This window comes from Schistocerca piceifrons, chromosome 1, assembly GCF_021461385.2.
Source record: "Schistocerca piceifrons isolate TAMUIC-IGC-003096 chromosome 1, iqSchPice1.1, whole genome shotgun sequence".
NCBI lineage: Eukaryota > Metazoa > Arthropoda > Insecta > Orthoptera > Acrididae > Schistocerca > Schistocerca piceifrons.
The window spans coordinates 992,079,756-992,151,844 of record NC_060138.1 but is presented as its reverse complement, the minus strand read 5'-3'; the positions used below and the strand labels follow the sequence as shown (position 1 = coordinate 992,151,844).

The following is a 72,089-nucleotide window of genomic DNA, read 5'->3' as shown; positions in this document are numbered from 1 at the left end:
ACCCTGCTTGTAACAACCGCAAATAACGATTGTGTTTTCCCTTACTGAAAATACCCAATGTGGACCCACTTGCTTAAAGAACTGCACCGTGCCTGCTATAATTTCCTTAGGGCGCTCCACGACTGGTTCTTGAGAGCGGAATAGAGAATTCTCGCAAGATTTAGGAACAGTGTGTAACAATTTCGCGGGGCAGATGGTAACTGGACAATGCAGCAAGTCTTGTGCAGTGAGGAACGCATGAGCTTGTCCGTTATGTGCCACTAACAGTATTTCCTGTATGGTTAATTGTACGAATTTCTGCAAAATTTCGCACTTCACTAGATATGTATGCAAGGTGTAACATTCAAATTTACAATCCTTACATGTTAGTGGTATTATGATATGAATTCCGTGTACTGGTAACAGTGGCCATTTTGTAGTAAAGAGGTAAGCGTTCGTCTGTTAATGTCGTCCATAGCTCCAGGGATGCGGACAATTGCAATTGAACTTTCCGTAATCCTTCCCGAAATTGTTCCGAAGGTAACAGTACCGGGTTTAGGTGCCTGCGCATTACATACAACAAGGCCTCCTGTAGTTCCGTGGCTTCTATGCGTGCTTCTGTAATACTGTCAGCAAGAAAACGGAGCAGCTTAGCGATTATCAGCTGTGAATCGATGTTATCCAACCACTACTTGGTTATACCCAAGTCGTGATTGGTTGTGTCGGCTGTGGCCTTAATGTGGGACATCAAGGTCGCGGCCAAAGCTGGCAATTGGCGCGTATTATTAACTACATCTTTCTCCAATCTCTGTAATTGGGTTGTGTGAAGATCTAGCATTCCCTCGTTGCTATTCACATTATCCTATACCTGCTGTAGTGTTTCATTAATACTTTTAATATCTTCCGCGTCAGCAGTCCCAAAAACAGCTTTTAGGATATGGCCACCTGCATCTAACCATCCTCTTTTCCTATGGACATGCGGGTTAACCCTGCAGTTTGCCGCAACTGAGCTTGTAAGCGTGCAAAAGCCGATTGTAGTAGTTGATATTCCCCAGTCTGTCATTAAACCTTGTCTGATTAGCCACCAAGGAATGAAGTTCATTAAATGTATCCTCTAATTTACAGACTTCGTCTTCAACCGCCCGAATATTACAGTCCACCCTTAATGTCCATTGATGTCCAGACATACTTACGTCCGCTTGTCACGAGAACAAAACCCACTTGATATAGAATGTACCTTCAAGGCTTCAGCTAAGTTGCAACAGCAAAACAGAATAACTATGCTGAGAGATAGTGCTCACCTTCCCTCTTCAGTGCAACCCATGACGCTGGAACTGCTGGTCTTACCAGAACGTCACGCCCTCTGAGAAACAAGAGAAAAACAACTCACATTAGCATGTCTGATCGCTTCCACAATTAACTTGGTTCTCTTGTTTATCTACTCCTTTCTTATTCTTTTTCTTGGAGTCATTTTTCTCTCCTCTAGAAGTTACTGCAGACAATGAAGGAAGTTCCTCAAAATTCCCCTTGAAAGGCCTAATTCGGCTCACATGCACAATAGTAGGGCGAGTTGGAAGCTGTAATTTTACATTCACCGGCGATGTCATCTCGATCACCTGGAAGGACCTTGATAATGGGATAAAAATTTTTTCGTTTTGCCTTTTGGCACATATGGATTAGTCATCATCACCCATTGTCCTACATGATATTTGGGTAAAGCCGCCTTTTTATTGTAAACTTTGTCCTGTCTCTCTAACGCTTTAGTGTTCATTTTTCTCACCTGCCACCAGATTGTTTTCAACTTTGTGGGTAAATCCTTAACAGCCAAAATATAGGTTCCTGGTGAGGTCTAGAGCAATTCAAACGGAGATGGCATCTACCGACCAAACAGTACTTCATAAGGAGACAATCCTGTACTTTCATGCACTTTTGAGTTATACACCGCAGTTACAAACGCCAATAGGGTATCCTAATGGTTGTGTTGCGAATTTACATAATAACCTAACATCTTAGCTATTCTACAATGAACCCTTTCGGCCCGACAATTAGCCTGTGGGTGTAACATGCTCATTCTCAATTTCCTTACATGCAACATCTTGCATAATTGTTTCATCAAATCGGACATAAAGTTTGTCCTTTAATCTGTAATTATAGTTTCAGGTGTTCCAAATTTCAATTTACATTGATGTACCATGGTGTGAGCTACTGTTTCGGCTCGCTGGTCCAGAGTAGCTGTCATAGACACATAGCGCGAAAAATGATCTATTATTGTTAAAACATAGCAATTACCCACTGGTGTTTGCACAAACGGTCCAAAGACGTCTAAGCCAAGTAACTGAAAAGGTCTATCCGCTTCCAGTAGTCATTGCAACACAATTTTCTGATGACTCAATTCCACCTGTTGAGCACATGGAATGAATTTTCTTTACATACTGATCGACATCTTTCCTATGCATTGCCCACCAATAACTCTGTGCTACCCTGCTTTCTGTTGCTCTTCAACCCGAATGACCAGAAAACATTGAATCATGTGCTTGCCTTAAAATTTCGCTTCGCAATTTTTCTGGTACGACTATGCGTGGACTGTTCCTAGTTTTACGGTACAATATCCCGTCTTCCACGACGAACTGTCGCTGCGAGGTAAATCGCTGACAATCTGTGTCGGCGGTTTGCGCCTCTTCCCATTCATATTCGTTCTCATTTATTTCTGTGCATTCCATGGCGCATACTTTACGACTCAGACCATCTGCGTTTCCATGCAATTTATCCGGTCGATGAATCACTTCAAAATCATACTTACTAAGACGCAAAGCCCACTTAGTTAATCTATTCGTTGGGTCTTTAAGCCTTAACAACCACATACATGCTGCATATTCAGTAATCACCTTGAAACATCGACCATACAAATAACACTGGAAATAGGTTATTCCGAAAATTAATGCCAATAACTCAGTTGTTGAGTAATTTTTTTCTGCATTGTTTAGCTGTATGGAAGCATATGTTATCGGGTGTTCCTGCCCATCTATTTCCTGAGATAATACAATACCCAAACCAAATTGCCTAGAGTCACAAGATAATATAAATTGTTTACTAAAATCTGGAAAAGCCAAAACCAGACTAGATGTTGACAAATTTTTTAACTTTTGATAAGCCTCTTCACATTCTGCCGACCAGTAAAATTTTGCTCCCTTCTTCAACAACTGCGTGAGGGGCCTTGCAATTTCTGCAGATTTTTGAATATTCCTCCTGTAAAAATTAGCAAGATCTAAATAAGACTGCAACTCTTTTAGTTTGTAGGTGTTGAAAATTCATTACCACCTCTCCAAGTTTTGGATCCGTGCGGACACCCTCCTGTCCTATAATATGACCTAAATAACGGACTTCTTGCAACAAAAAATGACATTTTTCCATATGAAGAGTTAGCCGCGCTGCTTAAAGACGATCGAAAACTTCGTGCAAACGGTGCACATGTTCTTGCACGTTCTTTGGGAAAACAATCATGTCGTCCAAATATACCACACACTGATTAGGTTTCAGCCCTCGTAACACGCTGTCTAGTAATCGTTGGAAGGTTGATGGAGCATTTTTGGTCCGCAAGGCATTCGCCGATACTGAAAATGATCTGTAGGTGTTGAAAAAGCTGTCTTCAGTCGGTCTTTTGGGGCGACCTCCAACTGGTGGTTCTCGCTTCGAAGATCCAAGGCCGTGAAGTACCGACACTGACCCAAATTATCCAGAGTTTCAGTGATATTAGGCATTGGGTATGCATCCGATACAGTTTTTTGATTCAGGAAACGATAATCACAACACAAACGATATGCCTTGCCCCCATCAGGTGATTTTTTACCCACTATTACGACAGGAGTGGACCAGGGACTACTACTGGTTTCTATTATCCCATCCCTAAGCTGCTGATTAATAAATTCTTCCATGATAGGCTGTAAACTTTTTGGAACACGATATGGACGTTTATACACCAGTGCTTCATTCCCAGTGGGGATGTAATGCTGAACTAACGGTGTGGTGGGCAGTGGACCATGAGAATTAAATAACTCTTTATATTCTGTCAAAAGGTTCTCCATGACTTCTCTGTCTTGCCCTTCTAAATGTGCTACTTTACCCCTCAGTGCGGACCAGCTGACAGACTCTCCCGGCATTGTGTAATCTGCTGCGAAATCCTTATCGAGTTCATCTTCCCCAATTATCTCCAGATTCGCTATTGTGGTACCTCGTGCTAACTGCACCTCTTCAAGGCCAAAATCATCAATACTGACAGGCACAACATTTTTTCCTTCTATCTCCCGCACATAGGACCCGCTACGGCGCGTAAAACAATTCATTTTATGCAGTGGCTCATTCTCAGACAAAGGGTCAACGACACACAACGAATTTACCGGCACGCTAGCTCCAACATCTGCCCAGATTGTTTTCCCTGTACCCTTCGGTATAGTATCCCAAGAGTTAACGCTAAGAGACCTTGTACGCAGTTTAGGTGGCCCACCCGACGTCTGGGCGGTTCCTTGCGACAGTAATGGTTTTTTGGCCGCAGAACCTAGGCGCAATTGTATTCTGTCCAGTTCTACTGTACGCCGTTCCAGGTTAACTTTTGCGTAATGCGCAACCAGGAAATCCAATCCGAGTATGACATCATAGCTGCTGCCAACAACTGGAAGAACTTCTAACTTCACCTGGAAGTTCCTCATTTCCACTCGGAAGTTTAACACCTCTGATCCGAGTGACTTCACCTGTCCCCCACCCACGCCACCTAACACCCAGTGTGGTGGCTTTAATTCTACTTTACCAAGTACATTTCTACTCGCGACAGATATCTGAGATCTGGTATCCAATAAAAAGTTGCACGGTCTGCCCCTTACCAAGGCGATCAGAAAAAAGTCTGCCACTGATTCTGCACTAGCATTAATCCTTACTGGGAATGTTGCACAGTGGACACACCACCCCCTGCCCTGTTTAACTGAGGGGGTGAGGCCCACCTTGCGGTTTCCTATCATGTTTCTGCCAGGACCCTTTGCAACTATGCTCCCGATGACCCCAACATCTGCATTTCCTGCACTCACTTCCTTGCAATCGCGTCTAATGTGTCCCATCCGACCACATCCGAAACATTTTATTTCTGAATTAAACGCTACTTTCCTGTCCCGCGTCTTTGCTACTGCTTCAACTTCCTCTAAGGCCACAGCGATTCCGACTGCCTCGTTGAGAGTCTTAGTGAATTCCATCCTAATCTTGCGGGAGGTTTCAGGTTTTACTCCCCGCAAAAATGCGTCTAGCGCCCTCCGCTCAGCTTCCTGCAGAATGGCTTCATTAACCCTGTCGGAATCCATTAGCTCATAGGTATTAACAATAATTTTTCGAATTCGATCTACAAAAGCTTCTATTGATTCCCCATTCCTTTGATATATTCTATTCAATTGTTCCAGATAACATCTAGATGTAGTTTTCCTCCAATACCTTTCCAGCATTCTTTTTTTGAATACTTCAAATGTCCGAGCATCTCTTAATTCTTCATGGCACATAATGTACACTCTGGCACCCCCAGTTACTTTCAACTTAGCCACATGCAAAATCGTTTCTGAAACCCAATTTCCCAATTTAGCGGCCGTGCTATGGTTCTCAAAAAAAAAAAAAAATCATAACATCCTCCCCAGCTTTTCCCGAGAAAGGGGTGACCAAAGTCGCAGTGTTAGTGCCAAGAATTACTGCATTAACAGGAAACTGTTCCTTGTTCGCTTCTTTAGACCGAGCAAGCTCTATCTCTAATTCCGACACTCACTCAAGTAGCTGCTGAATAACCACCTCAGCTGACACAGACTGTTCCATCACTACCAGCTATCGAATCAAGACTACAGTAAGCCCAGAAAGAAGAACAGGAAGGGAAGACGGACTATGCTACGGGTTCAGACAAACCACCAAACGAAAAATTGGCACTTACTTGTCATGTTGCAGGAGCTGCTGATCCATTGTTGCCCTTCTCAGGTGCCACAAATCCTTGTCAATTACCCACCACAATTTCCTCCAAATCCAGGGAGAGGACCACTACTGTCACCAATTGTAACAGGAGTGTGTGATGCGCAGGATTGCCCAACTGACACCACTTGTAATAGGCTGACCAGAGCAGGAGACGTTGTCTGGGTTGTAGGGCATGGCTGGGTAGAAGAAGGTGGCTGTTTTTAGCAATCTTCCTCTTTATTGTTGGTTCATCCAATACATTATCTGGTAGCTCAGCCCCACCACTCATGTCGTGGTGGAGACGTGCTGATGCGCGCAGTCCTGGGAACGCGACACTGTGCTCTGTCAGTGGCTGTGCAGGCGGTAGGAGGTTAGCAACTTGAGGTCCGGCCTAGCTCGCCTCCTGCAGACGCTGCGGCTCGTGATGAAGCCGGGAATCGCCGGTGCAGCAGCGGGCAACGCCCTCCGCCGGCCAGTCCTCAGGGACAGCGCCACTGATGACGTCGACGTAACAGCGACCGAACGCCCAATCGGTCGAACTGATGCCGACGCCCACCTCTGATGCTCTTAAATAGTGCAGACCGCTGCTGAATCAGCCGATTACGCGGCGCCGTGTTTATTAGAATGTTCTCGATGAGTTGGCTAATGTCGCAGGTTCGAATCCTGCCTCGGGCATGGATATGTGTGATGTCCTTAGGTTAGTTAGGTTTAAGTAGTTCTAAGTTCTAGGGGACTTATGACCACAGCAGTTGAGTCCCATAGTGCTCAGAACCATTTGAACCGTTAGTTGGCTAATGCAACCGCGCCACACGCGGCCCGCGCCTGCATAATTCTGCTAATGCTTCGTTCTGGCTGTTGATGGCTGCTGCACATGTACACACATACCGACGCTCGTTGCAAAACTGTGTAACCTGCATAACACGCCGGCCAGCCTTCATCCGCTATCTGCCGTGAGGCTGGCGCATCTCGCCCTGAAACACACTAAATCACAATTTCGCACCATATTTCCTAAAAATAACCCCTTGTCCTCTACAGTAGTGATTCGTAACACATGTGTTCACTATGATTTCCCTGTACGTCACTCTGGTGGGTGTCTGTACAAGGTTTATTCTCATGACGCTTTCACACTGTTCCCCTAACACTTGTGCCGCTGAAAACGTTCACTTGTGATTTTAGCTTGCGGTTGGCTGTTTCTGAACCACTCAGTTTTTAACTACAATATGTACGTTCTCTGACGTGAAATAAACACCACTGTTTCCTGCTATGCGCAGTTCAGTGCAACTATAACAATCATATAGCACTTCACTTATTACAGTTTAGCCATATGTCACAGGCATTTACGTTTATTTTATTAGTGGTGCATTTTGATTCAGGTTATCAATGTTTGACTCAAAATTTTAATGGGACAAATTTTCAGGTGCACACACTGTGCTCAGTGTTAGTGGGTCTTTTATGGACGTGTACGTCTGATTAATTTGCTAATATGTTAGTTCATGTACACACATGGTGCACACTTTCAATTCAACTCATGCAAGAATACACATACTTTCACACTAAACCAGACAAGAAAATGTACCCACAGAAATGAACAAAGCACATATAAATCACAAAAATACATATTCATACTAACCTAAATTTGTTCAAAGTATACTTACATATCACATATGAATCTATTTACAATTTTGACTGAATGATTTGTTCTTGGTTTTCAAGAATGCCTTTGGTTGTATTTCCCTTTGTACCACCTGTTTTTTCGACCAGAGGATAGGACAGGTAGAATGTATCATGTGCTGGGACTTGCATATTGTACTCATACCCTGTGATTATACTGGATCTTTCGGCAAATACATTGGCAAATTGGTTCAGCAAATATGACAGTTCACTTTGTTGCTGGTCTTTAAAATATTTGGATTTGTCTACCTTTTTGAGAAAATTTTGCTTAATGTTCTGTGACTCCTGCACCAAGGCATCTTCTGTATCATTTTCACTGTTTACTGAGAGTTTTCACTTCCATTAGTGTGGGACTGTCAGGGAGAACTATGCTCACATGCCGACAATGGTTCATGCATGCATCAGGCGCCCTGCTTAATACCTATTCGATCAACTAATCATGTTGTATGAAGGTGCAGATGCTCTGTGCCAGGTCAATTTTCGCCTTCATTTCATGGAGAGCATCTAAACCCAGGATGCAGAGTATGGCGAGATTTCTAACCACCAGGAATGAGCTTGTAAATGTTTCTTTTTTCAGTGTTAGCTCTACCTGCAACCTGGTTTTTTGTTAACTGCCCCCTTCCCTCGTAGGGCTCCTGCCACTCTGCAGTTTTCCACTGGTAAAATCGGCAGCTTCCTGATCCTGTCCACACAACAGAACAATCATTCATCTATCACAGATGTGCTGGCACTGGTGTCCAGAATCATTATCATTAAAATATCGTTAATTTTACCCTGAAAGGCAGCCTGAATTAATTCCATATCATCCGTACTTCGCTGTCGCTGTTCAGCTATTAGTTCGCCCTTTAAATGCTGGAAATTATTTTACCTCAAAATACACACGTTTACATTCCTCATGAACCCCATTCTCCCATTGCCAACCGACTGGAAGGGGCCTACACTGGTTGCCCGCTGTTTGACGGCCTGTCTCCCGCTGCAGGTGTCTCATATGTGATATCCACAATCCTCACGCTCTTGCTTTGAGCTCAAGACTGACTCTGTGGTACATACACTTGGGCATTAGGGCTAGGTAGATGTGATGGTGGCGGTGGCATAGGTATAGCGTTTATGTGATGGATCGGTACATTATTATTTGACATTTGAATTTGTACTGCTGGTTTGCTGGACCTGGGTGTTACCAGTGGTCATTGGCTGTGCACATGTTTTCTTGTGAGAAGTTGTGGTTACCCCCTCCTTCACCTCTCCTTTTACCATTCTATTGCTCATTGCCTTACTCGGTGAGTAAGTAGATCTTGAATATTGGTTTCCTTCTGCATGGCCGGCCGCTGTGGTCGAGCTGTTCTAGGCGTTTCAGTCGGGAACCATGCAGCTGCTGTGGTCGCAGATTCGAATCCTGCCTCAGGCCTGGCTGTCTGTGATATCCTTAGGTTAGTCAGGTTTAAGTAGTTCTAAGTCTAGGGGACTGATGACCTCAAATGTTAAGTCCCATAGTGCTTAGAGCCATTTGAATCTTCTCCATGGTTAGGATGCCAATTACTGTTACTTGGTTGCTGGTTATGCCCTGCCTGCCTTTTATTGTACACTTCACCCTTTGAACAGTCATCATTCTTCGCAAACCGGTTCTTTCTGGGGCTGGTACTATTCAATTGTCATGATTTATTGTTGGTTTGATTGCTCCCCTCATTGCCATATTAGTTTTGACGTGCATCTTCTTGGATTAAATCCAAAGAATCTAGTGTTGATGTAAACTGTTCTAAGTCCGTGTCTGGACCATCCATGAGTTTTTCTATATCGTCAAGTTAATTAATTTTTTATGGAACATCTTTGTTTTGTTCTACAAGTTCCGAAACTTGTTTTTTATCACATTCATCTCTTGTGATAGATGTGAGATGGTAGCCTTATCTCTTTCTTCTGAAACATCGTTTAATTTCTGAACAAGAAGGACATTACTCTCTTTCTCTCTTTTCTCCCTAGCCAGGGCTTCAGCGTTCTCTCTTCCTTCAAGATCTTTGGCTTGTACCTTTTCGCTTTCCTCACATTCGATATGTTCTGATTGTAACACATCTCTTACCTAACATAAAAGTACTTTTTCGCGTTGTATGCGTTCTTGTCTGTCTTTTTCACCACGTTGTCTGTCCCAGATCTCTAATTGTACTAGCATCATCACAAGAAAATCAGAACTAGGACCTGCTGCAACTGATGCACCATCAGCTGATGCTGTGACATCAGTCTTCATTTCTGGCCTAATCTCATGAACATGTGAGCTCACTTGAGAATTTTCAGTATTTTCAGGAAAATCGTTAAATGTTAGTCCCAGCTCTGGTTCCTTTTGAGGAATTTGCGAATGGATATTCTCTGATGGATCAGTTATTTAGAGCATGTGGGCATTATCATCTATGTCCATCTCAGATAGAGCCTCACCTGCAGTACGTTTCTCTCTATGTGGCCTACCCATGCTTATTCAATGACAATATACACAAGACACACATAAAAACATAATAAATACAACATATGCCTTAAGTGAAATTGTGTCACAATATACTAAAAAAGAACACATAGAAAATAGGAATTTCTACTTCAATTCACTTTCTTTTAGTTATGTAAGCCTATAATTAACTAAAATTCTTTCAGATTTACTCAAAACTTGACTCTGTACATGCATTGAGCTAGTACACCTATACATAACTTTCTGCAACTGCAGTGTAAGTTTTACCTATAGTGACTTGTTCATTATCAAAAGCACTGCAAAATTAACTTGTGATCTGCGCTCTGAACTTTACTTTGTGCAGACTTTATCTTAAATTACTTTACACTAAATCTGGCAAGCAAATTCGTATGAAATATGCCACTGCACTAAACTATCTATGTTGGACACTCAAATTGAACACTATCATTCACTGTTTTTAGTAAATGAATCATCTTACTTTACTGCAAAAATATGCAAATGTAAATTCACTAAAATATGTAGACAATTTAAAATTTTTCACTGTGCAGAGTGCCTGACCCCCTGCTCATTTATGTCTTGTCGTTCACCAGCCAGCAGCACTTGTATCTGCACTCTTACCTTCTGTAGTTTTTGGTTTATTATTCTGGTTATTTGAATTTTCTCAAAGTCCAAGGATCAGTTACTGGAGCCACTTCTCACACATGGAGAGGTTGCTAGCAGGATTTTGAATGGGAGTGGTACATGCGACAGTTTATTTTTACAACATTGAAATATGTGCCACCTGGAATTTCTACAAACACAAAATATACATTTACATCTAAGTTTTAGTTTGAGATTCTAAGTTTAACCAAAAACTAAATACAGCTATACATCTGTTTGCACATCTGTTCAGATATATTTATGTAAGTGGTTCAAGCTGCCTGCTTTGGACTCAAATGTATCTCCATAGCTGGAATATTTATGTAAATCGGTGGTTCGTGCCCCACGTTTGGGCGCCATTGTGGCGGTTCTTTATGTATTGGTTTTTATATATTATGAAAAGTTGAAGTTAATGTTATTGTGCCTGCTTCACAACTGGAAAATTATTTATGTCAGTGACTCACTTGTCGTGCTCCTCGCAGCTAATTTGGCTGACACGGTCTTTTTATATTGAATGACACAAACAACAAACAAAATTTCAGATATAGGACTGAATTTGTTGTTAAAATTAATTTTTTGTTAATTATTTTTTACTTTTGTGAAAATGCAAGGCTAAGGAGATTCTCGAGATTTCGTTAAGCAGGGATCGAAAAAATTTACTGAACTCAGTTTACTCAAATATGACTTTTACTGTTTCCAAGGAAAAACCGCTAATAAAGAGAAATCTCCTACATTTACACTTACTTTTACTTGTCAAAATTAGCGAATACTAAGATATTTGTTACGACTCTGGGCCATTATCATTTAGAGTAATGGCGCTGACAGAGGCAAGACGATAAATTGAGGCTGTGGACCTGTACATGAAGAAACAAATGATTTGTGATTCATTACAAGAATGATTTAGACGTGATCTGTAGAATTCACTACCACAGCACTAGAAGTAAAAATTTCCAGGTAGTTTGTGGATCCCTGTCTAGAGTTCACGTGCAAAAGTTGCTGGTAGGAACTGAAAATCTCGAATTAGAAACAAACTGAAATATAGGTCATTGACTTCAAATATAACTTTTAAGAATATACTATGTATCAAACAGTAAAAATATGATCTGTAATTTGTCAGAACTGAGGTACAGTACTTTACTTGCCTTCATGAAATCATCCTTCAGGACAACAAAAACAACTCTTGTATGTTTGATATGATTTCACTCAATGCTTGTTTCGAAATTACAATATCAACTTCTAGCTCATTGTAGCTCCTATTACCAGGAATCTTAACATCACTGTCCTTCACTCATGTGGAGAAATTGCTCTCCTCATACAAGTTTTTTCCGTATTATATTCGGAGTTATGAGCGTCAGCAGTCGTCGAGTTCACCCTAAAACTCGTGAAGTCACTGTATGTGCCCAAACTGCCTTTGCTTAGGCAGCCATCATATAGACCATTGTAATCTGTATTTCTGTTTCTGTCATTTCTTTGATTTTTGTTTTCTGCAACACAGGTGGTGAACACAGAGAGTAATAGAATTTCCTCCAATAAACGTTGATGTTATTTTAAGAGAATGTAGTCGCTTGCCACTGAAATTTCTTTTCCACACCGACAGACGGCAGGCGAGCAGTAGATTTTAACTTGTGTCATGTGAACACACCTCATTTACAGTGATCTAATGAATGCACAGATATTTTTGCAAATGTCTACGGAGACAGATCGTTGCGTGTCGACAGGCTTTAAGCTCAGTATACTCTTGCAGTTACATCACGTCACATCATATGATGTCAAAACATTCTACAATGCATTTCAAATAGCGGCATCCACACAGACCATCAACAGAGCACCCCCACCCCCTTATGTCACATCATGTCACATCACCATTAAGGTATCTCAGGAAGTGAGTTTTGATAGTGTCGTCTTCTGCTATTATTGGAAGTTAACCTACTTTCGGCGTACTAACTCATGTTATCCTAATAGATTTTTGTGCTTTTGTTTCTTCTTAATAGTTATTCTATTATTTTGGTTTGTTTTTATGGTAAATCGTAAATGCTCCAGAGCGACTTGGGTATTCTGTCCATTGAAGACCAAGTCACATTTACCGAATTCATGTAAAAATATTCCACAATGATCCTCAAATGGCAACATTCACAAAGATCGTCAACGTAACGTCACATCACATCCGGCCACGTTACCACCATGGTTTCTTAGGAAGAAAGTTTTGACGATATTATCATCTGCTATCATCATAAGTTAACCTATTTTCGCAAACTCGCACTATTTTTATAGTGGTGGATTTCGTTTTTTTGTATCTTCTTAATTTTTAACTTATTACTTTGCTTTGTTTTCGTAGCACACTGCAAATGTTCCATGAGGACTTGTATATCTTTTCCTTTGAATGTACGTCCATAAGCGAGGTCAGATATCTGAAAGTGAGAAATTATTTAGACTTTACAATAACAGAACAGATTTGACACTTAAGCAGTTTGTAAATAGGAACATAAGTTGATAAAGGAATTTTCGTTAAATGGCATTTTTAAGTTTAAAATATGCTCTAATGAAGGTGAAAAATAAGTTGTTTTAGGACATTATTAGTTATGTCGGTACATGCTGTCATTCAACTATTGGAATCAGCATGTACACAATGGGGTGGAACCAGACTGCACAAAAACTCCCTCGGACTATTAACATTAGCTTCACTGATTGCAACCAAAGGACACAGAGAAAAATACACTGCTTGTTTGCTCATTCCGAGCTTGCAACTGCAAATCACTTAACATACAGGGAATGGACACCAGAGTTCTCTTGTAACTATGGACAAACTCCACTACATGCATGGAATATACAAAGTATAATCAAAGAAAAACAAAACCAAAAGCGTACATATTAAACACAGCTTCTCTGACGTCTGGCGCCAAATGTTTGATGACGTAGCATTTGTAAAAACACACCCACCCATCCACACATACGCACACACAACATATGCGATACAAAACTACGTAATTTCACGATGCCACCACATCAACCAACATGGCTAGAGCGGAACGTTATTCCAAACAGCGGGCTGGAAATTGGACGTGCTGCCCGGATCTTGACGTATGTGGTGACAGGTCCGCTGATGTTGTAATCTGCTATGAAATAAGTGCTATGAAATAAGTGATGAGGCAGTAATAACATAGTCTTGGAAACTATGACATTGTTTCTTCATGGAAAATGTAAGCCGGTTTAACCCTAGCTAGTTGAAGTATCAATTGTCTTGTCTCCCACTGCGACTACATGGTAGGGTCCTGCTTATACCGCTACAACGACATTTTATTACCTTCCGTGCATTACAAGAAGTGTGAGCCGCTTATCTAGCTACTATGCACGAAAATTTTACATGTACCATGTCTGTGAGGTTGACGTGGGCCGATTCGGGTCATGTGCTCTTGCAGTCATTGTAACAATTTTCATGGATCATCCCTTGGTTGCGACAGAGCGTTTGCTTCTACGAATTCTCATGGGAGCCTCAGTATCTCGCCATACACTGGGTCTCGCCATACACCAGTCGATATGAAGAAGCGACTAGATATGGTTTGAAAGTCTATCTGAGACTGAGTGTACCATGGGAAGGACCTTGGTGCATTCAGTGTCGTGGCACATTAGTGTTGTCTTAAGTGAGCTGTGCCATCTCATTCCACAATTACCCATTCAGGGCATTCTTTCCGTATTCCTGGTCACACGTAACGATTCGTCACTAGGTAAGTCGTCGGTCAAGTACCAGGTGACCCCAAGTTGTGTGGCATATTGGAGCTGTCCCTTCTGAGGGCAATAGATAGGAACGACCGCAGTTTAGACGTGCTCATGTCACAATACAGCTCGACATCACTCCCTGGAATTTAGATAAGTTGGAGATCCAACTCCGATGTTCCTGCTGATAAAAGTTCCTTTAGTTCTTGACTTGACTATTCTTGATCTGACTGTTGAGTGGCGGCGGGTGTGGCGTACTCGATCATGCTACTAATGCTTCTGGCCTCGGACAAGCAATTAGCCACCACATTGTCGATGATAGAGATGTGATGGATATCTGTGCTGAATTGTGAGATGAACATTAGCTGACTGTGTTGCCTAGATAAACAGTTCATATTGTTCTGGCGAAAGGTGTAAGTTATCACTTTGTAACCGACTTAGGTAATAAGGTGCTTAGCTTCTAGGTGAGGCCTGAAGTACTTGACAGACTCATAAACGGCTAGAAGTTCTGTGTCGTAGGTGCTCCACAGCTTCTGTGAGGGCAATAGTTTGCGCAAGAATAACAAGAGTGGTTGCTATGTGTCACTACAGCGTTCTTGCATCAGTTATGGCTATAGGCGAGTTATCCTTCTTCTTTGGATCGGTGAGCACTGCAATTAACGGCTCCTGTAATTCGGCAGAATGTGGCAAGTGACGGCGATAAACATTTAACTGCCGTAGAATCGACGTAGTTCCTTTGCCATATTTGGGCGTGAAATCCGTAACACGTCTTCCATCTTCCCTGATAGAGATAGCTAACCTGATGCTATTATCGTATGTCCTACGAAATCACTTGAGGCTGACCAAAGATGTAGTTAGCGGTGTTTAGGACGACGCTGTGGTTTTCCAGGCGCTTGCATACTTCCGTTAAATGCTACAGACGTTGCTCTCCTAACGACGAAAAATCTAAAATATCGTCCAGGTAAGCTAAAGAAAAAGTTAGGCCCTGTAGCACGGTCAATGAGGAGTTGCCATGTTTGAGCAGCGTTTCTGAATCCAAAAGCTATAGGTTTTCTCTGAGAGAGGCCAAAAAGAGTGATGTCGTTGTCTTGGGAATGTCTCGTTGAGGGATCTGTGTTTACGGTTTTCACAGTCCAGGACACTAAAAGTAACTGCACCGCTCAACACATATGTGCCATGCAGTCACGTTTTGATATCGATAGTTCCCATTTTCTGGACACAATAGCTTCTTGAACGGTTTGCCACCTGCAAAGAGCAGGCCTGTGGACCAGCATTTAAGAACTGTGGTGACCTGGAGTTGTTCTCGAAGTTATAGGCGTTTGAGCGGTGTGTTTGACAGTGGCTGGAGTAAACGCCGTCACGTCATTGCGAACTGTATCCGTGGCCCACTTCTAAAGTTGCGTTTGGTCACTGTGGATGGGATTGAGTGTTGGCTGGGACTGTAAAATCTGCTCATTGAAGAAGCTATCTCTGCATGATGTACAGAACCTAACCTTTTCTTGGCATTTGAATTTGCAAGACCTGGGTGCAGTGGCACCTGTCACTAGCATCTGAGCATCTGTTGGTTCCTGGTTCTTAGCAAACTCGTCATAGCACCTAGTTGATGGCAGCCCTTGGTAGAGCAGTTCTCAACTGAAGCTAAGATCTAAAAGAAATGATGGTGAGTGTCGGATTACCATGTGCATAATTATGTTCTGTCGTGCAGTAGCTATTGTAACTCTCTATCCTGGTTATCCATCATGACATGCAAACATTTTCATTAACAAATACTTTAAATGATCCTACTCGAGCTACGCTTGTGTAAATGTGTGTGACTAAACTAGTGGTGCTCATGCTGTTTGGCTAAGTTTGGGACCACCTATATTTAAAATTTGTTGTTTATTTTGGAATCAGATGCTTCATGTGCAACTTTCGCCCTTTTCAAGTGCATTTACAGTGTCTATTTGTGTTGTAAATAAAAGTGGTTAATTAGTGGTTCGAGTGTTACAGGATAGCTTGATGTACCTGTTATTTATATTGTAGATCCAGCTAGAGAGCCCTGGGTACGATAAATGACTTTACTGAAAGTGTCTATCTCTCGAGTGGCTATCGCCATCTACACTTAATGAAGAAAGCGAAACTGGCTCTGCAGCTCCCATTTGCATCATACTTTAACTTTAATGTTGTCAGGTTATTCTCCTTGCTTGGAACCAGTCGTTTTCGTTCTAATTATCTGCAAACGGTTATGTGATAGTGGATGGCTGATATTAACGACCTGTTAGCTGTTTTCAATATGTTTTTGAAAAATGTAATGTTGTAAATACAGGTTAATTTTCTAGGTTTTTGATCTGATGAGACCTCTTTGATATGCATCAATCAATTTTTTTTAACTTAATGTTGCTTTAAAAAAATATTTTTTAAATTACATTCAGTCATTTTTGAAAGTTATCTAATATCTACGTACAGTTGTGTTGTTGGAAATTAATTTAATTAAGTCCGGGGGTCGCCACTCAGATTGTCTCACATTATCTTCTGTGTTTTAGTAAACTGGTTTTCATTTTTAATAAATATGTTGATAAATATGTGACCTTGTGTCCTTCCACTCAACACCAGCTTCCTACCACATTACAGCACAGTTATAATCATATAACAGTGACACTGGATACATGTCAGATATTCTTCTGGAGTTCAGTATTCTATAGTCACCACAATGCCCCCAATCACCAGACTTTTTTGAGACCAAAAGTAGCGGTGAGGCAGCATTACATCTTCACGAATCATACTGTCGATCTCTGCTTTTGCATTTATAATGGACAGTGTCTTGCCTTACCTTCCTAGGCCGACCCCAAGAATTATGCCAGAGCCAGAAATTAATACAGCAGCTCAGTGTACTCTCCGTCTGCCAAACGAATTACTTTGGTTTTATGAATGGCTGCCCTCCACTGACATCTGGACTCTGTTAAGCCTATGGTGTTGTCAACTAGACACAAATTCTTCATGTCTAGTAGTAGATTGTAATGGGTGAGGTACTCTGCTCCCATGATAGGTCTGGCAATGTCTGCAATGATATAATCCTATGTGAAGGCTTTTCATAAAAGCAGGTCCAAGTACAGAGTATCATACACTGTTGTAACTGAGTTGTTTGCAATCGTCAGACAGTATAATATTATATTCGCTTCCTGTGCAACATAGTATGTGGGTAAATAGGCAAATGGGATCTGTTAGCTATTTAATATTTCCTGTCATACCACCGGTCACTAACAAAATTGTGAGGAGACACTGATATGGAATTGGAGGAGGCGCTTACTTCCGACCACAACTGCCATTGGGTAAGTGCAGGGAGTTGTGCATCTGCGCGCTTCCCCCCCCCCCCTCCCCCCCTCCCCCCTCCAGAATTTTTGATGATACCAGCAGATAGCTTGTTACTCAGGCTCAGGTTTGGAAGAGGTCATCGATGATCTGCTGTACTAACATCGGCAGTGTCAATTACGGCGTCTGTCGTTGCTTGGATTGCATTGAGATAACATTTCGCCAATCAGCTGTATCAGTAGCTCTACCTTCGTCGCCAAGGTGCCGCAATCTGCTCGCGAAACAGTTGGCGTCGCGCTAAGACTCTAACACTGTGATTGTGTTAACAGGAGCCGGTCTCATTGCATGCTGGATAATATCTGTCAACTCCGCTACAACGTCCAAGGCTGTGTCAGACAGTGACACTATGGTTGCTTTGATGGGCAGTGGCAAATGACTTCTCCATGTCATATGCAGCAAGTTGCCCAGAACATTTCCTGTATCTGCCTTGCTTCTTAGATGCTGCAAGTACTGTTAAGGCTTTCTGTCTCCAGTATCTTCCTGTATAAGAACCCAGTGGATTCCCTCCTCCTACCATGCTGAAACTCACGACATCAATTCTGCTTTAAGCCAGTAGCAGGAGTTAGCCACTAGTGGCGAGGTAATTATATTTTGCATTCTGTGGCATACCGGTGGTCTAATCGGCTTACTAACACCGCAAACTTGGTAATGTCTGCCGAAATTCTGGAATAGAAAAAAAATTGACCTACACCTGCACAAACCACAAAGCTGCATTATATAGCCAAAAAGATGCTAGTCTTACAGCCAATCGTGACATGGTGGGATTTGCATGAGTCATTTTGCAAATCTCTTTCGTAACCGCTCGTGAATCCAATGATACTATGAGAGTAAATCACATAGGGGTCACCACTTTGTTGCCACAACCTTTGTGGGCTGTTGTTCGACTATTACAACCTGTGTGTACTTAATACAATGGAACCAGACTACACAAAAACTCCCTCAGACAATTAATGTAAGCTTTATTGATCACAGCCATAGAAGATGGTGAAAAATACACAGCTTGTTTGATCGTTCTCGGCTTTCAATACTAAACCACTTAACATGCAGGGAGCAAACATCAGAGTTATCTTGTAACTGTGCACAAACTCTCTACATGCCTGGAAGACACAAAATACAAAAGGTATAACCAAAAAATACCAAAATGAAAACACCTGTATAACACAGCGCCTCTGCTGTCTGCTGCAAAATGTTTGACGCCACAGTTCTTGTAAACACACACACACACACACACACACACACACACACACACACACACACACATGGTACATAGGATACAACTCTACATAACTGCGTGAGGTCGCCATAGTTATACCAGTTAAGTAAGGAAAAAAAACATAATAGGTACACTAAACAGGCTCTGTGTATTCCCTTATAAAATTTATTTGTTGTGTTTGTATGTATATATTTTCCTAGAAAAGAAATGGCTATGCTGTGATATGTAGTTTCACTCCTCTGGCCTTTGCCACACAAAATTGATCAGGAACATGTGTCATCAAGGTTTCTTTGACCATTACTAAACTTTACCATTGTTAGTTTTTCAATTTCGATACTACATTCCGACTTTTTCTATCTACAGCCACATCTACATCTACAGATGTACATTGCAACTACTGTGAAGTTCATGGCAGAGGGTATGTCACATTGTGCTAGTTATTAGGCTATTTTTCCTTTCCATTCATATATGGAGTGTGGGGAGAATTAATGTTTAAATACCTTTGTGCACGTTGTAATTACTGCAATCTTGTTCTCTTTATCCCTATGGGAGTGAAATATGGTAGGCTGCATTATATTCCAAGAGTCATCATTTAAACCCAGTTCTTGAAACTTTGTAGCTATTCTGTGAGATAGTTTACTTCTATATTCAAGGTTCCGCCAGTTCAGTGTCTCAGCATCTCTGTGGCACACTCCCACTGCCCTTCTCTGTATATATTTAATGTCTTCTGGTATACCTATTTGGTACAGCTCGCACACATTTGAAAAATTTTCCCAGATGGGTCACACAAGTGATCTGTAAAAAATCTCCTTTGTAGACTGATTGCATTTCTCCAGTATTCTACCAATGTAATGCAGTATGCCACCTGCTTTATCCACGACTGTCCCTATGTGATCATTGTACTTCACGTCCCTACAACTTATTAAATCCAGGTCTTTGTACAAGTCGAGTGATTCCCAATGTGACTCATTGATATCATGTTCATAGGATTTTTAGTTTTGTGAAATGCACAATTTTACATTGCTGAACATTTGAAGCAAGTTGCCAGTCTTTTGCATCACTCTGAAATTTTATGAAGAACTGACTGAATATTTATGCAGTTACTTTCAGACAGTGGTTCATTATAGATAACTGCATCATCTGCAAAAAGTCTGAGATTACTATTAATATTGTTCACATGGTTATTTATATATAACACGAACAGTACTGGTGTCAACGCACCTCCATGGAGCACAACCGAAATTACTTCTATATGTCGATGACTCTCTATGCAAGGTAACTTGCAGCATTTTCCCTCCCAAAAAAACCTAAATCCAATCCCAAATTTCGCTTCATACGCAATATGATCGTACTTTTGATAACAAACATAGATGTGGTGGACCTTATAGTCAAATGGTTTTTGGAAATCCAGAAATACTGCACTATCTGACTGCCGTTACGTAGAGCTTGCAGTTTGTCGTGTGAGAAAAGTGCGAGTTTCGGAATCCGTGCTACTTGACATGGAGGTCGTTTTGTATTACCGACAGTATCTTATAACCTCACTTTCACCCATCGGTACTGGTTTAAACGAATTGATGCGAGATGAACATCTGCTGATGTCTCGTGTGAACCGGTGTGTACTTGTATACACCTGACGAAACCATATCATGTGCATAGTCAGTAGTTGATTAATTGATTTTGAAAAATATAAAAATATTTTATTTTTAATGAAAATTAATAATTATTGAAATTGCTTTCATATTTTAATGAATTGTTTTAGAGCTTAATTTATTGGTAGGTTGCATCAAGAAATATCTTTGTGTATGAATTGGAATGTAGTATCTTTGTTTACGTTGACGCCATTCTTGTGGAAATCTTCGATCTTCCCGGTCCTGTAGAGTCGCCATCTTAATCGAACGTAGGTATTTTACTCATGGAGGAAACTCGTAGTACTGATGGGGATATGAAATCTGAAGTAAAGGTATGGCATTATTGTAATTATTTGTGAATGATGAATGTTGGAAGAATTCGTTTATTACGTAACAAAATTGATCGACTAAGAAAAACATATCTTGTAATGCGTAAGTGGTCGGCTACGGGTGCGGGTGAAACAGCCATAACGGTTTTCGTATTCCTATTAAGGAACCCAATATATTCTTCATAAGTATTAAGATTTCGTGTAGCTTAAAATCCAAGAATCTGATCAGTCTGGAGGATTTCCAGCTAAGTTTTGTGAAATATTGAAATGCATGAAGCAGCAAAATGCCGCATGTTAAAGGCATTGGATCTTGTGCACAATTTATTTCCCGTTTTGTTGAGATATGAAATATTTTGCCCAACTAAAGGTTTTCGAAAAGTGTTAAATCAGTGTTCTGCTTTCTAAGCTTTGTCAACGTGTCAGGATTTACACAAAGCTTTTCTCTTACGAATATTTGTATTGGCCAATGAGAAATTATATTGTACATTGGTTTATGCCTTCGATATGTTCGTACTGCTTCAGATGTTCGTGTGGATACGTTAGCGTAGGATGTGAGATTATGTGTGTTAATTGTAGCAAGAGTATTTTAGTGTTGGATGAATGATTTTCTCAGTGTGCAAAATTTATTTTCAGCCGGAAAGAAAGATGTCTGGCTCTGGTGATCATGACGACGAGGCTTATGTTGTTAAACTGCGTGGCTTGCCATGGTCGACTACGGTCGACGAAATTTTACAATTTTTCAGTGAGTATCTTGAAAGATAGTTTACCTGCATTAAGCGTATGTTACTTTCTGAGATCAAGTGGACGAGAGTGTAGGGCTTTTTGTGCATGTAGTCGTAGCTTAGTTGCATGTGACGTGAGTGAACATTAAATAGAATTATTGTTAAAGGCCGGAACTGCTTCTGAGTTTGAGATTGGCGAATACCAGCACATAACAATGTTGTCATACATTTACGTTGCTGTAGATTTAGTTTTACTTCAAGCACTTACTTTTATTTTTGAATACATCAGGCCATACATCCATTTAATGTTAGAAATGTCTTTTCAAGGTTTAGTCAGCAGGAAGATATGTTGTTTCACCTTGGAAAGTTGATAATGCAAACTGTTGTTGGAATTACATTAAGCTGAAAATTCAGAATTTGTTTTCCAGTTTTGATATCAAATGTGAACAGTAAATGTTGGCCCATGTATTTCTCTTGGCATTTGTACAGTTGTTGTTTATGGGGTTGAAGTCAGTAAGTTGGACGATTGTTTTAGAAAGGTCAGTGGGGAGCGTAATGGGTTAAATTTTACTGGCATTGCTGGCATAGTGTGCTGATATTGGCAATGACCGTTGAGTGCTGGGAATTGGCATCCATATTAACACAAATATTTTGTAAAATATTCACTTGATAAGGATAATTTAAACATTTCCCTTGTTGCCATGTTAAAGTTTGCTTATTTTGCCAAAAATCGGCGGAATTTACAGTCTCGCCTCACTAACATGCTGTGCAGGTGCAGCTGTGAAAGAATTCTGAGACAGTGATTTATTAGCTTTCCTTCTGTTCCTCACTAAATTAAGGTCAGCATCTTATGATAAAGTGCATCCTTGGTGCATAATAAATGTGTAATGTTTTCACTTATGTTCCAAAACCCATAGCATTTTTTGTTTCACTAGCTTATAACAGCATGAAAAATTACATCTTTCATCAAAAAAGTCTGTAGTTAGTGGAATAACACGATAGATGGCGGTTTTGCATAATAACTGGCAAAATACCCTGTGGGTGCTATAATTTGCCAAAATCTCATTTTGATATCTCACTGTTTATGAAATGGGACGAATGTTGTGGATATTTCACACCTGACATATAAAGCTACAAGGAAATACGGAAGCGTCCGATCCCGCCCGTCTGCTTTGACCCATGACGTCACAAATATGGCGGAAACAAAAACACACACACTTTCCACAAGAAGCCTAATGACACTAACGGGACAAGTGCGGGAAATGGGGTGTTTTGGGTAGGGGCAAACTAAATATAAACAAATTTAGACGCCTTGCGTAGCTACAACGTGTAAGTGAAGACAGCCATGCATCAATACCCACCCACCTCCCCAGGGGTTGTAACCCCTGCAACCCATAGAAGATAAAGATGCTTCAGTAGCTGATTAGTGTTTTTTGTCTTTTTAAAAATAAAATCTCACGGGATAGAACGAACAGATCAGAAAGATAAATATAATAAACTAAAACAGAAATTGGAGGAAACAGATAATTAAAATAAGCAATAAGTGTTTTTAAATTTAAAAAAAAATCTCACGAGATAGAACGAACAGATCAGAAAAGTAAATAAAATAAGATAAAACAGAACTGGAGACAGCCACACTCAAACCAAACTCCACGCCGTCATGACGTCACACACAACACACCCTTACGTCACGGGTCAAAGCCGACACGTGGGATCGGACGCTTCTGTTGACCCGGCTACAAGTAAAGCAAAAATGTTTTTTTTTTAATGGTGTCTTGTTAGTCTTGTTAGGAGGGTATAAGATGAACATCAACAAAAGCAAAACAAGGATAATGGAATGTTGTCGAATTGTCAGGTGTTGGTGAGGGAATTAAATTAGGAAATGAGACACTTAAAGTAGTAAAGGAGTTTTGCTATTTGGGGAGCAAAATAACTGATGATGGTCGAAGTAGAGAGGATATAAAATGTAGACTGGCAATGGCAAGGAAAGCATTTCTGAAGAAAAATTTGTTAACATTGAGTATTGATTTGTCAGGAACTTGTTTCTGAAAGTATTTGTGTGCAGTGTAGCCATGTATGGAAGTGAAACTTGGACGATAAATAGTTTAGACAAAAAGAGAATAGAAGCTTTCAAAATGTGCTACAGAACAATGCTGAAGATTAGATGGGTAGATCACATAACTAATGAGGAGGTATTGAATAGAATTAGGGAGAAGAGGAGTTTGTGGCACAACTTGACTAGAAGAAGGGATCGGTTGATAGGACATGTTCTGAGGCTTCAATGGATCACCAATTTAGTATTGGAGGGCAGCGTGGAGGGTAAAAATTGTAGAGGGAGACCAAGAGATGAATACACTAAGCAGATTCAGAAGGATGTAGGTTGCAGTAGGTACTGGGAGATGAAAAAGCTTGCACAGGATAGTGGCATGGAGAGCTGCATCAAACCAGTCTCAGGGCTGAAGACGACGACAACAACAACAACAACATAGTGTCTGTAAAATTGTTGGAGAAAGATTCTAGACCATGTGCATCAATTCTGTCATTGCTAACCACCCAAAAGTTGGCAAATGCTTGTCTGCCTCCCCTGAACAAATAAATGAAGTCACCCACCCCATCGTCCAAAACTAGTCATTGGACATCAGCCATCGTATCCTCTGCGTACCATACTTGTCATGGGTTTGCTGCCCAATACAAGAATTTTGTAACTTTATTCCTGCATGAAAATGACTTTGCTATAGCTACGGAGTGGAATTTCTGTGGAATTGACATGGAATATTTCCTTGTGATGGAATTGGAGGAACGGCCAAGATTGGCAGCCCACGCTAGTTTTCAGAGGCCTTCAGATAATGAAAAATTGATGCCTCGTGATTTAAGTTCTGTGATATTTCATGCTGCTTCTGCATTGCCCAGAAAGAAATTGAACAAATTTATTTAGATCAAGAAAGAAACTTTGCCAAAGGCCGCACAGTTGCTGGACAGGCGAGTGTCCAGTTGAAGTCAGAGTACGCAGAGCTTCCAGGACATAGTTCACATGTTGTGGCTTGTGATCTTGAAGTACAAAGAGTTCCCAGTTTCCAGTGATGCTGCATTATTATTTGTTTTATGCATTGAAAGCAGATGAAATTCTAATTGTTTGAACTACCACATTACAGTCTGGGCAGTGGTGTGTGTGTGTGTGTGTGTGTGTGTGTGTGTGTGTGTGTGTCATAGATAAAAAAATTACTTGTGTAGCTTTCAGCTGTAGAAATGGATCCGAAGCTGTCCATCCAAGACTTTGTGGAAACTAGGTTAAAATGTCATTGGATTCAGAAATGGTTTGAGCCGGAACTCTAGCACCAGTCCACTGGAAGTGTAATGACCTACATCATTCATTAACAAAGAGCCTTACCTTAATGTTTCACAAAAAATGTGAAGATTGCACTCAGCCCATCAACCATCACTTCACAATTTGTCTATCTAAAACAACAGTGTTAACGATCTATTATCCTACTACATTGCCATATAGGAAGGCATAAAATCCCTGTAGCCATATGGAAGAGAGATTTTAATTTCCTTTATTTTAACAATACTAATTGTAATGTCAAAGGTTGCAGTACTGCTGAAGGCTGGTGCATAATGTAGTTATTTATTTATTGAATGGTAACAACAGCAAACATTGACTTGTGCTGTTGTCTTCAACAGTCATGAGAGACTGATCTAGTATAGCTGCCGGTAGTGTAGACTTTTTGCCGTCCTGCCTTAGCAGTCTTGTCGCCTGGGTACACCATCTTGGATGTTGTCTACATGTCACCTCCCTGTTATTGGCTGTTAGACTAGGTCTACCATTGGAAACTGTCCATGCTTGACCTTCCTCGGGAAGGTGGGGGTGATTTAGTTCTGGTTGACACACTCCTGGAAGTTAGTAGAAGGCTAGGATATCAATACTGTCATTGTGAGTGTATCCGCATAAAAATATTAGTAAATTAAGGTCTCCCCACATATTCAAGTAGTAATATCAAAGAAGACACGGGTCGACAGAAGCGTCCGATCCCACACGTCGGCTTTGACCCGTGACGTAAGGGTGTTGTGTGTGACGTCATGATGGCGCGGAGTTTGATTTGGAGTGTGGCGTGTTTGTAGATGTCGTCGTGTTGTGGTTTGTTGTGCTCTCTGGTGCTATGTTCAGGGTTTTCGTTTGTGTGGTGTAATGGGCTCAGTTTGCTTTTGCTCATTATCAAGAATTGTTAGTGTTGGCTGTGTTTGTAGTGGAATTCGTTTCAGTGAGTTAACGATTTTGTGTGAAGGTTAATTTAGTGTTGTTCGCTGTACGTCGTGTGGTAATTTTAGTAAAATTAATTGGTTGTTGTTTTTATTCAAGAATGTATGATGGATAAAATTAACACTGCGCAGGTCAAGGGAAGTGTCCAATCCCAATGTCTGGCTATGTATGTTGGTAATGGTATCGGGAGACGTTTTTGAGCTATATAGGCCAAGGGAAATGTTTTATCCTAATTTATGGGATCGGTAGCTGGTGTTGAGCTGTATAGGTCAAGGGAAGTGTCAGAGTCCAGATGATATTGTGTGCAGTGGTATTTGGGGAGTTTTGTGATTTCGATTTTTTTCGTGGTTTTGTATGAGGGTGGGTGTCTAAATTTGTTTGTATTTAGTTTGCCCCCACCCAAAAACACCCCATTTCCCGTGCTTCTCCCGTTAGTGTCATTAGGCTTTTTTGGAAATTGTGGGTGTTTGTTTTTCGATGTATTTTCGTCCTCATAAAGTGTACGTAACGACTTTATACGTGCCATATTGGAATCTTGGTTTGTGGTCGTTTCTGCCATATTTGTGACGTCATGGGTCAAAGCAGACGGGCGGGATCGGACACTTCCGTATTTCCGAACACACTTATCAACAAGCACCATAAGTTGTTATTGCTCTTCCAAACTCCGGATCAGATGGGAGTTAGTGGTGCAAGTGAAACAGACAAGTAGATGTCCCCAGGGGTGTGATCAACTTCTTGAAAACCACCTGTTCAGTGATGTTGGGTAGGAGTCACGGTATCACACCTTGAAGTTAACATGAGTGCCTGATTTGTGAATAATCAAAAAGGGATTTCGTGTGATTTGCTGAGCCCTTAGGTGTGAGTTATGCAGAGTAGTGGTGTAGTGTAATGGTAAAGATAGTCCTAACATACAAAAAGTCATGGATTTAAATCTCTTCAGGTGCTTTGAAAACTATTTTTGAAACTTTGTTAAAATCACATTTTTTCTCATTCAGTTAATTGATTTTTTACTTTTAATCCTTTGTCACATTTTTTGTCATTCAGTTAATTGATTTTTTACTTTTAATCCTTTGTCACGTCATTTAAATCAATCTATTAACTTTATAATTTGCATTTTAATTTTTTCTTCCTACCACTCTTATCATTTGGAATCCTAGTCCATGTGATTTTGTTTTCATGTATCAGCTTCAGTTAAATTTCTGCAGTGTTATCATTTTATATTGTCATTCCTGTTGCTGGAATTTTATTTACAGTTCCTTCTCTTGTTTCAGTCTTCATCTGCTTTGTAGGGCTCTGCACCTCAGTTGGTAAAACTGAACCCTTATATAATCCCTTTGTTGTCCTTGTCCCACTGTCACTGTTAAAAAACTCTCAAGAAGGTTAGGCAAACTAAAGTATACATTCCTTTGGTGCTGTAAAAAATTGAAGCTTCAAAGCCAATGGAATCAAAGTGAAATTCGGCAATAAGCAAGATTCCATAGTACAACCAAAGGAAAAATCCCAAAATTGTTATGTTTTATTCATATGATACAAAAAATATTTTTTTGGCACATTTTATCCGACTGTCCATTCACCTCTGAAAACTTCTTTCTTAGGAAGTTGACGTAACAAATCGAAATTTGTCAGCGAAGGTCTAGTGTCCTGTGGTGGTGTAATGAATGTAAGCTTTTAAGTCAGTGCAGTCAAAAAGATATGGCCATCTACATTTCTCATTTTCATATCTTGCCGGTATCGATAACAGGTAAGAAATGTTGAAATTCTCAGTTCTTGTGATGGATGGTCTATCTGTTGACGTAGTTAACTTTGTGTGGAACCCCTGGTGCGTGAGTAGTACTCAGTTAGTTGAATTTTTTGTTTGTATGACTATCACACAGAAAATGTCCCTCTTGTAGTAATTACATGTTTCAACCATTGCACCTCCACTATCTTCCGTTTTAACAAACAGATCAACATTTTAAAACTTTTAAATGTAATAGGTAAATGAAAATAATTAAAATGTCATGCAGTTTCCAAATGAAAAAAAAATGACAGAGAAATGAGAGCAAATAAAAAACATAATACAATGATTAAAGTGGTGCAGCAAATAATTATAAGTTAATAAATCATATTTAAAGATTAATTGAACAAAAATATTTTGGATAAATGTTTACAAATAAGAAATTTCGGAGTACCTGATGAAATTGGAACACAATCTTCCGCTCGCAGGAATCCATCTGAACCATTACACTACACTGCTAGTGTGTAACGTATTTAAGGCTGTTTCATCAAGTGAAATCCTTTTTTGTCAATTACTTGCAAATGATGGTCCACTTCAAATGATTCCAGGTTATGAGACCTGGGACCCTAACATACACCACTGAAACAGTGATAATGGCCTCTTAATTCAACCAAGGAAACACAGGAAGGGCTGGACCAGTGACAATTTTACTCACTTCATTTACTAGCAGAATACATGTTTATTTTACAGTTTCAATCACATGGCAGCCAATTCAGCATTATTTTTAAATTAATTAAAAGGCGAAGCAGTGAGAGATCCATTTAAAATTCAATGCAAATTTAAATAATTCAGAAAATTTAAAGTTTAACACAGATTAAGGCAGAAGTTGGGGTTCCAATACACATCAGAAATAGCTTAAGCCAAAGACAACAAGCTAAAGGATACAAATTCAGAATTATTCCAAGTATAACTTCAACTCGAATCTAAGCCGCGCCTGAAAAATGACTCGAAATAAAGGGAAAAAAATTTTCCCGAATCTAAGCCACAGCTGAAATTTGAGACTCGAAATTCAAGGGGAGAGAAAAGTCTTGGGCTAAATCAAAACAAAGTTGGTCCATTGTAAAATGAGAGACAATTTAGGCCGAATGAATGACGATACAGCTACAGTAGTTTGGTTCGTGACGTAAGCTTAGCAGTTAAGCTTTACCAGGTAGCCATTGCTATGTGTCAGGTGCTCCGTCCATATTTATACGGGTACCCTTCCTTTTCACGTGCTTCATCTGGTTTGAATTGATTGCTTATTTTTCTTTGATCTGATAAGTGCCGCTCTCTTTGTTATAGGTGTTTACATCACTCTAAGCTGAAGATGCATTACTGTACTGTCATGCATCGTTTGTCACATTCTGATAATGAGTGTTTAAAGCCTGTCGTCACTTGCAGCATGGCTTGCTTTTGTGCGTGATACCGTTGCTTACAAAAAGGGTGGGGGGGGGGGGGGAGAGAGAGAGAGAGAGAGAGAGAGAGAGAGAGAGAGAGAGAGAGAGGAATCGTCTCATTAACGAAACAATGGCAAGAGACTGCTATTTATTGTTACTTACACTGCTGCTTTCTTTGATAATGATCAAGAAGAACCAAATAATAGACTGTTTATATTAGATGATATTCTGAACGAGAGTTTAGCAAAAATTTTTCTCCGTTTGAAAATCTTTGCGGGCACCTCTTTAATACATTACATTCTGCACAGAAATTAGTCATCTTAGATTTAAAAATATAGTCAATTGCCGTGCTTCATTTCTGACTGTATCACTATTACGCATAAGAATAATACGAATATAAACATGACATGATATGTATGTTCTTCCGCATTTGCTGTTCTCACTCTAGTTTCGTAGTTTATTAGGCAGACAGAATTTAAATGAGATAGCAGGAAACATGAAAGAATACGTGGCAAAATGTGTATATTCGTATTATTCTTATGGTGAAGAGAATAATGCATGTGATTCACAATTCATAAAAGTTCCTATTAGCAACCATCTCTTCTCACAGTTAGGAAAAAATTCAGAACGTAGAGTTGGCCATATTGACAAACATCCATAACAGTTTTGCCAGTTGGATTTTCGTAGTACATTGAAATGCTGTAACATTTGAAGATGAACAATACAGAATTTGTATTGACTTAGATGGATAATGTATGAAAATGCAGTGGTCGAAACTCGGGGCGGAGGGAAAAAAGCTCGTCTTCCACCTTTTTTAAAAATTTATTTACTGACGCAGAGGTTTTGGCGGCAGTATTTACCTTTGTGCCTGCAAAGCATGCCTCTGTAGTACTACATATATTCGACGGCAGAAGTTACTTGTGGCGGCACCTACCAACATTTTTCAGAACTTCTGCTTACTTTGCAGTCAATTCTAAGCCACAGGTGGTTTTTTGGATTACAAAAACCGGAAAAAAAGTGTGGCTTAGATTCGAGTAAGTACGGTAAGTAGTGTGGCTGTAGTTGGAGGAAACAAGATGCACCAGTGTGGGCTGCTGAACATGTGCACTCCAAATAGCGTAAAACAGCCAGTTAAGCAAGCAGACGAGGCATGGGTATGTGGGGCCCGATCCTAAGTAATGCATACCAGCAATGGATACAAGAAATTATTAATGGCAGTTCCCTGCAGCACAAATAATTTTAATTAGAATTCAAACACAACCATGCATCAAATAATTAACTCTTAGGATAGAATTTAGTAATTTGAGCTCTTACCAGAAACCATGAAAACTTACTGCCTTTTAGCAAGTCAACCAAAAGAATTATAAAACCAGCTACAAATATTTTTAAAAAATAATTTCAGCAATATGCTGGTAGTTAAAGAAAAATTTTTCTTTCCAGCAAACCATTAAAGCAACTGCAAGGATACTCGCATGACATTCAAAGCTCATCAGTACACACATTAGTCCATACCAGTTCGGAGACGGCAAATGCATCCTGGAACAGACCAAAATTTATCTGTGCCACTTAATTAGAACAGATGCACTATATAATTCATGAAACAGCATAAGCCTTTAGCATTAGCTTCAAAGAAACCAAAACAACAAAAGCATATTATAAATAGGCCAATAAAACAGCAGAAGAGGCACCTATTCAGACATAAACAATTAATCTGTGGTGCCTCCAATTGAAAATGATGGCCAATCATTTACTTTAAAAATCTGGATTAAAGGGAGGCGGTAACACCTAGTGCACCCTGCCAAGATTCAATCAAAATAAGCTGTTTTCTGAAACACTTATAGCTCCTTCCTGGTGTTTTGAAATTTAGTTGACACCCGCACGCTAATGGGCTTCCTTAAACTTACAAATTTAATATGAAAATATGAACTTTAAGTTAACTTTTCCACTTCAACATTTTTCTGTAAATTGGAAATTCACAGGACGCTATATTGTCATTTTAATATATACTACTGATGTAATTATAAACAGATACTACTGCTGAAAGCAAGGGGAAACTATAGCTGTAATTTTTCCCAGGCGTATGCAGCTTCAGTGTATGGTTAAATGATGATGGTGTCCACTTTGGTCAAATAGTCCATTTGGATCTCCGGGTGAGGACTACTCTGGAGGATGTTATCAGGAGAAAAAAACTGGCATTCTATGGATCGAAGTGTGGAATGTCACATGTCTTGATCGGGCAGCTAGGTTAGAAAATTAAAATGGGGAAATGGATAGGTTAAAGCTAGATATAGTGAGGATTAGTGAAGTTGGTGGCGCGAGGAACAAGACTTCTGGTGAGGTGAATAAAGGGTTATAAATACAAAATAAAATAGGGGTAATGCAGAAGTAGGTTTAATAATGAATAAAAAAATAGGAGTGCGGGTCAGCTATTACGAACAGCGCAGTTAACCCATTATTGTAGCCAAGATAGACACAAAGCCCACACCTACCACAGTAAGTAAAAGTTTATATTCACCCCTAGCTGCGCAGGTGATGAAGAGATTGAAGAAATGTATGATAAGATAAAAGAAATTATTCAGATAGTGAAGGGAGGGAAAATTAGTAATAGGGGACTGGAATTCGATAGTAGGAAAAGGAAGAGAAGGAAAAGTATAAAGTGTAAATGGATTGGGCATAAGGAATGAGAGGAAGCTGCCTGGTAGAAATTTGCACAGAGCATAACTTAATCACAGCTAACACTTGGTTTAAGAATCATGAAATAAGATTGTATACATGGGAGGCTTTGAGGCACTGGAAGGTTTCAGATAATTATATAATGGTAAGAAAGATACTTAGAAACCAGGTTTTAAATTATAAGACCTTCCAGGTGCGGATGTGGACTCTTACCACAATCTATTGGTTATGAACTGTAGATTAAAACTGCAAAAAGGTAGGAATTTAAGGAGACGGGACCTGGATAAATTGAAAGAACCAGAGGTTGTAGTGTGTTTCAGAGAGTATTAGGGAACGATTGACAGGAACAGGGGAAAGAAATAGCGTAGAAGAAGAATGGGTAGCTGCGAGAGATGAAATAGTGAAGGTAGCAGAGGATCAAGTAGGTAAAAAGATGAGGGCTAACAGAAATCTTTGGGTAACAGAAGAGACATTGAATTTAATTGATGAAAGGAGAAAACATAAAGATGCAGTAAATGAAGCAGACAAAAGGAATACAAACGTCTCAAAAATGAGATTGACATGAAGTGTAAAACGGCTAAGTAGGGATGGCTAGAGGACAAATGCAAGGATGTAGAGGCTTATGTCACTAGGTGCAAGATCAATACTGTGTACAGGAAAATTAGAGACCTTTGAAGAAAAGAGAATTTCTATGAATATCAAGAGCTCAGATGGAAACCCAGTTCTCACTAGGGAACCTCCCCATCACACCCCCTCAGATTTAGTTATAAGTTGGCACAGTGGATAGGCCTTGAAAAACTGAACACAGATAAATTGAGAAAACAGGAAGTAGTTGTGTGGAACTATGAAAAAATAAGCAAAATATACAAACTGAGTAGTCCATGCGCAACGTAGGCAACATAAAGGATAGGTCCTTGGTTCAAGTCTTCCCTCGAGTGAAAAGTTTAATTTTTTATTTTCAGACAATTATTATCTGTCCATCCGTCTAATGTGAGGTAACTGCGCCATAGTATGGGTACGCTACACCTAAACAAATATCGAAACACACGTCAGTCAACTACAGCGCACGGAAGCTAATGAGGGTCCCTGGCTGGCAGTTGACTGTCCACTACTTTGGACAAGAGTGCATTAAATGCGTGAGATGTATTTCGTGGGCAATATGAATCCAGCAAATATAGCTCGCAAATTCAGTAACAAGGTCAATGAATATTTTCCGAACTGTAAGGAATTGGAAAGTTCCTTAAGGGAACATTTGTATGATTATTTTCTACATTTGTTGATAAACAGTACGTGTGGTGATGATATTGTTGATTGCTGTGGGGCTGTATGTACCAGATGATGAGATTGTTGACAATCCGTATGAAGAACACAGGAAATACTGGGTCTTCAATCTGATGGTATTTCTTTGGGTTACGTGAAGGAAATGCTCCAATACCGGGTACTGTCCAAACCAATTAAGACACAAATATAGATTATGGAGTGAGGTAACAAATTTAAGAAATTTAAAGGGATGGAGGAAAAAGTGCAATTAAATATTGCAAAGAAGTTGTGGAACGAGGTGGAACCTGAAGACAGAAGTTCAGCAAACTAGAATACCATGTATACCGACAATTTATTAAAGCCAGAAATGAATTAAGTGCAGTGCATGATACAGACCTACAGATTTGGGGATTGCATTACGCTAAACAAATTGGCCTGGACTTCAAGGCTTCATTTCATTGGCTTGTCACGTTCAAAAGAAAATACAAAATTACGAGCAGGAAGATTACGAAATATGTAAGCAAGAACTACGCGAATAAACTGGAAGAACTTCTAGAGTGTTCAAAGACGTTTGTTACAGATACTAAAGTCAGATTCCAACATTATGAAGACGCATATATTATCAAGACAGATCAGTCCGGTTTTAACTATGAAATGAAATTGACCCGCACGTTTTTGTTAGTTGAAGGCGACACGGAATGTACTGTAGACCAGCTACATGCCACTTCACATAGTTATACCATACAATATGCTCTGAACAAAGCAGGATTTCTTTTGCCTACTTTTTATTTATGTTTGCAGGGAAAAAATGGTGTATTTGGACCGCAAGTTCAGCAACAGGTGAATAGGGTACTTGCGCAAATGCCGAATGTCATTCTGAATTGCAGTGCGTCAGGAAAAATGGGGTCAATTATCAAAGTTCAGCCACTCACACATAATCAACTTCGCTCTCCAAAATTCCAGGACAAGTTCAGATTTGCTTGGACATATGCAGGATTTGACAGTCTACACACAGAAAAATTTGAAAACGTTAAAAACATGTTTTGGCAGAGCACAGGGAAAACTGTGCGACTGTGAAACTGTTGCATTCATTTGTTGCAGTTTGTGACACTCTTATGTTTTCATCACGTTTTTGGAAGTGATTATCACATCCACAAGAAAACCTAAATTGGGCAAGGTAGAAGAATCTTCTCTCCCTTTTCCTACACTCGAATTCCAGTCACCCATGACTATTAAATTTTCGTCTCCCTTCACAATCTGAATAATTTATTTTATTTCATCATACATTTCTTCAATTTCTTCGTCATCTCCAGAGCTAGTTGGCATATAAACTTGTACTACTGTAGTAGGCGTGGGCTTCGTATCTATCTTGGCCACAATAATGCGTTCACTATGCTGTTTGTAGTAGCTTACTCGCATTCCTATTTTCCTATTCATTATTAAACCTACTCCTGCATTACCCCTATTTGATTTTGTATTTATAACCCTGTACTCACCTAACCAGAAGTCTTGTTCCTCCTGCCACCGAACTTCACTAATTCCCACTATATCTAACTTCAACCTATCCATTTCCCTTTTTAAATTTTCTAACCTACCTGCCCGATTAAGGGATCTGACATTCCACGCTCCGATCCGTAGAACGCCAGTTTTCTTTCTCCTGATAACGACATCCTCTTGAGTGGTCCCCGTCTGGAGATCCGAATGGGGGACTATTTTACCTCCGGAATATTTTACCCAAGAGGATGCCATCATTTTACCTCCGGAATATTTTACCCAAGAGGACGCCATCATCATTTAATCGTACAGTAAAGCTGCATGCCCTCGGGAAAAATTACAGCTGTAGTTTCCCCTTGCTTTCAGCCGTTCGCAGTACCAGCACAGCAAGGCCGTTTTGGTTATTGTTACAAGGCCAGATCAGTCAATCATCCATACTGTTGCCCTTGCAACTACTGAAAAGGCTGCTGCCCCTCTTCAGGAACCACACGTTTGTCTGGCCTCTCAACATATACCCCTCCGTTGTGGTTGCACCTACGGTACGGCTATCTGTATCGCTGAGGCACGCAAGCCTCCCCACCAACGGCAAGGTCCATGGTTCATGGGGGGGTTTTGTCATATATATTTCAGAAAAACGCAACATTTTATTTAGGCATCAGGGATTAACCCCCCACACTGATACAGGGTTCATTGTCCTATACAATATAAATGGAAATATTACTTTTGCATGCAGTTTGTGACCAATCATATGCAGCTTGCAGCTTGAATAACCACTTAGACAACTGGGTGCTTGTGGATGAGGGTGGACAAACAACTGATGTGCAGTCCAGCAGTTGTCAGACTGTTTTTGTGCATGCGTGTGCGCACGCACATCCATCCATAATCTGCAGCTGAGTGTCCTGTGTGGCAGGTAGTCTTAGTTGCCTGTGGACTCCTGTTGTGCTGGAGGGATGCTTGTTCCGTGGGAAGTGTGGGAATATCTTGTTATAAAATATCTGCAAAGGTGTTTGCTAGTTAGCAATATGTCTGCAAAGTGTTCAGAATATGAGCTGTTGACTCATGTCCTATTAAATTTATTTTTTTTGTGTTCTATGAATTATATTCAGTTAGTGAAAACACTTTCACAGGTCATTTAATCTTCCTGATAGACTAGAGGAGGAAATCTATTGTTCAGAAGAAACCACTCATCCCATTCGAAATGAAATAGTATGCCACTTGTATCCTGATGGGGGGACTCTTTTAAACCTTTTGCAATGCTCTTTATAATGTTTCCTCACATATGATTTCACTTGGTAATACAGTTGACTACCTCAACATGAGTTTCACTTTTTTTTTTTTCATGAGATAATCTCGATACCATTAAAACCAGATACGGTAGTGATGTGGTGTAACATTGGAATCATATTTAGAACAGAATTTCAAATCTTTTTCAGACTTCTAGTTCAGTTTTTCTGTGGCATTTTCAAATAGCTTCAGGCAAATGCTTATATGGTTATTTTGAGAAGGACTTGGCCAATTTCATTCCTCAGTGTGGGCTTATTATCTGTGGCAGATGACCTCACAGTTGGTGGGATGGTAAACCCCTAGCTTTCTTCATTAAAAAGTTAGTTATTAAATGTAAGATTAGGTCTCACTAATTGGCTGTGTGAAAATGTTAACTGAATGTTCTTGTGACAGTCATTTAATTCTAAAGTAATTACCCTTATCAAAATGTTTATTTTCCACACTGCAATACCTTCTTAATTTTGGTTTCATGTGGTTTCTTAAATATCATTGTATGTGCATATGTGGTTCCTTCAGCAAGGCCATGACACGCTGTGGTTGTATTCTCATTAAACCCTTTAGTTTATATTTACATCTGTATGTATGAGTTAACGTTTTCTGTGGTATTAAGTTTACGAATTTTATATCGTTGTAAATGTGTTACGTAAATGAATAAATTTTACACTATATTAAGAACAGGGTCACTCTATCTGGCAGTTGTAACATATGGTGGTTTCAAATAAGTCTTTTTGTAGAAATTTTGTTGTTAGTACAAGAGAAGGAAAAAATTGTTTCAGATGATTGTCGTATCAAAGACGGCAAGCTTGGAATACACATGACAATGTCCAGGGAAGGGCGCCCGAGTGGTGAGGCATATGTGGAGATGGAAAGTGATGAGGACATAGAGAAGGCTTGCAAAAAGGACAGAGATCACATTGGACACAGATATATAGAAGGTAAGAACATTTTTATGAGCTAATAAACAAGGGTTCCAATGAAAATATTACTGAGGAGAAACTTGTACAAAAGTGCAATGATCTTGCATCTGAACTTTCCATCTACTCATAAGATCTTTAAATATTTATTGTTATGCATTTGAAGACTTCTCTCATGTTTTCAATGTTATTACTCCTGTAATGTTATAACAGTGATGTAGAGTATGAAATAAAACATAATTGTCATGTCTTAACTAGATAAACAGTTTAATTTAATCAAATTTTTATTGGTTCATAATTCTCATGTCTTAACCAGGTAAGCAGTTTAATTTAAACAATATGTGCAGAAACTGTTTTCTTGTTGTGGTAGGTGACCAGTTAAGGAATCAGGTTTTCGAGGGGTTTGGTTGGTTTCCTCCTGACTCTCCTGACGATGTACTTCGGTTTGCTTGATGCAACAAGTGTGTGAATCATACATGAACATGTTACCTCACAGATCTGCATTTGAATTTAGTGTGCAACTTCATTGCTATGGGAGATCTCAGTACAATGTAGATCTAATTACTTGTAGTTGAGGTAATGGTATGTGTTTGGTTACCAGTCCATGTGTGATGTGCAGTAAAACCTATTTTTTTAACAGTTTCTGGGAACCAAAATATTTTTTATAAAATGGGGTATCCTAAACAGGACATACGGTTTACCTCTAATATGCTAATGAAATGACGTAATCAGTTAGGATTCTTATGTTTATGCTGCACACTTCCCATTATATTGGGCTGAAGTAACAGTATAGCCATACGAATCCACATAAATTAACTTTCCTTAAATATTATCAATTGTTTTAATTTTAAAAAGTAGGGAAGTGCAGTTCATTTTTTTCTTGCCAGTGTAAAACACTTGGTGTTATTGCTCTGTTTAATATTTGCTAGAACTAACTCATCTACACTGAATGAGGAAAATTAGTTTCTAACAGCGGCAACAAAACTTGCTAAATTAAACCATCTTCCCTACATGCTACCAGCCCTGCTTGATTCTTTATTGAAGCCTTGGTCCTCCCTTTGATGTGCCAAAGTCAGTATGTCACCATCACAACGGTGTTCGGAAAAGTCACACTTGCTGGTATACCTACCTACCTGTAACGTTGGGGGAAATCTCTGGCAGCTGATACTGACCAACAGCCAGCAGGTTCAACAGCATGTTGGTATACCTCTCCAGGCAGCAACAAACATTCACAGCCTGTCAAATATTCATTCTTACTACCACCTTTCTTTCAAGGAATGAAGTTAACTTCTGCACAGCGGCTATTCCATATTTGACTTCCATGGAATGAATTATGCCAAGATCGAGAGGATCATTGGGAGTTGAGATGTTTTCTGTTATTAGTGGCTTCAGATTTCACTGTTGTCACTATTAACAAATAAGGCCATCACTGTTTTTTGCTTCCATGATACTTTCCCCTCTTAATTGTATGAGTGTTTTTGAGGGGAAAAACTAGAACCTGCTTCCATCAGGCATAAAGAAATATTTCTGGGCTTGTGTTGGTTATTAGTCATGGCAAAGTATTTGCCTTTAACTGTTAAATACTTTCCAATTCTACTTCCATCACTTAAATTTTGGTAATGGTGATTATAACTTTTTTTCTGTACTGCCAACCATTCACTGCCCTGAAATCTTCATGTGCTGAAAATCTTCATTCCTGGACTTCCTGTTGTAATAAATTTCCACTCTGGGAATGTTTCCACTTCTCATTTCATGAAGCCATTTTATTAGAAAGAGGGTGTTTCGTAAGTCTGAGAGAGACCAGTATTTGGCGACAAACTGCATTGTTCCCTCTGGTAGTTGTACAACTTTCACAGTCGTGTTTCCACCTGTCAGATGAATTCAGTCTGTTGCCATCATTACTTTAATGAAAAAAAGGAACATTTGGATTTATTGAAGGTTTCAGGAATCTTCATGAACATTGGGTACAGAATGTTTAATATTCCAATGTCGAGGGGGTAGTGCAGAGATGGGTGGCTGTGTACATGTTTCAGTATAAAAACTGGAACGTTCTGGATCTTCGTATGGTTCCTGGTGGTATACTGAAGAAGAAAAAAATTGATCTGCTTTTCAGAAAGAATTAAAGAAGCAACACGGCTGCAAGTAATTGTCAAGTCATCTTCCATTGTCACTTTACCATAACAGATCCTATACAGAATGCCAGACTTGAGAACCGAGTGGAAAACTGAATATAGCATGCACACTTTAACTAAACATATTTCGATTTGAAACTAATAACTGTACATTCAAATGGAATCTGTGGAGGCTCATTTTAATGATGGACAAATGCTGTCACTTTATAGTGCAGAAGAGCCATGAGTTTCAACATTCAGGAATGCTTGCTAATTATGCTGTATTTACTGCACAAAGGTGATGGTGGCCAATTGTATTTTGTTGCCATGTTGAATAGTTCAACATTAGGGCTGTCATCACAAACATTTGTCAGCTTCTGCTGAACTGTAAGTTTTTTAGGACAGAAAGGTCAATATCAGTCTTAACATAATTTTTATTGCACATCAAGATTTCAGAAAACAATGAAGCTGTCATCAGTGCATATGTAACCCACGTGACTACCTATAATACACTGATGACAGTTGTGCTGTTAGCTGAACTCTTCTGCATTAAAAAGACAGTATTACTGATGCTGACCTTTTTGTCCTGGGTTACCTCAGTCGTGGGGTACAATCATTCCCATGGAATCAAACACGTTTAAGCTTTCTTCTTTGGCTGGCCATCACTACATAAAACTTCCACAGTGTGGAATTCATCACAATATAATGCAATTAGTGTAGACATAATGGTAACATTTTCTGTGATGGCGCCATTCGCAGTTGGAACAGGGAAGACTGGGAAGGGGGATCCATTAACGTACTGGAAGTACCCTTTGCCATGCACTGGTAGATGGGTTCGGAAGTATGATGTAGATAGAAATGATAGTTTTACCTGGACTGATTGAAGGAATTCCCCAATAGTGGATCACCTAGTGCAGATGAAATTTTTGTTAATTGACGAAAATGGAATGTTTGGGAGATTTCTAGGTTATACTTTTAAAAAGTTCCTTGGCTGGACTTTCTTGTAAAAAATCAGTGAACTATTTGGTCGTGATTTTGAGTTCTTTAAAAGATGTCGTGACAGGAAATTGCACTATGAAATGTGCAAATAAAAAGGGTAGTGTCAGTAGGAATGTTCAAGGTAGAAATCCCACTCATAGAAGTGCTATTGTGTTGAAACTGAATGTCACTCTTCTAGGAACTGTAATTAAAATTCAATAGGAGAGGTGAAATTGGTCATTTGGGAGTGTTCTGTGGGATGCATAGCTTTTTGACAGTTCTGCTTTCTTGAAAGCTGGCATAGTGATTTAGCGGGACTAATAGATAACACTTAAACTCCATTAATGGAGTGAAAAATTACTGTTAAAGTTGCTTTTGTAGGTGGTGAGTAAAAGAAATACTAAACACACCTCCTTGTGCCTTAGTAAAAGGATGGGTGTTTGTTTTGTAGCATTCCTCTGTGTGTGATACCTTGTAAAGCTGAAAACAAGCTACTTGAAGGCTTTGGTTAGAGAACAGAATTTGGCTAATTGGTTTCTATTCATGTGACTGGACATGTTTTCATCATGCAACTTCTTTCCTGAGAGGCTTAAGTCCTTTCAATTGAAAATAGCAAGCAATTAATTGAAAATGATGATAAACATTAAAATCTTGTCCAGTGGTTATACTGGGATCTTATTGGAGTGTACTTTACAGTATTTGTCAATCAGAAATACAAAAAATTATCATTGCATCATTGAGAAAAGCAGTGGTGATAAATGATGCCCCCTACCCTCCCTCCCCTCTTCCCCTCATTTAGTGTTAGGTTAGTCAGTAGAATGTTAAATTCTCATGTGATTGTAGTGAAGTTCATTGAAGTGCCTCACACAAGCAGCACTGTTGAATGTTCATTGGAAGCAACATTTCAGTATGTTACAAACCTTTTCAGGCAAGTTACATCACAGTTACTGTTGTTTCCTCCAGATTATTTCAAGCAAGTGTTTAAAGTTTCCTTTGGGAAATATAAAGACCAAACTGCCACTTCTGCAGGCCGAACTTTCCCATGCCATCTTTGACAGGTGACGTCAGAAATCCAACCTTTCTTGGTATTTTCATGAGCATATAGTATAAAAGGGCTCATAAATTTTCTGTTCCCTGTCTTTTTTTTACATGATTTTTAAAGCTTTGCAAGTGAACAGTTAATTCAGGAATAAATTCACTGTGACAGTTGATTTTTACTTTTGGAAGAGTTCTCTCCCTTCTAAAGTTATAGTAGTTATGAAATAGTATCATAACTTTTTCATGTTATCATTTTATACCAATTTTTAGGAGAATAGTTAAATCAACAACAATGCTGTTACAGAGGTGAAGTACAGTGTGTTTGCAAAGTAATTATAATGAAATATTGAAATGTTGCCGTTTTTACAGTGTTTAAAGTTAAGCGGTCAGAAATGGAGTGGGTTGTAAAACGCAGTGGACTAAATTTGGAAAATGCTATGGATGATGGTTGTGTTAGACTTCGTGGCCTACCATTTGGCTGTTCTAAGGAGGAAATAGCTCAGTTTTTCTCAGGTATGACTTAATTTAGTAGTAGCTTGTTTTTGAAATTATTTGTGTTCATATTTATTAAGATAATTTGTGGTTTTAGTAATCACTGTAATCTTCTAGAGAAATGTGCTCACCGATTGCGTAATTTTGATTGCCTCGAAAATTGAATGTTAGTTGGCTTAATTATGAAGGACAAATCTTTTGAGTGTTTTATTTTGACAGTATTGTATTATTTGTTTTAAGCTTGTTGGGGTTGTTTGCAAAGATTTGTTTTTAAAGCAGTGACTTGTAGATGAAGGTGGTATTCATTAACACTTTATAAATCTACAGACTGTGGAATCTGAAATGTGAATGTTATATTTTTCCTCTCTATACTTCAGTTGTAAGGCCTAGTTGTACTTCCTTTATTATTCTCTTCCTTCATCCAGTCCTTGCTTCTTTTCCTGTTTATTTCTTATCTTCAAGTAATGTAAATTTGACACATGAAAACAGATTGCTATTAATTGGTTGAAGAGATGTATTGAAGTACTTGGTGTTAGATATGTGGCAAGTGGCACAGAAAAGTAACTGTCTGTATGGGCAACAGTAGGATCATATTTTCCTGAAGTTCCTCACAGTTGTTACTCTTGTGTTTATGTTCTGAATACTGAAGTCCAAAGAAATATTTTTGTAGATCCTCTGCACATAAATTTCACATAATATCATATTCAACTGAATTGAAAAAGTTGCTGTGTAACATTTTGGTTAAAAGTAGTATGATAAGAGCCTTCTTACAGTAAGTGATCATGGGTAATGTCGTGTATAAAATTTGTATTACAGGAACTTCAGAATGTATGATTCACTGTTTGAAATATTGCTTAAAATAAAATCTTTGCAAATGCCCCTTTTATTTCTGAATAATATTTTATTGCTAAAGGTTTTACATGCTTTTGTTGTGTGTTGATTCTGGGCATATTGTTTATTGGTTGGGTAGGGTTGGAGATAGTACCCAACGGGATATCCCTACCGACTGACTTCACGGGAAGGAGTACTGGGGAGGCTTACGTACAGTTTGTTAACAAAGAAGTGGCAGAGAAAGCTCTGCAGAAACACAAGGATAAAATAGGACACAGGTGGGGAACGTGTGCAATGCAATGGAAGGGAGGGCTGGGTGGGCTGAACCCCAACCTCCTATTCTATGGTATACAGTATCACTCTTTTAATCTTTAATTCATTTACTTATTTCATAACTGGGATTTATTTTCAAAAGTCAAACTGTAAGGATCTGAAATTACTGAGTAAGTATTTACCAGCAATATCATATTAAGCAATGTAATCCTTCCTATGGCTTCTCCTTGTGCAGTAGGCAGTAATTTCAGATCCTTACTAGATGTAAATTCCAGGTATAGTTTTATATGCAGGTAAGGTAAAGTTGTGAATACCTACTGGCTCAAATGAAATATTTTTTTAATATTACTTGTATCTGGAATCTGTTGTAATTTATCACTTGTTGATTATGTATTTTAAAATTTCCTTGTAATTTAACAAGTGGTATTTTTCAGTATGCCATGTAATTAGAAAACATTCAAACTATAGTCCACACATCACACACTACTTCATTAATGATATGTTTCGGAATTTAATCCAGTTTTGCAAATTAAAAACCATTCATATTGTCATATGCTTGTATCATTTCATTTACATTTTTATATTGAAAACACTGTAATTATGTTTGCAATGTCTCATTTTCTTATACTTAGAAGTGTCTTAACATTGTGAACGCCATGTTTTTACTGTTGTTACTCACACAAGCGTTTGTAGCTAATAATGTACGTAATAATCCGTCTTTGGCTTAATGCTGCATGCTTATATTCTTGCAGATGCCACCCTATGTACAATTATCACTTGTTACAGTCTTCCTCACAGCTGTAGTTTAGAAATGACCTAAGCTTTCCAAAATTGAAATACTCCAGAAATTGTCTCGGTTTCAAATAATTCACGTGTTCAGTTTCTACAGTGAATTTAGCTTCCAATAATATTGGTACAGTGCACAGAATACACTTAAGCTGTTACGCTTGAAGTGACTTAGGTTATCATGATGCATTGACACTAAGGCAGTGGGTCACAGATCATAAGGAAATTCTTAATGTGTATGTGATGAATTTAAAACCACATACTTTGGTTTTCTAACAGTCATTATCCCTTTGTATACAGGAACTAATTAGCAGTTGTTATTAGTCAGTGCCTTTGTGCAAAACAACTTGTGGCTGTAACTTATTGGTGCTGTGAAACAACCCTGTAAATTTTTGGTGTGCTGTTATTTAACAGTATTATTTATGGCAGTAATTCTGATATTTACATGTTGTTTCACTTAAGTGTAATTGCTGTTACACCATACTAGATGTCTCTAGCAAAGTGGATCGTGTGGATCTTAGTTATGAATGTTGTCCACAAAGTGGGTTGCACCTGTAGTAAATTTCATATTGCGTTGAACACTGGAATAATTCTGCATCTTAAAGCTGATTGGTCACCTATGTGGCACCTTTATCTTGTTTTGTTGTTACAGTAAACATTTGGTAAAGTTTCCCTTTGTCACATGTGGATGATACACATACGCGACTTTGCTATTTCATACTTTTGTGTATTCCTCGCGTTTTAAGCTAATGGCTGTGTCATTTCAACACAATTCTGTATTTCAGTGTTCTGTGCAAATTATATTGGCTGACACACAGTAGTATTTTGAAAATATGAGAGTGCAATTTGTCTTTATTTTATGCACTACATACTGGCTACAGATACAAGTAGGAAAACTGCACTGTGCCTTACAGGATAAAGCAGGATTGTGGACTCTGTAGTTATGCTCACATTTGGAGGTGGATTAGAAATGTGTGCTGAAACAGTGGCCTCTATTAGTTTAAAACAGTGAATTATTGTGAACAGTGAAGTGAACGGGCTGTTTTAAAGTTACTGAATAAAAGACTTGGGTGGTTGCTTTCTGCGCATGGCTTCTTTGGTGTGTGTTCATGCCAGATTGTGTACTTTCCATTACAGAAACTAAAATTGCAAGTTATATTGTGGAAAGCTGTATTCTGAAAAATGCAAGGGACCACCATGTGACTCTCGTACACAGTCGATATTCCAAGTCGGCAGAATAGGTGGTGGTCAGTCCCATAGAATTTATGATGGTTTGAGGTAATAATTGCGAGAAGAAATACAGGGTTTTAAATATTGCCCAGCATTTGTACACAAGTGTTTTTATTAGTGTAAAATTCATAATGTTTAAATTTACTTTGGAGCTGCTTTGTTACGTAACAGTTTTGCATGGAAAAATTTTTGCAGGTAGAACCTTTTCTAAACCATTGTTGTGTTATTGAATAGGCTTCACTTAGTGTTGAATGTTTCTTGTCCTGGTTGTTAAGCTCCTTACCTGAAAATGTTTAAATATTAAATACCAAGTGTTTTTATAATAATTTTTAAAAATTGTAAAGAAGTGGCTAAGGAAGGAATTTCTCAGCTTTTAAGCTGGATCATGGTAATAGTTCTTGAAATGTAATTGCCAGCTTTTCCTGCTTCACATTTGCATATTGAGGATTTTTGTTTGCCAGTAACCCTGTTCTACTTGGGCACATTCCTGTTTACATCCAGTTGTGTAAGGCATGCTGTAGTTTTCCTGCTGATTAAGATCCCACTATGTAGATGCAAAAAAATGCTCTGGTATTAAATGCATAAGGCAGTTAATATGTACAGATGTTAATATTAAAAAATAGGCTTAATTTTGGTGTTTCATTAAATTGTGTAAAAAGTAGACACTACACTGTTGAATGAATTGAAACTCTAATGTGGAATGTTGGTAGAAATTCATTACTTTTAAGATGAATCACCAGAGGGACACACCCAAGGGTTCCTTATGGGCCAGTTGGGGGTGGGGCCATGCAAGACAATGGATCCAAGTGATGAATGGGCGGGAGCTGAGCTCGTGAGGCCAAATTTTTGGTGTACAAAGTGATGATTCTCTTAGTAACGTCAGCTTAAGGTACTACGTAAGTAACTTTTGGAAAATGTGTAAGCAAAACTTAGGACAACTTGACCCAAAAAATTGGCCTCTGTTTTGAGCTAATCATCAGGCTCTGTTAAAGGTGGGTGGAATTTACTTTGAGTGTATCTAAGTGTGAAATAAAGCATTTGGATTATAAGCTGTTGAAAACTGCAGTGATTTTACAACTTCATTATTCATTTAGCCAGATCACAGTTGTATAGTTGTTCAGCTGAGTTTAGATAGATGGTTTTGAATGAAGCTTATTTCATTCTGGACCATTTCCTGGTAGTTTTTTTGCAGTATACTTGAAATGAGTAGATGTCAGTTTTAAAAAATAAAAGGAACACTTCGTGTAAGTTCCTTGAATAAACAGACGTCCATTGTAAACAGTGTGTAGAAGAATAGAGTTGGTTACTGCCAGTATACATATATTTTTTCTTAGGGTGTTAGTAGGTACACAGTAAGATAGCACAAATAACCAAATACTTATTTTTTCTCATTTTTATGATTTCTTTTGTTTTTGAATGTCGTCTCATCCTTCAAATCTGTTACATGCAGGTACATAGAAATATTCCGCAGCAGCCTTTCTGAAGTGCGTGCCGCTATTGGCCCAAAAATGCGTCCTTTAGGACCAGGAGGTTTCAACCAGCGTCCAGCTCCTTACGATCGTGGTGATAGATTTGGTGGCATAAATCGCTATAATAATATGGGTAGAGGATCTCGGAGTTTCAAAGGTAATCACTTGTTCTTGTTTTGCTTTTTAGCTGCATGTGTTAAATTTGGCAGTTAAATTAGATAGTGCATTGTCATTTTTAAAATGGTAAAGAACAGAAAATTTTTAAAATTATAGTTATCTAAACAGGATTCAGGTTTTGGTAACACATGCCATTCATTGTTAATGTACATTTATTAATATAAAATATATTCACTTCAAGTCTCTAATGTGTTTATTAGAAACCTTGTTGCATATCTGTGTAAAAACTGCTGAATCTTTCCTAATTAATGTAGGATTGCTGTTTTGTGTGCCTAAATTTCTTCGAGAGATGTAATATATGATTACTACTTCCTTCATAAGTGATTTAGTTACGACTTGTTTGTATTTAATGTATGTCAGTCAGTGATGAAACCATAAATTTCTAAAGTGGACTAAACATTTATTGTTTTGCTCATTCTTTTTTTGTTGTAAATTGTCAAATGTGAAAATTACATTTCCTATATTTGTTTTGAATTTATTGAATCACTGTCTGGGATTTATCACATAATTCTGCTTTCAGTCAAATGTGAAAACTTGCAGCATCTTTCATGTTGACAACTTCAATGTTCTTATCATTTATGTGGGAAATCTTGTGGGTATTAGCGCTCTGCATTTTTCATATTTGCTGTAGGTTTTGTGGCATGTATTCACCTTCATAAATTTGACTAGTGGTTTCCACCAGATATTATTTTTTGATCTTGTTCCCAATAGGACAAATTGTATTGGGATTGATTGTTGCAGGCACCATAATACATAATTACTTGTTTCATTGTGTAGTTGAACAAGAAAATTACTTCAACATAGTTTTATATTTTATCAAAAAGTCTTTTTTTACTTTGAAATGGTCATCAGATTTCAGACCACAAATCAAACCAAATTTTTCCAGTATGAAAAAATAAGATCCAGGCATCAGACAAATGTTATTGCAGAGTTGCTGATTATTTGTTTTTATTTGTAGATGGAGAATTGTTGTGCAGTCATGCTTGTTTTTGCGTTATAGGTGGTTTTGGTGACTTCGATGATGGTCCAAGTCCATGGGGCATGAATTCATCATGGGGTGGGAGTGGAGGACCTGGAATGAGAGGTAACATGGGTGGTCGTGGTAGCAGTAGCTTCAACATGAGTATGAATTCAGGTGGATTTGGCAACATGGGTATGGGACGCGGAGGACGTTCTGGTGGAGGTGGAAACTGGAATGGTGGTGGAGGTGGTGGTGGCCACTGTATACACATGAGAGGTCTGCCATTCCGTGCAACACAGGCTGATATTGCTGATGTAAGTAATTACTCTTATTGTGTTCTAACTTGTTCTGTTGTAGGCCTGTGTACTGAAATGGCTTTTTTTCTAAAAGTTTTTCAGGCCAGTTGTACCAGTCAATATTAGGCTCCTATACGACAACAGTGGCCGTGCGTCAGGAGAAGCAGATGTTGAATTTGCAACACATGATGAAGCATTAAAAGCAATGTCAAAGGTAAATTTTTCTGCTAAACACTAACTTTCCTAGGTATATTCTTCATAATATGATTTGCAATGTAATTTGATAGTCAAAAACTCATTATTTTGGTTGGTATGATATGAATTATGATGTGTGTCTAGGACAAAGGACACATGCAACATCGTTACATTGAACTGTTCCTGAATTCTTCACCTGGTGGTTCTGGAGGTATGGGAGGAGGCAACTTCGGAATGGGAGGAGGTGGATTTGGAGGTGGCGGATTTGGCGGAGGTGGTGGTGGCGGAGGTGGTGGTGGTGGATTTGGAGGAGGCAGATCAAAGTTTCGTTTTTAAATACTCTCCACTTCTATTACATTGGTTCTCAATAGAGAATTTCTCAAAGTTTCACAAGTTGTGAGAGACTTTTAAGGTCAGACACTTCTTTCTGTTATTGCTACTGTTTTGCTGAGTCAGTGTTCTCTTCAGTGCACTTTGAAGTTTAGTCCACTTCAGTTGTGGTTGAATTAGTTTGTGCTGTATAAGTTTAGCTGTAAGCCAGTAAAATTAGTGGTGCAACACTAGTGTTTGTTACTTTGGCACAAAGATAAAGTTTGGTACTACACACAACACAAATTGTTAAATTGTACATTCCATCTGTAAAACAGCCATAAATTGAAGTCTGATAACTGTAATGTCTTCAGTGTGCTGAGACTGAATGGTCAGTAGTAGATACTGTGGATCTGTATTAGGGAAACTGACAATTGATGTTTGTGTAGTTAATGTTAATTACTTTACTCATAACACTCAGTGAGAAAGTAGATAAACAAGGAATTGGAGGCTGGTAACGATTTACAGTGTATGTGGCATGATTCCTACTATTGTAGCCATTGACATATTCAGAAGATCAGACAGGTTGGGTGAGTATTTCAAACTGGATCATAACTACTTCAGAATTGGCGAAGGCTATGGAAACAAAAGAATAAATAGCAACTTCACATGTACTGAAGATACAATAAAGACTGTTAAAGATTTTTATTTTGTTCATTGACATTTTTATTGCTGTAATATTGAGTAGCAAACATTAAATGTAATTGGCATATTTACACAAAATTGTATTAATTTCTGGCTTTGTTTCCAATTCTTGGAAACTTTGACTTTAGGCAGGAAGTACCTGATGAATTAAGTTGAAAATAAGTGATCAGTGAATTTTATGCATAATGTCAATGTATGTTCAGTTTAGAGTGGAATGCATGTGACAGTATACTGTGAACTAAATTCTGGTACTCATTAGCAAAATTATTGGTACACTTGTAGAAAATAACACAGTTTGTGATAAAATCATAATTAGCTAGCTTTAGTAAAATTAGGAGCTTAAGTATCATTTAGGTTATTCGTTTTAGTGAAAGTGAAGAAAGGCTTTTAAAACAAGCACTTTTAATAAGACATGTGCTTTACTTGTTTCAAAGCATTGAGAATTTGTAATTAGTTTGTTACTTGAAGAAACCTCTCAGATAATTATTCAGGCCAGGAAAAAATTATCGAAGTCTAATGTTTATTGATTGAACGAATGAACAAACTTGTACAACAGTTTCATTTCAATAAAATAAATTTTGTATTTTTTTTAGCTCTCAGTTTAATGTATTTTCTTATCAGAATTGTTCTTCATTGCCTAAAAGTACATACTCATTTGGATCCATAAAAAGTACAAGGTATCTGTGATTCAGTAGTCTTACTGGTCTTTGGTGTGAATTCAGTGATGTTATGCTTTGAAATGTTAGCACAATATTTTTTACAAATACAAATTTGCATGTCATTGTTGGCTAGGAGACAGCAAGGGATATGTTCCTGTGTAAACCCACGTTTATGCAGAAGTCTGGTTACTGGCACAACTAAAAATTATACTGCCACACAACTTACAACACTTTTCACTGCAAGTTAGGTGCAGGGACTTGATTTATATAGTTACTGTATGTAGACTTTCCTGTAGTGGTCAAAGGAAAACAGGTTTTCTCTGGTAATGTCTTTATGATGGGTGTAAATGTTTTCACAATGCTGTTACTTTTTAATTTCCACTGCTTTGTTTTCCCAATTTTTCTGGTGGCTACATACATTCATAATCACATGTCTCCAGACAATTTTGTTCATAGAAAGTTACTGTCTTCCCAATCTGTTCTTTTAGAAATTCCACTTGGGTTAATCAAAGCTATACAAAAGGTGGCCTAAAACTTTCTAATTAAACTATGAATTTACTACCTATGTGCTTAGAACTGTCATGATTAAATAAGTGGTGCCTCTTGGGGGTATTTCTGAAGTTGTCACTTAGCAAATCAGAGAACCATTTGTAACACACTTGTCTAGAGCAAGGATTCCCAAATTTTTCCTTTGGCGGAGCACTTTGAGAATCCTGTTAATTTGTTGGAGCATCTTGTTCATTTTGAAGATTAATAAAAATTTTAAAAAGATAACTTTATTCACTGTTTGCTTCAGTTTTAAATCATAACTAATTACTCAAAAATCACAATAAAAGTTTAAGAAATTGAAGGAAATTATGCCACGTTAATTTTTTGTCGAGCGCTTACTGTGGAACACACTTTAGAGAAACCCTGGTTTAGAGCACAAACTCTTCCAAGTTCGCTTCAAAAATATATATGTCAACAAAAATATTTTCCCCAGTTTACACAATTTCTAGTTTCATTATTTCTCTCAAAAATCTAGTGTTTCAAGTGTTATGGGCACTCATTTTGCACCAAAAGAAGTAAAATAAATCAAACTTAGGTGATGTTGACAGTATTGTTCTGTGGAAGGTTGTGATGAGTAGAAAGCTGCTAAAGTCATCTTCCTTACACCACACTGTAATTGTGTGTAAAAAAAAAATATTTAACAGAACTTATGCGGTATATGATGTACTTACCTTTTTAGTGTTAGGCATTTCCTTGCACAACCGGGCACAATTTACTATCTACTCTGAATGTCCAGGCATTGAGGGTGTTTGTCCTGTTACCAAGTAACATACTGCCATAGTGGTGTGCATGTAGGTTGATTGTGCAGTGGCAGCAAGTAGTGTAGTCAGTAGTGTTGTCACTGTCCAATGTGCTTCAGGAACCAGGTAGAACATTTGATTTCCATGTTAGTTTAGGTATGCTGAGGAGACTCCCCTCCTAAAGTATCCATTATGGAAAACTATTAGTTGTGAAGTGATAGTGGTAGTTTTTAGCATATAAATGCTTTTTAAGGAGTCAGAAACATAAATAGTGGATCAGTGGAGCCCTCGTACATTGCCAGTTATCAGGATATTCAACAACAGGAGTATGAAGTGTGGGATTGATGTTTCACTGATGTGCTGAAAGGGCTCACAGGCATCATGCAAGCACCTGCGTACACTAGTATAGTAACAGTATGCAAATGTCTTGTAGAATCCAAGCCTACTGCTTCTTATTGTCATCGTTTAAGAATTTCCTTTATCTATCTTCAAAGATCATCTCTTAAATTCATGGCATATTATGTTTCGTGTTAATGGATTTTTTGCAAGAACCTTTGTACAAAATATTGAACCAATTTTGTGAATATTGATCAAACACATCCATAACGCAGTACATCTGTCATTTTGTCTGATTTTCCTAATTGAACCATCTGTGTGAATAGTTTACTGTTGGTTACACTGTAAAATACTTCAGTCACATTAATCAGCAGTACATGCAAGTTCCTGCCTGAAATGATAGAATATAATGGATTGCTGCTCATAGGCTTAAAAATACCTGTTCAGACAAAGTTGCAGTTACGACCAGAGCAGTGACAACGAAACAAACTAATGCTTCTCACTGCACGTGATTATAGTGGTAGAGCAGGCAGGGTGGTGTGGAGGGGAGTGGATTTAACATGTTTATTTCTGAGTGGCGATCAGTGTTAGTGACTGCAGCTGTGTTCAGGTGTTGCTGGTAGCAGTCAGTACAGTTGCTGGTGCTTGTTTCCTTTGTTTTACTGTTGGGAAAATGGCATCAGCAGGAGCCTTGAAAGCATTAGTTTTACATGATGTCCTTTATGGAACTAGTGAAACAGGTATCATGGCAATTGATTCATTGTGGACAAGTTGTCTGCGTTAGCAGCAGTATTACAAACAAGTACAGAATACATTTCTGTAATCTATTTCTTTTACTGTCTTAAAATGATCAGCGATAAAGTTGAGGAGCACAGCTGACATACATGTGAAAATTGTTTTATTACATGAAAAAAGTTTTGGAAACTGTCTCATTTGGACAACTTTATTTGAAGATTTCATCTTGTCTGTAAAGTGCCTTGTACAGAACAATTGATTTCTATTTGCTGCTCAGCAACACTCGGGGATCCTTCATCAATGACTGTTGTGGAGAACGTGTACATTTTATAATAACATCAGCAAATTCTGGTGAAGTTTCTATTGACTTCCAAAATTTGCTCCACTTTGCATTCATTACTCCAAAAGAACATTCAGTTAATCGTTGTGGTCTGGAAAAGCTTGTATTGAAATATTCTTTCCCTGGATCTAAAACCCATCGACTTTAGAGTTGATACAATGCCTCAACAATGGATAAGACTCATCTCACAGAAGGTAGAGACCTGATGTCTTTGGTAGTGGAGTCAGGTGGTATATTGAAGTCCCCTTGTTGCATCAAGCAAAATACACTAGAAGAATGTCAAGCAAAATACACTAGAAGAATGAAAAGCAAAATACACTAGAAGAATGAAATCTACCACCTTCTCTTTCCTTTCCATACCACCCCAAACTGATTCTAATGAATTTCCTGGGAGGACCTGTAACTGCATGTAAGGTGGTGAGGTAAGATTTTATAGTTGTAAACATTGTACCAGAAGGTGTTTGACTAATATATTTCTCAACATCATGGACTGCACTTGGGATTTCTAAATGTTGAATAAATCACTTACAGTATTTAGAAAATTTTCAGAATGCACTTGTGTTGTGACTGGAGGCAATGCCACAACACTGGTAGTTGACTTCGCAATTCTGACAATGGTTATGAATCCTATTGTGAATGCCTGAGCCATGTCTCAAAAACTACTTATAGGAACCTGTAACAATTTTTATTTCATGAGCAGTTGACCTTAAATTACATTATTCCTTAAAATAATAATTGTACTTGTATATTGCAGTAGATATGGAAGTTCCATACAGTAAGATGGTGGCAACCTTCTCTCCTCTGTGTGCTATAATTTGCCAAAATTTTGTTTCGATATCTCGAACCATTTGAGATACAAGGGGATTATGAATATTTCATTCTCGCTTTTGTCTAGGCATGCGAGTGGATTGGTATGCGCTATAAATGATCCATTTTCTATAGGATGGGCTTGGTTATAGATTGTATCCCAAATTAAAGAATAGTTAAATATGTTAGCTATATTTGGGATGCAACAACATATGATTTAACTTTCACCACACACATTCGTAGCAACATTTATTTTTCATTGCGGATTATTAGATTTTCTTGCAGTAGCTTGCTTAATTTTGAAATATCGGAGTGACAGTGATTAACAAAATCATAAGCAGTTTGTCAGGAAACTGACGAATACAGCTATGACGTGAGAATAATTTTTTTACTGGGTCGTTTCTTAAAAATCATTTGAGAAAGATTATCGGGCAACTTGTGCATTTTCTGTTTACACAGTCAAGCGAGCGTGCTTGCCTGTCTGCTGCTGCACTGCTCCCTGGCCCCACTGCACCTGGGTGCAAAGCAGTACTTTGGCAGTGGCCCCAATGTGGAGCTCTGCCCTGCTCTGTTGCACCACTCCACTATCATCTGAGGCCAAGAAACTGTGGGTGAATTGGTTTCATAAAATGGAGTAAAGTGACTTTAAACCTTCTATTGTTCACTCAGTGCAAAAAATCCATTAGCTTGCTTTCAGACACCAAATATTTGCAATAGCGCATAATTTCAAATATGTAGATCCAAATAACTAAGAAATAAATGGGATAAGATTTTGCAATTGTACTGTTTTTACTGACAGTTCCATACTGTTCTGACTGACAGTTCCATATCTGTGTACCCTGACATCTAGCAAAAAAATAAGGAAAATATTGTTACAGAATTAGTTTCATGTAAAAAATACCTCCTCAAATGTCTGACTTTATAAAGAATGCTGTACTAAATTATGTTTGTCATGTTCTGTGCTATTAATACGTTGAGTGTTGCACGCCTAATGATGTTTGACCACCAGCCAGGAACATTACATTAGGTATGATTCTCTGCTTTGGCAGCCATATGGCAGTCAGTGTGTACAAGAAAGTTGTGCAGCATACTCAAAATAAGCTGTAATTACACAATGCCTATCATCGTTTTGTTGTTTCAGAGAATGTTGTTGTTTTTTTTTTTTTTTTTTTTTTTTTTTTTGTTTTTTTTTTGGGGGGGGGTGAAGTGATACCTGAATAGATATTTTACTGGAGAATAGGGGGTTTGAGAGTTGTCTGTGTGTAGTTTGTAGGCCTTTGACATAGTGCATATTTTCATATTAAGATTTTTGCACTCTAAATTTATCAACCAGTAACAAAACTTCCTCAAAAATATAAAATGTAATAGACAGGGAAGAGTGGAAAATAAGAACAGATGGCTAGAGGATCTAAAACTGTGGTATTGTCATAACCAGGTAGAAACTGCATACGTGAGCACACACTGGCTTATATGTTGAGATATTGTGTTGCAAGATTCTGTTTGAAGGAAATTTACTCTAGGAGTTGTCAGTGAGATGGAATATAAATTTTTCGTGTTGTGAAACACTGTGTGGCCTGGGAAACACTTATAAACTACCACTTGTTTGCTACTTAAATGGAAAGTACAGGACGAAATATCAGCAGTGTAGGAAAAGGCAGATTGCTTCTTACCATAAAGAAGACCTGTCAAGTTGCGGACAGGCACAATTGTCTGCAACTTGAGGTCATCCTTACAGTAAGTAGCAATTCCTACATTGCTGTTTTCTATTTAATACTTTCACTTTACACATTTACTGCACCTAAACTGACAATCAAGAACAATGCAGTACTGCTCTTCGGCATCCCCACTCTAAGTTTCAGGGTGCAGGGAACATAGAAATGTTCCCTATTACCTAAGTAACACTGGACCTAAATTATAGTCCACAAATGCCAGTACTACATTCAGAAGTCAACATGCTGCAGATCCAGTCATACGCACTTACCCAAGGAAACAATTAATTAGGAGCTAGTCACCACATGGGGCTGCATAAGATGGCAGGGGTATGTTTTAGCAGCACGCTGTTGGGTTGTTGACATATTAGTTACGTTGACACAGTGGAAGCTGATTGTGAGCAAAGAGCGAACATTAAGTTCTGTGTTAAACTCAGAGAAAACCCTTGGTGAAACGAGAACAATAATTAAACAAGTATATGCAGGTGAGGCACTCCCAAGAAGTCGTTATTTGAAGTGGCACAGAAGGTTTCATGAAGGCAGAGATTCAGTGCAAGATGATTCCAGAATTGATCACCTGTCTGTAACAAATACTGATGCAAATGTGGAATGTGTAATTTATTGCGAGAAGACCATATCTGTGTGCAATATCAGAACAACTTAATTTGAATCGTGATGTGTGTAATAAGATTTTATGTGAAGGTTTACTGAAACTTACTGCAGAACTTGGCCCTCACACACTAACAGAGGAACAGAGGAGGAAAGACGAATTTGTTGTACTGGATGGAGCTAGACGTGATCTCACATTTCTGTCAAAGATTATTACTGGGGATGAAAGTTGGTGCTACCATTATGACTCACATGACGTGCTGAATGGTGGAGTCCTGAAGCACCAACTTCGAAAAAAGTCAAACAACCACCTTAAAGAACAAAGACAATGTCTGAACACATTAGTTGATCATAAATAATTAGTTTACCATGACCATTTTCCTCCATGTCAATGAACCAAACTGTGTATATCTAACTCTTGAAACTGTTCTTTTTTTTGCAGGAACTGGGCACAGTTTTTTGTTCCAAGGGACCTACGACAGATTATAATTAGAAAAGGGGCCAAACTCAGCTGCAAATTCAGTATAGAATCTGACTGGGATTCGATGTGGCTGTGGAGCATTTTTCAGTTTTACAGATTTCAGTTGTTTCTCAACACCACTGACACTAATAACTTGTTTCATTCATCTTTTCAGTGGTACATGGATTAAATTGGGGGCAATTCTCCTTGGTTTTCCTTTGTAAAGGAACATTTGAAATCCTTTATAGAGGCCCAATCCAAATATTCTGCCATTGTGTTTGCCTGTACCAAATTCCTCCCGTACCTTTACGGTAGGTCTTTCCCCTAAATTACTGACCATAAGCCCCTCGTGGCCTTATTTTCTCTGTCAGCCCAGTTACCCATGAAGACTTCCCACCACCTGCTGCAATGGGCCCTATTCCTTTCACATTTTAGGTACACCATCCATTTACGACCCACCTCCCAGCATGCCAACGGCGATGCCTTGTCTCGGCTCCCCTCTAGCCAGGATTCGGTATTTGATTTGTCAGATCTCCTAATTTTTTAGGTCGATGACGACATACAGGATGCGTTAGCTGCATTCCCAGTCACATCTGAGAAGGTGGCCACAGTGACGACCGCCGATCCGCTCCTCCAACTGGTGCACCGCTATGTTCTCTGTAGCTGGCCGACACTTCCTCCGCCTTGCGCCCAGGCTGACCGATTCTTCTTCTCCATCTGCCATCAACTGGTGGCTGTCAATGGGGTGCTCCTCCGTACTGAAAATGACGCCATTCCACAAGTCGTCATACCAATGTCCCTGCGGTCAAGGATTATCCACATCTTACGTCAAGGTCACTGGGGTATTGCCCGGACGAAAACCCTCACACGTTGCCATGTCTTTCGGGTAGGCATGACAGTGGACGTGGAGTGCATGGTTCTGTGTTGTCAGCCGTGTACCCAGGTCCTTCCTACTCTGTGCCGGTCCTTACAGTCCTGGCCAGCTGCTTCCCTTACATGGGAAAGCATCCATGTGAATTTTGTGGGACCCTTCCTTGGCGCTTACTGGTTACTCGCCACAGATGCCTACTCCCACTTCCCTTTCATTATCTGGTGCTCCTCTATCACCGCAGAGAATACCATCATGGCCCTGTCAAAAATATTTTCCATTGAAGGCCTCCCTGACAACTTGGTATCCAACAGTCCGCAATGTCGGAGTCCCGAGTTCGCCAATTCTGTCACGATAATGGTATCCGCCATTTCTTTACCCCTCCTTTCCATCCCCAATCCAATGGAGCGGCAGAGCGCCTTGTTTGCACTTTTAAAACTCAGATGAAGTAGTACGCAGAAGACCGTTCTCCGTAAGAAGTTCTTAGGTTATTTCTCAGTACCTACAGGGCCACGCCGGTGGGTGACAGTCCAGCCGAACTGCTCCATGGTCGCCAGCCTCAGACCCTATTCCATCTCCTCCTGCCACAGGCCTTCCCGATATTCATCCGGCTCCAAGGTGTGGAGTTTGAGGCCCCAGCCCAGCTGGCTTATGGGGATCATTATCCAGCCCCGTGGTCAACAACTGTTCGACGTATGCCTGGATGACGAGGTGGTTTTGTGTCACCGCAACCAACTGCATCCTTGTTTCCTCGAGCAGCCCCAGCCCCAAATGCTGGCACCCCCCTGCTGGTCCTTACCTTGGGGCTATGTTGATGCCCTGTCCTCAGTTGGTGGGTGATCTTCCCGGAGATAGCCACCGGATGCTGGCTGCTCGTCCCACGCCGCTGCATACTCCAGACCCAGTACAACTCCAATACCTTCCCCTGAACCCGCTTCCCAGCCCCTCGGCACCGCCTCGGTTGGACGATGCGGACGTCCCCATGCCGCTTGCCCAGCCCGATGTCGCGTCGCACCTGCCACCGCTGCAGTGTTCCAACCACCTCGCCCAGAAAGCGGAACCCTACTCTCTGTAGGCCGGGTTCCACCACCTCCTTCAGGAGGACTTAGCTGCAGATCAGCCTACAGCACCAGGCTATATTGGTCTCTCTCCCTGCCGTCACCCGTGCCGCACCAGCTTTTCCAAGGGGGGAGGCATGTTATACCGGAGCCAAGGTAGCCCCTGAGGGCCGGCAACCCATATAACACCACAGAGGATGAGGTTGTCTATGCTCAAGCTGTACCCAAAAGCACCATGGTAAACACTGGCTATTTACATACAAGATAATGGAAACAGACATGCTGAGCACTACTTCCTGCAGGGGGAGCTCGAGCCATGGCCTGCAGGAAGTATCACTATGCCAAAACATGATTGGATGGAGACAGCTATTTAGGGGGTAGAACTATGCCCTAAGTTCAGTTCACCCCGGATGCCGACCTCATGTACTGCGACCGTCGAAGATTACGTCTTCGTCTCGGAATTGGACTGTTACTAGTGTGTGTGTGTGTGTGTGTGTGTGTGTGTGTGTGTGTGTGTGTGTGTGTGTGTGTGTGTTTTGCCATGAACCTTTGTGGAAAATTAGAAGTGAACATTTGTTTGCCTCAATTAGGAGTCTTTTTTTCGTTATTGTTACCTTTCGTTTGTATGTTCAGTCATCAACCTTGTGAACTTACATCAATAAAAGTTGTTTGTGAAAAATTGCGAATTGCCAGTCACAACAGTATCAGAACATCTAAAAATTGCAGCCTTGGTTCTTTCTGTCTCAGTGGTGAATGGGATGTGGGGTACAAGCTGTTCATGTGTTCAAGAAAGTGCTCAAGAGCTTTTATACTGTATGCCCGGACAATAGATGTGACGTCAACATTGCAATATAATGAAGATTGACAATGGGGAGCCAAATTTAATGGCTACTTCTCAAAATGTTCCATAAAAAATTGTCCACTGGTGGAAACAACAGAGAACCCACAGCTATTTTGTTCATCATTTCATAAAATTTACTGCCATACAAGAAGTAGGAGGTCGTCATAATATGTTGGAATTACTTATATAATTTCAGGAGGAAAATGTTCTGCCAACAGCTTCAATGTGTCACCCACAGGAACTTTTGTAAATAGTGAGACCACATCCAGGCCGACTAAAATATCTGTTGGGCCAACTCTAACCTGTTTAATTTTCCCAATGAACACTAGTGTTTTTGATGTGATGTTTGCAGTGGCCAACTATCAGTCATCAGCTATTTGGTTAGCCTGTAGGTCAGAGAGCCAATAGCTGATGTAATTGATCTCAATGGAATACCTTTCTTGTGGACCTTACGTAATTTTTACAGCCTGGGAGATACAAGAGCTCAAGCTTTTAATATTTTTCAAGACATCCTATGGCAGACTTGAATTCTTCAGTGCCACCGTTTTTCTGTTGTATGACAAAGTTGGGTCCAATTTAGGAATTTATACGAGCTGTTTGCCAACAGTTATGCCACACAGTTATGCCACTTTTCTGTGATATTCAGTAGTATTAAGAACAACTGTGGCATCTCATCTGGAAGTATCACAAGATCTTCACCATTTTGCAATGCACGGAGGCTCCCTCCCTCCCTCCCTCCCTCCCTCCCTCCCTCCCTCCCTCCCTCCCTCCCTCCCTCCCTCCTCTACTGATGTTAGATTTGGGTGGCTCGGCTGAGGCTAAAATGTGAGTGGTGGGAGTCTTATAAACAGCTTTCTTTGGCATCCAGTTTGTACCTTGTATGTTGTATCCTTTCTTTAATGATAGCTATGCTGGTCTTCTGTAAGCAAAGAGGCTGTAGAAATAAGAATGTGTGTGAAGAACAACTGTTTTCCCTAGCAGAGTGTGGAAGCGAGCTATCAATGCAGAGAAGAGGCAGAGTGCTTGTCACAATGTTTACACCACTAAGGGAGTGGTGGTGGTGACACCATCTGCACCAGCATTACATAATTACTGACCAATCACAAGCTTTTTGTGGACTACAAAAGGCTACCACAGCAGCAGTTTAGTCATTTGCTGCTGACAAAGATGATGGAGGTAATCTTAAGCTTGAGGTTTTACCCTGAGCTGATGCAGCAAGAAGTCTGAAAATATTTATACAAATCACTGTTATTTAAATATGTTGATACATGGGACTCCTATTCCAATACCTTATTCCTTTGAAAAATAACTTTCAATGTCAATAGCATGGTATTTAAGCTACGTTCGAAAATGGAGTTAACTCTCAACTACTATCGACTGTCTCTCAGACCGCTACTAATTTTTGTCTCGAGATATTTCTCACACTCCTGCAAAGCCAAATGGACTCTTCCACGTACCTTCCTATTGGCTGTCAAGCTACACGTGCCAGCAGTCTTACATTGTTGCTGCTCTTTGTTTCGTAATTATTAGCCTTGAGAGGTCTCACAGACGTACCATAGTGTGTGCGTGCCGCGTTTTTATTGCATGCTACTGTTTCTCCATGGCGGGGAAAGCTGGGCCTTCTGTGCAATGTGTTTTATGTGAGACAGATGTCTTCACGTGCAAGATGAGCCCCAGACACCGAAAGAAGAATTCGAAAATCGAAAAACGTGCACCTTTTGCCCTCCACGTCTGAAGAGGAAAACAAGGTATCCGTGTCAACAGCGTGGTGTTCCGATTTGTTTGGAGTGTCCCAGGAAGGTCTGCGTGAAGTGTTTGCAGGTGGAAATTGACTAAAGTATGATTCAGTGGCAGAACAAGTATTTAGTTTTTACTTGTAATTTTAGAAGTAAAATGGTGGCAAAGTTTCTCCATCCATAGACTTATGGGCTGAAATACTCGCTCTACATTGCAAAGTGAGTCGTAAACTGAAAGCTGACTTTGCACGCAATTTATCATAAGTCATGTCAGATTTTTCTACCTAGTTATATTGCCAATTTGTAATATAGTCCCTCTGATGAAAATCTGTGTGTGAGTAGAGAGCTAACTATTTGCTGTTATTTTTGTAACTCATAAAATGAAAATATACTGCAGATTTCGCTTTGTTTTAGTTGTCGAAGTGTTTAAAATACCGCAGTATTTAAAAAAATCAAATTTCTACAAAAGCCCCCTCTAAGAAGTGTAATAAATAACTGGAAGTCAAGAAACTATATATATTCAGCAAAATTCTGGTTTAATATATAAAATAGAAAAATGCAGCCTGAGAGACCCCTCCATAGTAATTGTGTTCCTGTGAATGACCATAGTAGTTAAGGGTAAAGTACCATGAGCTTACAGCTTAATTTACACTCTGTATTAGCCATTCAGTGGAGATATATTTCCTATATACATTTCAAAAGAGAGTGGTTTGTTTTAAGGACCTCATGTCTCTATTAAATTTATGAAATGACACTGTGGGAAATTTGGAAAAATATGCAATGAAATTTGTGGCATCCTACCTACTGTTTATGGCATGTTGTTGCCCCATAGAGTAATGACATCTCTCATCATGCTTCCTGGCAGGTGCAGTTAGAATAGGCTACCTGTCAAGACTGCCCTATTGCATCCTTTCTGCAAATGCATGAGCTGCTTGTCCAATCTTGCCCATGTGTCACTGGCTGGTGCAGCATGAGCTACAGTCTGGCTGCAAGATTGCCTGCATGTCAGCTGTTTGCCAACTTGTGTCAGTGGGCACAAGCCTGGTTTGTGGAGACAATTCCCCAAAGTGTGATAAGTACGATAAACTACTTCTATCAACAACAGACACACCACCTTCAGCTGTATTTAATCTTTCCTTTTCCAACACCTTAAGTGCTTGGAGATTCTTGCCAACACAGCTACAGCAATTTACAACTATAATACCAACTGTTCATAGGTCTACCCTCGTCCCTTGTTTGACCTGTACTGTTTGAGATTGAAATTATTTTTGTATTTTCTACTATAACCTAAAAAACTATCCAGTAAACTCCACACAGCCCCTGATACCTGTGTAGCTGCCCCTTGTGTGTAATGGACTCCTGTCCTATTATGTAGGACCTGGTTCTCGACCATCCCATGAAGCAAGTCAAGGTATCTGCAGCCTATTTGGTTGTAGAACTGGCTGAGCCTTTAATTCAGAACCTCCCGTCGACTTTGTGCCAAGTTCTGCAATCGGCCATCAGTGATATTACAAATGGCGAGCTCTGTCTTCGACTCACAAGAAAGACTAGCAGACTTTACCACATCAGATAGCTGCCAGAAACCACATAGGATTTCTTCTGATCCAAGGAGATACACATAATTAGAACCAATGTGAGCCACCACCTGCAATTGGTTACACCCTGTGCTCTTTATGACATCCAGAAGTACCTGTTCCACATGTAATATGACTCCCCACAATACGCATCCTGGACTTTCTCCCTCCTCGGCAGCCATATCCCTAAGGGGCCTAATGTTGCCTAATTTTGGAGCTCCCCAATGATAAGTAATTCCACCATCTGTGAATGCCCGGGTCTTGCAGACTGAGAAGCTTTTTCTGAAACATGGCAAGTGACATCATCAGTCACAGACAGCAGCTGAAACCTGTTTGTCATAAGAACCAGGGAGGCTTTTCGACTGGCCAAGTTGTAAGAAGATGAAATGGCAACCAGATGCAAAATTACTGAGCAGCTCTTACTGACTTTGTGATAGGCCAAGATGAGTATGAGTGTGTGGTGGAAATACAAGTGATAAGGAACAGAGACAAAAACACTCTGAAGAAATATTGGACTTAAATTTCCTGATAGCTAACCATGTTCAGATCAGTGTAACAGAAAGAGAGATCTGATTTGGTCACAACAATTATGGCTGGAGTGGGAACTATAAAAGTAAAACTCAAAGGAACATGAGTGTCACAGGGGAAAAGCACAAACTGAGTAGGACATTGTTACATAATTAAGATTGGTATACATTTGGCTGAATGTGAGCACATCCCCACCAGGAACAGTAAAAACTCTGTATAACAACATGAAAATGCCGAAATGCAGGGGAAGTAATTTGGTGCTAATGGAGCATCAATAAATCTCCAAGATTGATGGTATCTAAATTTAATGTGGTCTTCAAGGAGAGATGCTTTTAATTGTTTCCAGAATGAAATTTTGTCGAAATCTACCAGAAATTTCGAAGAGATTCTGATCATTTGTAAATTCCTTCACTGAGAAGTGTCAATGGTAATATTTCCGGTGACAGTGCCACCAAGGCAGAGTTACTAAACACAGTTTTCCAAAATTCCTTCACCAAACAAAATGCAAAAAACTTTGGAGAATTAAAATCAAGAACATTTGCATATACATGATTACCCTGCAATTTACAATTAAGTGCCTGGCAGATTGCTTCAGCTTCAAACTATTTCTCTACCATTGCCCTCTTGAACAGTGTGCAAGAAAAATGAGCACAAATGTTTCCAATCACACTATGATGTATCCTATTTTATTGTGATCATCATTTCTCTTTGTGTAGGTGGGTGCCAAAAAAATGTTTTCACATCCTGGGGAGAAAGTTGGTGATTGAAATTTTGTGATAAGATCCTGCCACAAAGACAAACACATTTGTTTTAATGATTCCCACCCTAATTTGTGCATTGTGCCTGTGGTACTCTCTCCGCTATTTCACAATAATACAAAATGAACTTCCTTTCTTTGAATTTGTCGGTCCTCCAGCAATCCTGCAGGTCCCACGCAGTACAGAAATACTCTAGAAAAGGTGGACAAGTGTGGTGTAAGCAGTCTCTTTTGTAGACTTGTTGCATTTTCATACTGTTCTGCCCTAAATCACAGTCTTTGGTTTGCTTTCCCTGCAGCATTATGTATGTGATCGCTCCTGTTAAAGTTACTCATTTTATAATACTGAAGTATTTAGTTGAATATACAGCCTTTAGATTTGTGTGATTTGTCGTGTAACCGAAATTTATTGGATTCCTTTTAGTACTTACGTGGCTAACTTTACACTTGTTATATATTTAGAGTCAATTGCCACTTCTTGCATTATACAGATATCTTGTCTAAATCGTTTTGCAATTGGTTTTTACCATCTGATCACTATACAAGACAGTAAAAGACACCATCATCTGCAAACAAGCTAAGAGGGCCACTCGGATTATATCCTAAATCGTTTTTGTTGATCAGGAACAACAGAATGCTTATAACACTTCCTTGGGGAACACAAGGTATTAACCTTTCTGACAGGAAATCACAAATCCAGTTGCACAGCTGAGATGATACTCCATAGGCATGCTATTTGATTATAAGTCAACTGTGAGGAACAGTGTCAAAGTCTTCTAGAAATCTAAAAGTGTGGAATAGATTTGATGTCCCCTGCAACAGCATTCATTATTTTGTGAGAATAAAGAGGTAGCTGTATTTCACAAGAATTATGTTTCCTGAATCTTTGTTGGATATATGTCAATAAATTAATTCTTCAAGGTAATTCATGATGTTTGAACACAGTATGTGTTCCAAAATCACAAATCAAGCCTAGTGATATGGATCAATAATTCTGTGGATACTCATACTTCGTTTCTTGGGTTTTGGTGTGACTTGTGCAACTTTCCAGTCGTAAGGTATGGAAGGCCAGCTGCCAAAATGAGTAACTTTGAAGTAATACCCTCGTTGTAGCAAAGGAACTTAATTTATTTAATAAAGACAAGTCTTCCGGTCCAGACTGTGTGCTAGTTAGATTCATCTCAGAGTACGCTAATGTAATAGATTCATATTTAACAACTGTATACAACCACTGGCTTGACAAAATATCCATGCATAAGGGCTGGAAAGTTGCACAGGTCACATCAATACACAAGAAATGAACTAGAAGTAGTACGCTTAATTATAGAAACAAACCACTGACCTCAATTTGCAGTAATCCACTGAATTATAAACCCATATTACTGACATCAGCTTGCAGTAAGATTTTGGAAGTTGTACGGCATTCGAACATTATGAAATACTCCGAAGAAATGATCTATTGATACATTGCACAAATTACGAAAATATCATTCTTGTGAAACATAACTGGCTCTTTTTTTCACATGAACGACGTAATGAGATCTATTGACAGAGGATCTCAAGTTGACATTTCTAGATTTTCAGAAGGCTTTTGATACCACTGCTCACAAGTGACATCTAATCAAACTGCTTGTCTATGGAGTATCATCTCAGTTGTGCAATGGATTCGTGATTTTCTGTCGGAAACGACACAATCCATAACAACTGATGGGAGTCATTGTGTAAAATAGAAGTGATACTTGGCATTTCTGGAGAAATTGTTACTGGTTCTCTTGTGTTTCTAATCTATGTAAATTATTTGGGAGACAAAGTAAACAGCCCTCTTAGATTGTTTGCAGATGATGCTGCCATTTACTGTCTACTAAAGTCATCAAAAGATCGCAATCAATTGCAAAATGATTTAGACAAGATATCTCTATGGTACAAAATGCTGCAATTGACCCTAAATAAGGAAAAGTCATCCACATGAGTATTGAAAGGAATCCATTAAATTTTGGTTACATGATAAATCACACAAATATAAATGCTTTCAATTTAACTAAATACCTATGGATTAGAATTAAGACTCATAATGTTACTAGGAAGGTGAACCAAAGACTGCATTTTATTGGCAGAACACTTACAAGGCGCAACAGGTCTACGAGGTTTGTCCGGAAAATATGTATAAAAGTTGAATAATAACTTTATTTTACAATTATTCAGGTATTACAATATGGTCTCCTTCAAAGTACTTGCCCTGAGAGGCGATATACTTCTGCCAACGCCGTTTCCACTGTTGTTAACATTGCTGAAAGTCTTCAGTTGGGACGTTGTTCAGTTGCCGTGTTGTTTCCGCCTTGGTGGCATCCACGTCTTCCAAGTGCCGCCCCCGAAGCACCATTTTGCATTTCGGGAACATGAAGTCACACGGGGCTAAATCGGGTGAATAAGGCTGGTGGTCTGTCACGGTGATTGAGCTTCGGGCCAAAAACTCTTGCACAACGAGCGACGTTTGAGCGGGCGCATTGTCGTGATGAAGGATCTACCTGCCCCCTGTTGCCAACTCTGGTCGAACTCGGGTCACACGAGCTCTGAGACGTTTCAGAACTTCAACTTAAAAATTTCCGTCCACTCTCTGGCCGGGAGGGACAAATTCCTTGTGAACAATGCCCCTAGAATCAAAGAAAACAATCAACATTGTCTTCACATTTGACCTTGAGTTTCGCAACTTTTTTGTTCTAGGTTCTCCTGCTAGTTTCCATTCCTTGCTTTGAGATTTGAGCTCCACATCAAATTCGTAAAACCAGGACTTGTCTCCAGTGATGACTCGGTTGAGAAAGTCCCCTCGTTCCTCTGCTTCCAACCAATCCTCACAGCACTCAACCCTCTTTGCTTTCTGTTCTGGCGTCAAGAGCTTCGGTACGATTTTCGCACACAATTTCTTCATTTCAAGTTTTTGTGTCAGGATTTCGTGAAGGGATTGACAGCTCGTCAGCAATCATTCTGACTGTCAGTGTACGGTCTTTAAGAACACAAGCCCAAATTCGTTCAACATTTGCATTGGAACTCGATGTCGACGGGCGTCCTGGGCGAGGGTCATCGTTCACTTCTTCTCGGCCATCCCGGAACCCTTTTAACCACTTGCTCACGGTTGGTTCCTTCAGAGAATTGTCTCCGTAAACCTGTTTCAAACACTCAAAAATCTCACGGCCATTCTTGCCTAACTTTGCAAGAAACTTGATGTTGACATGCTGTTCCTCAATCAGAGAGAGTTCCATGCCGACGGCAGGTGAAAAAGGATAACTGTCAACAAGCTGCCGCACACTCCCACCTTCACGCAGAGTGCTCTGACTCGAACTAAGTGTTGATGGGATTGATTACAGCAGTAGTCCCATCTGGCGGTGACTGCAACTTGTAACATAAAGACATTATTCAACTTTTATACGTATTTTTCGGACAAACTTCGTACTGTAGAGGCAACCTACACTGCTCTTGTTCAGCTCCTCTGGGATATTGCAGCATGGTTTCAATGGGAACTTTGCCAAGTAGGATTGATGGAGCATATCGACAAAGTTCAGGCAAGTGCAGCTCAGTTTGTATCCTTGGGAAATAAGGGCAACACTGTCACAGATGTGATACATGAATTGGGGTGAAAATCATTAAAACGAAAGTATTTTTCTTTGCAGAGAGATCTTTTCACACAATTTCAGTCACCAACATTCTTTTTGAATGCGATAATATTTTGTTGGTGCCTACTAACATAAGGAGGAATAATCAAAATAAAAACTAATAGAAATTAGAGTGCACTCAAAAAGATTTAAGTGTTTGTTTTTCCTTTACACTGTTTGGAACCCACTGTGAGGCACTTGTGTGGGTATTGCAGAATAGCCATGCAGACGTAGATGAATAATATGTTTATAAGCACTAAAAATCTTTACATTGCCTGGAGGTGTCGATGAGATAATCTGCTGTGGTGATTCACTGAACAGTATTATGCAATTGTGGGACTTCTTACAGTTTGCTGTATGAATTTTTTTCTGGCGGTATCAAGTAATTTGGAGCAGTCTACAATATGCCACACTGCAACATTACATGTCAGCCTCTGTGCGTAGTTCAGTGTTATAGCGTGCAGTGCAGTGTTCTTAGCAAGTGAATCACGGCTGTCTGAGCAGTTCCACCACCAGCTGCCAGGGGCGCTGTATTTTCTATGCTTTTTCTGTGTGTGCCATTTATTCTTTTATTTTGTGATTTTTCTGGTTATACGTACGCCTTACCAACATTCTGTTACTTGGTGTTACCAAATTGTAGCCTCTAATAAACTCCTTTTATGACAAGGATTAGAATTCCAACTACGGCATCCTGTCCATTTATAAGAGTGATGTCAGGAGTGCATTCCTAATAAAGAGTTTTGCATAATCAGTGCAAGTGTTGTTCACTTAGACACCATAAATATGTCAAGTGAAAGTTGGTTAGCCAAAAGTAAAGAATTGACGCTGATCCTGACAAATGATGACCCCAACATGATTGGCGGAATCTCAGTGACCAAAGAACCAACAATATTGAGAACAGCAGTATCTCTGCCATCGTTATGGTCAGATATCCAATCCTTTGAGTCACACAAGCAGAAGCCAGTTTTGTTGTGCAAGGATAACAGCTGACATGACTAAGTTTGCACTCACAGTAAGCCAGTTTGACCACTGATTTGCCACTGAAGTGCAAGACATAATTTTGGCACCACCAGGAACAGACTCGTATACCAAGCTCAAATCAGAATTGATATGAGTGGCTGCATCCCAAGAGGATCACTTATGACAAGTTCTTTCTCAAGAAGAGATGGATGATAGAAAGCTATCCAAGTACCTGGAACACCTGTACAGTAAGGTTGACACAGTCACTGTACCAGATAACTTGTTGCACATGCTGTGGAGCAGTTGTTTGCCAATGCAGATAAAAGCCACAGTTGCCTCACAAACTGACATGCTATAATGTAGATGGCCAATCAATACAAGACACAATCACATCCACACAGGTCTGGTAGTCAGTGCGGGATAACAGTGCAACAGCTGCAGCAACAGTAGCAAGGGATGACCACAACTCACTTGCAGCCGAGGTCGACCTGTTTTGTGCCCAGGTCAGTGTGCTGTTGTAGCAAGACAGCTCTAGCAACGGCAGAGGTCTATACCGATGACATTTAAGGAGTAGATCTTCTGGTGATACCATGGATCCACAAGGCGGTGTGCAGATATGCTTGTACCGTCACGGGTTCGGTGATCAGGCGAAGAAGTATTCATCAGTGTGCTCTCACCCAAATGCAAGCAACGATCAGTAGGAGGCACAATTTATTTCCGGACATCCTCCACTTGCTTGTTTGTCACTGACAGAGGTTCTGGCATGAAATTCTTGATAGATACTGAGTTGGATCTGAGCATCCTGCCCCGAACGTCCATGTATCATTGCCGGACTTCAACTGCCTTCTGCTTGATGGTCCCTAACGACGCCACAGTCTCGATGTATGGTACTCAGCAGATGGAGCTTGGCCGTCGACTGCACCACTCTTACACATGGCTCTTCACTGACACTACATCAGTGTGGCCATCATCAAAGCAGACCGCCACCTGGTACACTACTGACTATTTATGGTCGTTGCAAATGCTTGCTTGGTGGATGGTGTCACCAGCTTAGGAGCAGTCACTGGTTTCCTCTGCAGCACAGCATTTTACAGTGCAAAGTTGATGCAGGCTTCTGGGGGTGAGTATGCAGAGTTGTTGAGAAACTACCCATATTTGACCAGGCTGCCTGGTGCTCCTAACTGCCTATCGCATGACACAGTACACCACATAAAGACACTAGATGGACCCCCATAATGTGTCAGCCAAGACATTTGGCTTCAGTCTGCTTACCAACAGCAAAGGCTGAATTTGATTCTGTCATACATGAGGGCATAATGCGGCTACCTAAAAGCCCATGGTCCTTGCATTACACTTGGCGCCAAAGAAATGTGGAGCCTGGCACCTAAGGGGCTACTATTGCATGCGGGTCATTCCATATCAAATCACCCAATAAAAAATAAATTTTACACCCACCTCCTTAGATTTTCGTGATATTTGGCTCAAATGGTTCTAATACCATCCTGACAACACCTGCAAATTTTTTTTTGCTGTATCTCTTATAGCTTTTTTAATAAATTTTTAAAGTTTTTATGTTTTGCGTTTTCCGCACCTTCGGAAACGGTAAATTTAATTTGTATTCAAAACTTTAAAATTGCTTATCTTAAAAACTCTTTTAGATAACATCATGAATTTTTGCAGCAAGTTTATTTATTATACATATTTGAAGATATAATGATACTATTAAAATATATTAATATTTTCTATGAAAAAAAATATGTATATGTATTTTTTTTCTTTTTTTTAACTGATGTTTTGTTTTATAAGAATTGCAATATCTAGAGTCTCAGACCTGATAGAATGCTCAAATTTGTTTTAATTTACTCTTAAACGTATAGGCTACTTGATAGAATAAAAATAATGATGGCTTTTTAACATGTTTATTAATTATAGTAGATTACATTAGAATTATGTACAAAGATAGTGTTCTTACAACACTTATATATAACCCAACTGATTGCTTGAAACATTGAATTTTTTGAGTAATTTTGTCTTTTTAATAAACATTAATGCTGATTCAAACTGTTTTTCCACTTCATCCAAGAGCTTTCAGTTCTTTTGATACAGTCTTTTTTGAAGTAATACATTCTTCCAGTGCCGCTTGATTGAGGTGCGTCTACTATGCAAGAATCTTCTCTTTCAGGCCAATAAAATGATGCAGCTGGTCCTGAAGGATGTAGAAATAGAATTTCTGCATCTTCTTCATCATTGAATATTGTTTTTACCTGTCCAAAGTACCAGTTACCATCATGATTTGCATGGTTCAACACGAACCTAATCAGAAGAAGAATGGAAAGAAAAGACTAAGGAGGGTTTTACACTATCTGTAGTCCTTCTAATTTCAAGGTTGTTTGTTGGAAGTGGTTTGAAGTTATGAAAACTTCTTGTTCCAGGAATGGTTCGGGTTGTTAAAAAAACGTTTTTCTAGTTTTAACCATAGCAAATCAGCTTCTTTTTGTCAATAAAGTGAAAATGAATGTTTTCAATGTTTTTTTCACAAAACTTGTACACATTGATTGCTGTCATTATTTGTTCTTCATCTGAAAGCTGTAGACTGGCTTTCCTTAAAATTCTTTTAATAGTTCCTCCTAGGCCATCACAAATTGACTTCCCATGACTTGTTGCAAGAAAAGAGTGTTGGTTCTTCAAATTAAAGTCTCTCAAGTGTTCAGTCAAATTTTTAAAACTGTTTCTATTTTTGTACTGCCCAGCGCAACCATCTTTAAAGTAGTGAACTGAGTCAATGTCAGTATGATGTAATGACAGCCACTTTGTAATTTCTTTTTGTACAAAGTTAACAAAACCAGTGTCATGTTCTTGGTCATCACTAATAAAACAGTGGTTGGAAACAAAAACATTGTATTCCTCATTTCCTAGGAAAACTCCAACTGGGTGTAGAGTACAACCACCTCTATTCCAGTGGTAACTTTGGATCTCATTTTGTATAACAAAGGAATAATTTTCACTGAAATCCATCACAATAATTGCTGTTTTGGGTGGTGGGTCTTCTTTCAATCTTTTAAAGGCTGCTGATTGGGATTTTGCTATAAACGAGTGCGGGGTGAGCTTTTCCAATGACCTAACCAATAAAGAAATGTAGTCTTCAACACTGATAGACTGTTTGATCATTTCTGCCCTGTCTGTGTTAACCCACTGACTGATTACAATTTCTTCTTCTAAATCATAATCTTCACTTAGTTTTTCAGTTAAGTACTCAGTTAGTGCAGCATTTGCAGGACAGCTGTCACAATGATGTAGCATGCAGTTTTGGTTTTCCGTGTTGCACACAAGCATCTTAATTAGGTCTTTATAAGATTCTTCAATTTTCACAGCATCCAATAATAGTTTAACATTCTGGTGGATACTGCATACACATACAGTGTGTGTGCCTGCAGCACCAGCAAGGACACACCATTTAGGCCTCAAGAAACAAAAGTTTGAAAATCTTACTTCTACCTCGGGATTATCCCATTTGAAAGAATAATAGAGTTCTCTCAAGTTACACAAAATGAGTCTTTTTTGCATGTACACATTTTTTTGAACACTTACTTTGTCTTTTGTTCCAGGTAGCACTCTGGAACTTTCATCCTTTTCATAAAAATCTGTTACAAGTCTTACTGTATTTTCAGAAAGAGTTTTACCTTTCTTTGGACCAGGAGTTTCCAAAATACCCTTTTCAGATTTTAGCTTTCTAGCTTGTCGCACCATGTACTCACTTACATTAAATTCTTTCATCACTTTATTTTGACTCCAAGAATCTGGAGCCAAGGTCAGAATCTGGATTTTTCTAGACCTCCAACAGATGACATCTTCTCTTTCATAAGAGAAATCATTACATCAAAATCCTTTGCTTTCTTGTATCTTCTTCGTCATCATCAGAACTTGGTGCATCATATTTTAATGCTTTTTAAACCGCCTTTTTTGCAGTCTTTTCAATACTACTAACCTTCCTTTTAAAATAAGACCCTTTACTTTGTTCTGACAAGTCACGAAACTTTATTGGTGTTAAAGCTAAATTATCAAGAGCAATGTTTGTTTGTACGAGGGATTCATTTCTGGATTCCAATGATTCTAATTCAACCATGACTTCATCGTCTGTTTCACTTTCATTGACTTCAACTCTTAATTTTTCCTTACAAAAGTTACGGCATGTTGAGCAAAGCTTTTGTCCAGGTTTTATGCTACTATTTTTTGTCAGTAATTGTTTAGAAAGATCCAAGCCTACACTTCTCAACGACTTTTGATGGGCTTTTTGTGTTTTTTTTAGTGGGTCTACACATGTTGTTTGATACTTTTCAAAAACATTTAAAAAGTAGTAGCTGTGGTGTGAACATATATTCTTAAATTCACACAGATTAATTCCAGATCGTAAGTGGATCAAATTTTTTTCTTCCTCACTCAATTCAGGTACCAGTTGTAACTTTTTTGAAGGTGTGTAGGTTGTTTGGAAACAGTCAGATTTTTTAAGCAACCCTACACTACAGGTTTGAATATCTGACATACTGATTTCACTTTTGGTCTAATTACTGTTCTGGTTACTTTTATAGGATATTGGAAAAGAATCTCTGTAAACTAAGTAACAGTACTTACTGAAAGT

The 72,089-nt window shown here is 39.2% G+C and overlaps 1 protein-coding gene across 2 annotated transcripts; it reads left to right on the top strand.

Moving 5' to 3' along the window:
- Positions 1-20,805: 20,805 nt before the first annotated feature.
- Positions 20,806-48,539, top strand: LOC124778419 (heterogeneous nuclear ribonucleoprotein H-like). Of its 2 annotated transcripts, none has more exons than XM_047253645.1 (9): positions 20,806-20,934; positions 21,565-21,673; positions 36,552-36,710; positions 41,186-41,329; positions 42,279-42,417; positions 45,879-46,054; positions 47,075-47,349; positions 47,426-47,545; positions 47,671-48,539. In XM_047253645.1, the coding sequence occupies exons 1-9, from the start codon at positions 20,887-20,889 to the stop codon at positions 47,860-47,862; spliced, it is 1,362 nt and encodes a 453-aa protein (XP_047109601.1). In that variant the 5' UTR covers positions 20,806-20,886; the 3' UTR covers positions 47,863-48,539. The 2 variants fall into 2 exon arrangements, with proteins under 2 accessions (XP_047109601.1, XP_047109609.1); XM_047253653.1 differs by having other exon boundaries at positions 20,809-20,871.
- The last annotated feature ends 23,550 nt before the right edge of the window (positions 48,540-72,089 follow it).

What these genes read in the sequence shown, in the direction of transcription:
- LOC124778419 (XM_047253645.1), top strand. Translation starts at nt 20,887, where the DNA reads ATGGAGGAAACTCGTAGTACTGATGGGGATATGAAATCTGAAGTAAAG. An exon ending in CGAAATTTTACAATTTTTCA is followed by an intron (nt 21,674 to 36,551) that starts GTGAGTATCTTG and finishes AAATTGTTTCAG; the next exon opens with ATGATTGTCGTATCAAAGAC. An exon ending in TGGACACAGATATATAGAAG is followed by an intron (nt 36,711 to 41,185) that starts GTAAGAACATTT and finishes CCGTTTTTACAG; the next exon opens with TGTTTAAAGTTAAGCGGTCA.